At 35.8% G+C, this 71,454-nt stretch overlaps 2 protein-coding genes across 2 annotated transcripts; one reads left to right on the top strand and one right to left on the bottom strand.

Moving 5' to 3' along the window:
• Nucleotides 1-29,037: 29,037 nt before the first annotated feature.
• On the top strand, nucleotides 29,038-41,089 carry LOC125823555 (uncharacterized). The gene is made up of 10 exons (XM_049502916.1): nucleotides 29,038-29,318; nucleotides 32,816-32,990; nucleotides 33,152-33,310; nucleotides 36,650-36,743; nucleotides 38,843-38,913; nucleotides 39,904-39,955; nucleotides 40,215-40,263; nucleotides 40,355-40,495; nucleotides 40,733-40,852; nucleotides 40,935-41,089. Exons 1-10 carry the CDS (start codon nucleotides 29,119-29,121, stop codon nucleotides 41,068-41,070), a joined length of 1,197 nt encoding a protein of 398 aa, XP_049358873.1. The 5' UTR covers nucleotides 29,038-29,118; the 3' UTR covers nucleotides 41,071-41,089.
• Nucleotides 41,090-46,106: 5,017 nt separating this feature from the next.
• On the bottom strand, nucleotides 46,107-59,465 carry LOC125823554 (guanosine nucleotide diphosphate dissociation inhibitor 1-like). Its single transcript, XM_049502915.1, is given in 14 exon segments — nucleotides 46,107-46,198; nucleotides 46,933-47,007; nucleotides 47,091-47,301; nucleotides 54,075-54,199; nucleotides 54,578-54,679; nucleotides 54,767-54,829; nucleotides 54,948-55,028; nucleotides 55,112-55,223; nucleotides 55,854-55,890; nucleotides 55,893-56,025; nucleotides 56,125-56,232; nucleotides 56,321-56,404; nucleotides 56,481-56,543; nucleotides 59,318-59,465. Coding segments are annotated over 14 exon segments (1,332 nt in total). The 5' UTR covers nucleotides 59,405-59,465; the 3' UTR covers nucleotides 46,107-46,147.
• Between the last annotated feature and the right edge of the window lie 11,989 nt (nucleotides 59,466-71,454).

The raw sequence follows: 71,454 nt of genomic DNA, 5'->3' as shown, positions 1-71,454 counted from the left end.
TCAAAGGTGGATGAGGACCCGCAAGAGTTCATCGATGAGGTATGCAAAATCTTGACCATTATGGATGTTGGTGCTTGTGAGAAGGCGGAATTGGCGGCCTACCAACTCAAGGGGGTTGCTCAAATTTGGTTTGATCAATGGAAGGGTGAGAAAGGTAATGGCTATGTGGTGTTGTGGGAGGAGTTTAAACTTGCTTTCCTTAATAGGTTCTTCCCTCTTGAGCTTAGGGAGGCAAAGTTGGTGGAGTTCATGAACTTGAAGCAAGGAGCTATGAGTGTGAGGGAGTATGCCCTCAAATTTGTCCAACTCTCCAAGTATGCACCTCACTTGGTGGCCGACTCTAGGTCGAGGATGAACAAATTTGTGATGGGTGTATCCGACTTGGTTAGTGAGGAGTGTCGGTCCGCTATGCTCATTGGAGATATGGATTTGTCTCGGTTGATGACTTATGCCGAGCAAATGGAGGAGGAGAAATTGAGGAAGAGAAGGGGGCACGAGGCCAAGAGGGCCCGATTGGAGAATAGGTTCCCTAAGGGTGCTAGATTTCATCAAGGCCGAGGAAACCCTCATGTCAACCGGGGATTTGCTATCAATGTTCCTAGACCTCAAGGGGGAGGTGAAGTGGGTTCTATGGATGTATGCCCTAAGTGTGGGAGGAAGCATGGTGGTCCTTGCATGAAGGGTTCGGGTGCTTGCTTTGAATGTGGAGAAGTGGGTCATAAGAGGTTTGATGTCCCAAGATCCGCAACAAGGTCCGAAGTGCTAACACTACTCCTTTGGGTAGAGGTGCTTCTCAAAGTGGTGCCCCAAGGACAATCGATTTTATGCTTTGCATGGTAGACAAGGTGTTAATGAGACCCCGGATGTGGTGACCGGTATGTTGCAAATCTTTGATCTTGATGTTTATACTTTGATTGATCCGGGTGCCACCCTTTCCTTTGTTACCCCCTTAGTTGCTAGAAAATTTCATGTGAGTCGGAATTGTTGCATGAGTCATATGAAGTATCTACTCCCATTGGTGTCTCTATTGTTGCTAGAAAAGTGTATAGAAATTGTCCGGTTTGCATATTGAATAAGTTGTTGCCTTGCGATCTTGTTGAGTTGAACATGGTGGATTTTGATGTTATTCTTGGGATGGATTGGTTGCATGCATATTATGCTTCTATTGATTGTAGGACTCGTAAAGTCAAGTTCCGATTTCCTAATGAACCCGTCCTTGAGTGGGAGAGCCGGGATGTTGTGGTGAAGGGGAAATTCATTTCTTGCATTAAAGCCCATAGGTTGATTTCCAAAGGGTGCTTGTACCATATTGTGAGAGTCAATGATGTGGAGTCTAAAGTCCCTCCTATTGAGTCTATTCCGGTTGTTAATGAGTTTCTAGATGTCTTCCCAGAAGACCTTCCCGGTGTCCCTCCCGAAAGGGAGATAGATCTTGGTATAGACCTCCTTCCCGATACTCAACCTATTTCTATCCCCCTTACCGTATGGCCCCGGCGGAGTTGAAAGAGTTGAAAGAGCAATTAAAAGATTTGTTAGAGAAGGGTTTATTAGACCTAGTCATTCTCCCTGGGGTGCTCCGGTTTTGTTTGTGAAGAAGAAAGATGGGTCTCTTAGAATGTGTATTGATTATCGACAACTTAATAGGGTCACCGTCAAGAATAGGTATCCTCTTCCAAGGATTGACGATTTATTTGACCAATTGCATGGGGCTAGTCACTTCTCTAAGATTGATCTTCGGTCAGGGTATCATCAAGTGAAGGTGAGGGAGTGTGATTTTCAAGACGGCCTTTCGTACTAGGTATGGGCACTATGAGTTTGTGGTGATGTCTTTCGGGTTGACTAATGCTCCGGCTCTCTTTATGGATTTGATGAATAGGGTTTTCAAACCCTACCTTGATTCTTTTGTGGTGGTGTTTATAGATGACATCTTGATCTATTCTCGGGGTGAGGAAGAGCACAAGGGTCACTTAAGGGATGTGTATTGGTGGGGCGGTATGAAGAAGGACATTGCAAAATTTGTTTCGGGTTGCCATAGTTGTCAACAAGTCAAGGCTGAACATCAAAGGCCGGGTGGCCTAACTCAAGACATTGAGATACCTACTTGGAAGTGGGAAGAAATCAACATGGATTTTGTAGTGGGCTTACCCAAGGCTAGAAGAGGCTTTGATTCGGTTTGGGTGGTGGTTGATCGGATGACAAAGTCGGCTCATTTCCTACCGGTTAAAACTACTTACGGGGCTGAAGAGTATGCCAAGTTGTACATTCATGAATTGGTAAGGTTGCATGGGATTCCTTTGTCTATCATCTCGGATCGTGGTGCCCAATTCACTTCTCACTTTTGGAAGTCATTCCAAAGGGGTCTTGGTACAAAGGTAAAGCTTAGCACGGCCTTCCACCCTCAAACGGATGGCCAAGCCGAAAGAACAATTCAAACCTTGGAGGATATGCTTAGAGCTTGTGTATTGGAGTTGAAAGGTAGTTGGGATGATCATCTTCCTTTGATTGAATTTGCATACAACAATAGTTATCATTCTAGTATCGGTATGGCTCCTTTTGAGGCACTTTATGGTAGACGGTGTAGGTCACCGGTTGGGTGGTTTGAAGTCGGAGAGGTGGCCTTGTTGGGTCCGGATCTGGTCATGGATGCTCTTGAGAAGGTAAGGATGATTAGGGAGAGGTTGAAAACAGCCCAAAGTCGTCAAAGGTCTTATGCCGATGTGAGGAGACGGGATCTTGAATTCAAAGTGGGTGATTGGGTTTATTTGAAGGTTTCTCCAATGAAAGGTGTGGTTCGTTTTGGTAAGAAGGGGAAATTAAGTCCTAGGTATGTCGGTCCTTATGAGATAATAAAAAGGGTTGGTAAAGTAGCCTATGAGTTGGGGTTGCCCAAGGAGATGGAATTAGTTCATCCGGTATTCCATGTATCGATGTTGAGGAAATGTGTTGGTGATCCTAACGCTATTGTACCTCTTGAGGTTGTGGGTGTTGTAGAAGATAATTTGACGTATGAAGAAGTCCCGGTTCAGATCTTAGATAGACAAGTTAAAAGGTTGAGGAACAAAGAAGTGGCGTCCGTTAAGGTGCTTTGGAGAAATCAACAAGTGGAGAGTGCTACTTGGGAGGCCGAAGCGGACATGCAAAGACGTTATCCTTATCTATTCAACTCCACTCAAGCCTAAGGTATTAAATCAAGTCCTTTGTACTCCATCGAGTCCTACATTTCAGCCTCTGAATCATTAATGTGCATATATGTTTAAATTGATGAGTTATGGATGCTTTACACTAAGTTTTGAAATCTTGAAGTGATGTTTAAATAAAATTTTTGCATTCATGTTGGGGCTGATATGTTCTTACTAAGTCTTGCCTTGTACGTCTCTTCCACATTCGGGGACGAATGTTCCCAAGGGGGAGATATTGAAACGACCCCAAAAAATGCCCGAAAATGTGCTTCGGAAACACCTATAATTGTAATTTCCATATATCTCAAAATCCGTTTCGTTTTTCGAAAATCCGACTTCATATTCTTGTTTAGGGGGTCAAATTGAGTGGGAAATGGGTCTAACCCAAATTTTAGAGCAACCGTATCAAAATCCAAAATTTCCAAGTGAAGCCTTTTTCGAGGGTCTACTTTGGAGGGTCATATCTCCTAGCACACAAATTATTTGGTGGCCAATAATATATCCATGGAAAGCCCTTTGAGTTAGCTATCTAACGCACTTCGTTTCACCTTATTCGGAGTTCGGACGAAGAAGTTATGCCCATTTTCGTAAAGTCTGTCCGGCAGAAAATCCAAATTCCAGTAGCTGATTTTACTGTTCATCTACTGTTCACCCGCCTGTTTTTTTTTCTAAGTGTTGGACCCTTTTTTTCAAAGGACTTATATTAATTCCTAGATACCATAATCCAATTCCCATCCCAAAAAAAAACATTTCCCTCTCTACAATCCTCCATTTAAGAAGAAGAAGAAGTGGGAGCTAGGGCTTTGGATTCAAGGCTTTCTTCATCAATTTTCGTGGGAGATCATAGCAAAGGTATGGGGGTCTTGATCCTTGTCTAATTTTCCATACAAGGAGCCAAATCCAAAGTTACTTCAAAATATGAAAAATCTAGGTTTTCACTCAATCTCATGGGTTCTTCCATCAAATGGTTTTAAAAGGTTTCTAATGGCACTTTATGGTTATATTGTTGTTGTATTGACGATTTAAGATGAAAATACTCCATGAACCCATGATTTCTCTCTATTCCTAGTTTATGCCTTTATGAAGTGGTTGCTAGATAATGAATGTATATGAATCAAACTTGTTTAAAGGTCTTTAGATTGTTGAAGTATGTCATTACCCATGCTTATTTTATGGTGTATTGTTGGTGTATTGGTATGTGAGGCTTATGGCCTTAAAGGCATAGTATGAGAAATTGGAGTGTTATCATGACATTATATGAATGAGAATCCAATGAAGATAATGTGATCATGTTATGAATGTAAAGGTGTTGTTGTAGGTTGTTCACTGTTTTGGTTGCATAATTACTACCCTAATTTCCATGCTCTTTGATTTCATTACATGCCTTCAAGGTGTTTGACAAAATGTCCAACTATGGAGAATTGATAAATTGATGTTTTAAAGCTTGAGTTATGAGATGTATGGAACTTCAAAGATGTGTTGATGACAAACTAAGCTTGTGTATATGTTCATTCCATACGTGAGATTGCATTAGAGCCTAATGAGAATTTCCTATATAAAGTGTTGCATGACCATGCCCGGTCCGGGGGAAAAGAACCGGACAACCATGTGAGAGGTTTATATCTCACCACCTAGGATGTTTGGGGTGTGACCAACATCAACCATGTGAGAGGTTTATATCTCACCACCTAGGATGTTTGGGGTGTGACCAACATCAACCATGTGAGAGGTTTATATCTCACCACCTAGGATGCTTGGGGTGTGACCAACATCAACCATGTGAGGGGTTTATACCTTGCCACCAGGGTGTCCGGGTGTGAACGGCATCCCCCATCCTAAGTTGGGGTTATAGATTGGTTGGATCATGCATACACATATGATATCTACTATTAGTATAGATTTACTTAAACATGTTTTGACTTCACTTTGATCATGCATCCTCATATTGTTATTCATAATGCCTATGAAACTATTTCTTGTATTTCGATTGTGTCCTTGTTTATTGTTGTGTTGCACCCCGCATACTTAGTACATTCCAAGTACTAACGCATATTTTGCCTACATGATGTCACCATGTAGGGACCGGAGCTACTCTTGATCCTTCTCTCCATTCACGTGGCTAGTACGACGCTTATCCGAGTTTGTTGGTGAGTCCTCAATAATTCGAGGGCTATGTTATGTTTCTACTCCTATGTTTTGAGACTTTAGCTTGCAATTGTATTTTAACTATGAGGGGAGCCGGTAATATGTCATGGCCCCCGTCCTATCTATGTATGTAGAGGTGTGAGTTGGACAAGTATTTTGTAAACGAGCTTGACTCTTATTCTATGATGTCATTTTGAAATGGTTTGCCTTAGTCCCTATTTCCCGTTAATTAATGTTGAATGTACTTCCGCGACCGATGAAGTGTGATGACAAGTTTGAGAGGCTTGTTTGGGGTTCCTTCGGGTTCCTCATTCGCCATGTCACGTCTAGGCCCTAGGCTTGGGTCGTGACAAGCTTGGTATCAGAGCACTAGGTTGTTAAATCCTCGGAGTCCAACACACCGCGTTGAGTAGAGTCCTAATCATGGTTGTGAAGCGCGCCACGACTATGAATGGGAGGCTACAAAACGTTTTAGGAAAGGTTTCCCTTCTTCATGTTCTATGTCGTGCTTAGAGTGTGATAAGGTGATTCCTCCCTAACGCTTGTTCTTTGATTGCTAGATCATCATGCCAAACATGAGGGGAAGACGGGCCCGATCACCGGAAGAGCCACCCACCAATGGTGAGCTCCGTGATGCACTCACCATGCTTGCACAAGTGGTATCTAACCAAGTGCAACAAGGAGCCCAAGCTCCTCGAACTACCACCCCGGGGGAAAGGGTGAGAGATTTCATGAGGATGAACCCTCCGGTCTTCCATGGTTCAAAGGTGGATGAGGACCCGCAAGAGTTCATCGATGAGGTATGCAAAATCTTGACCATTATGGATGTTGGTGCTTGTGAGAAGGCGGAATTGGCGGCTTACCAACTCAAGGGGGTTGCTCAAATTTGGTTTGATCAATGGAAGGGTGAGAAAGGTAATGGCTATGTGGTGTTGTGGGAGGAGTTTAAAATTGCTTTCCTTAATAGGTTCTTCCCTCTTGAGCTTAGGGAGGCAAAGTTGGTGGAGTTCATGAACTTGAAGCAAGGAGCTATGAGTGTGAGGGAGTATGCCCTCAAATTTGTCCAACTCTCCAAGTATGCACCTCACTTGGTGGCCGACTCTAGGTCGAGGATGAACAAATTTGTGATGGGTGTATCCGACTTGGTTAGTGAGGAGTGTCGGTCCGCTATGCTCATTGGAGATATGGATTTGTCTCGGTTGATGACTTATGCCGAGCAAATGGAGGAGGAGAAATTGAGGAAGAGAAGGGGGCACGAGGCCAAGAGGGCCCGATTGGAGAATAGGTTCCCTAAGGGTGCTAGATTTCATCAAGGCCGAGGAAACCCTCATGTCAACCGGGGATTTGCTATCAATGTTCCTAGACCTCAAGGGGGAGGTGAAGTGGGTTCTATGGATGTATGCCCTAAGTGTGGGAGGAAGCATGGTGGTCCTTGCATGAAGGGTTCGGGTGCTTGCTTTGAATGTGGAGAAGTGGGTCATAAGAGGTTTGAATGTCCCAAGATCCGCAACAAGGTCCGAAGTGCTAACACTACTCCTTTGGGTAGAGGTGCTTCTCAAAGTGGTGCCCCAAGGAACAATCGATTTTATGCTTTGCATGGTAGACAAGGTGTTAATGAGACCCCGGATGTGGTGACCGGTATGTTGCAAATCTTTGATTTGATGTTTATACTTTGATTGATCCGGGTGCCACCCTTTCCTTTGTTACCCCCTTAGTTGCTAGAAAATTTCATGTTGAGTCGGAATTGTTGCATGAGTCATATGAAGTATCTACTCCCATTGGTGTCTCTATTGTTGCTAGAAAAGTGTATAGAAATTGTCCGGTTTGCATATTGAATAAGTTGTTGCCTTGCGATCTTATTGAGTTGAACATGGTGGATTTTGATGTTATTCTTGGGATGGATTGGTTGCATGCATATTATGCTTCTATTGATTGTAGGACTCGTAAAGTCAAGTTCCGATTTCCTAATGAACCCGTTCTTGAGTGGGAGAGCCGGGATGTTGTGGTGAAGGGGAAATTCATTTCTTGCATTAAAGCCCATAGGTTGATTTCCAAAGGGTGCTTGTACCATATTGTGAGAGTCAATGATGTGGAGTCTAAAGTCCCTCCTGTTGAGTCTATTCCGGTTGTTAATGAGTTTCTAGATGTCTTCCCAGAAGACCTTCCCGGTGTCCCTCCCGAAAGGGAGATAGATCTTGGTATAGACCTCCTTCCCGATACTCAACCTATTTCTATCCCCCCTTACCGTATGGCCCCGGCAGAGTTGAAAGAGTTGAAAGAGCAATTAAAAGATTTGTTAGAGAAGGGATTTATTAGACCTAGTCATTCTCCCTGGGGTGCTCCGGTTTTGTTTGTGAAGAAGAAAGATGGGTCTCTTAGAATGTGTATTGATTATCGACAACTTAATAGGGTCACCGTCAAGAATAGGTATCCTCTTCCAAGGATTGACGATTTATTTGACCAATTGCATGGGGCTAGTCACTTCTCTAAGATTGATCTTCGGTCAGGGTATCATCAAGTGAAGGTGAGGGAGTGTGATATTCCCAAGACGGCCTTTCGTACTAGGTATGGGCACTATGAGTTTGTGGTGATGTCTTTCGGGTTGACTAATGCTCCGGCTCTCTTTATGGATTTGATGAATAGGGTTTTCAAACCCTACCTTGATTCTTTTGTGGTGGTGTTTATAGATGACATCTTGATCTATTCTCGGGGTGAGGAAGAGCACAAGGGTCACTTAAGGGATGTGTATTGGTGGGGCGGTATGAAGAAGGACATTGCAAAATTTGTTTCGGGTTGCCATAGTTGTCAACAAGTCAAGGCTGAACATCAAAGGCCGGGTGGCCTAACTCAAGACATTGAGATACCTACTTGGAAGTGGGAAGAAATCAACATGGATTTTGTAGTGGGCTTACCCAAGGCTAGAAGAGGCTTTGATTCGGTTTGGGTGGTTTGATCGGATGACAAAGTCGGCTCATTTCCTACCGGTTAAAACTACTTACGGGGCTGAAGAGTATGCCAAGTTGTACATTCATGAATTGGTAAGGTTGCATGGGATTCCTTTGTCTATCATCTCGGATCGTGGTGCCCAATTCACTTCTCACTTTTGGAAGTCATTCCAAAGGGGTCTTGGTACAAAGGTAAAGCTTAGCACGGCCTTCCACCCTCAAACGGATGGCCAAGCCGAAAGAACAATTCAAACCTTGGAGGATATGCTTAGAGCTTGTGTATTGGAGTTGAAAGGTAGTTGGGATGATCATCTTCCTTTGATTGAATTTGCATACAACAATAGTTATCATTCTAGTATCGGTATGGCTCCTTTTGAGGCACTTTATGGTAGACGGTGTAGGTCACCGGTTGGGTGGTTTGAAGTCGGAGAGGTGGCCTTGTTGGGTCCGGATCTGGTCATGGATGCTCTTGAGAAGGTAAGGATGATTAGGGAGAGGTTGAAAACAGCCCAAAGTCGTCAAAGGTCTTATGCCGATGTGAGGAGACGGGATCTTGAATTCAAAGTGGGTGATTGGGTTTATTTGAAGGTTTCTCCAATGAAAGGTGTGGTTCGTTTTGGTAAGAAGGGGAAATTAAGTCCTAGGTATGTCGGTCCTTATGAGATAATAAAAAGGGTTGGTAAAGTAGCCTATGAGTTGGGGTTGCCCAAGGAGATGGAATTAGTTCATCCGGTATTCCATGTATCGATGTTGAGGAAATGTGTTGGTGATCCTAACGCTATTGTACCTCTTGAGGTTGTGGGTGTTGTAGAAGATAATTTGACGTATGAAGAAGTCCCGGTTCAGATCTTAGATAGACAAGTTAAAAGGTTGAGGAACAAAGAAGTGGCGTCCGTTAAGGTGCTTTGGAGAAATCAACAAGTGGAGAGTGCTACTTGGGAGGCCGAAGCGGACATGCAAAGACGTTATCCTTATCTATTCAACTCCACTCAAGCCTAAGGTATTAAATCAAGTCCTTTGTACTCCATCGAGTCCTACATTTCAGCCTCTGAATCATTAATGTGCATATATGTTTAAATTGATGAGTTATGGATGCTTTACACTAAGTTTTGAAATCTTGAAGTGATGTTTAAATAAAATTTTTGCATTCATGTTGGGGCTGATATGTTCTTACTAAGTCTTGCCTTGTACGTCTCTTCCACATTCGGGGACGAATGTTCCCAAGGGGGAGATATTGAAACGACCCCAAAAAATGCCCGAAAATGTGCTTCGGAAACACCTATAATTGTAATTTCCATATATCTCAAAATCCGTTTCGTTTTTCGAAAATCCGACTTCATATTCTTGTTTAGGGGGTCAAATTGAGTGGGAAATGGGTCTAACCCAAATTTTAGAGCAACCGTATCAAAATCCAAAATTTCCAAGTGAAGCCTTTTTCGAGGGTCTACTTTGGAGGGTCATATCTCCTAGCACACAAATTATTTGGTGGCCAATAATATATCCATGGAAAGCCCTTTGAGTTAGCTATCTAACGCACTTCGTTTCACCTTATTCGGAGTTCGGACGAAGAAGTTATGCCCATTTTCGTAAAGTCTGTCCGGCAGAAAATCCAAATTCCAGTAGCTGATTTTACTGTTCATCTACTGTTCACCCGCCTGTTTTTTTTTCTAAGTGTTGGACCCTTTTTTTCAAAGGACTTATATTAATTCCTAGATACCATAATCCAATTCCCATCCCAAAAAAAAACATTTCCCTCTCTACAATCCTCCATTTAAGAAGAAGAAGAAGTGGGAGCTAGGGCTTTGGATTCAAGGCTTTCTTCATCAATTTTCGTGGGAGATCATAGCAAAGGTATGGGGGTCTTGATCCTTGTCTAATTTTCCATACAAGGAGCCAAATCCAAAGTTACTTCAAAATATGAAAAATCTAGGTTTTCACTCAATCTCATGGGTTCTTCCATCAAATGGTTTTAAAAGGTTTCTAATGGCACTTTATGGTTATATTGTTGTTGTATTGACGATTTAAGATGAAAATACTCCATGAACCCATGATTTCTCTCTATTCCTAGTTTATGCCTTTATGAAGTGGTTGCTAGATAATGAATGTATATGAATCAAACTTGTTTAAAGGTCTTTAGATTGTTGAAGTATGTCATTACCCATGCTTATTTTATGGTGTATTGTTGGTGTATTGGTATGTGAGGCTTATGGCCTTAAAGGCATAGTATGAGAAATTGGAGTGTTATCATGACATTATATGAATGAGAATCCAATGAAGATAATGTGATCATGTTATGAATGTAAAGGTGTTGTTGTAGGTTGTTCACTGTTTTGGTTGCATAATTACTACCCTAATTTCCATGCTCTTTGATTTCATTACATGCCTTCAAGGTGTTTGACAAAATGTCCAACTATGGAGAATTGATAAATTGATGTTTTAAAGCTTGAGTTATGAGATGTATGGAACTTCAAAGATGTGTTGATGACAAACTAAGCTTGTGTATATGTTCATTCCATACGTGAGATTGCATTAGAGCCTAATGAGAATTTCCTATATAAAGTGTTGCATGACCATGCCCGGTCCGGGGGAAAAGAACCGGACAACCATGTGAGAGGTTTATATCTCACCACCTAGGATGTTTGGGGTGTGACCAACATCAACCATGTGAGAGGTTTATATCTCACCACCTAGGATGTTTGGGGTGTGACCAACATCAACCATGTGAGAGGTTTATATCTCACCACCTAGGATGCTTGGGGTGTGACCAACATCAACCATGTGAGGGGTTTATACCTTGCCACCAGGGTGTCCGGGTGTGAACGGCATCCCCCATCCTAAGTTGGGGTTATAGATTGGTTGGATCATGCATACACATATGATATCTACTATTAGTATAGATTTACTTAAACATGTTTTGACTTCACTTTGATCATGCATCCTCATATTGTTATTCATAATGCCTATGAAACTATTTCTTGTATTTCGATTGTGTCCTTGTTTATTGTTGTGTTGCACCCCGCATACTTAGTACATTCCAAGTACTAACGCATATTTTGCCTACATGATGTCACCATGTAGGGACCGGAGCTACTCTTGATCCTTCTCTCCATTCACGTGGCTAGTACGACGCTTATCCGAGTTTGTTGGTGAGTCCTCAATAATTCGAGGGCTATGTTATGTTTCTTACTCCTATGTTTTGAGACTTTAGCTTGCAATTGTATTTTAACTATGAGGGGAGCCGGTAATATGTCATGGCCCCGTCCTATCTATGTATGTAGAGGTGTGAGTTGGACAAGTATTTTGTAAACGAGCTTGACTCTTATTCTATGATGTCATTTTGAAATGGTTTGCCTTAGTCCCTATTTCCCGTTAATTAATGTTGAATGTACTTCCGCGACCGATGAAGTGTGATGACAAGTTTGAGAGGCTTGTTTGGGGTTCCTTCGGGTTCCTCATTCGCCATGTCACGTCTAGGCCCTAGGCTTGGGTCGTGACAAGCTTGGTATCAGAGCACTAGGTTGTTAAATCCTCGGAGTCCAACACACCGCGTTGAGTAGAGTCCTAATCATGGTTGTGAAGCGCGCCACGACTATGAATGGGAGGCTACAAAACGTTTTAGGAAAGGTTTCCCTTCTTCATGTTCTATGTCGTGCTTAGAGTGTGATAAGGTGATTCCTCCCTAACGCTTGTTCTTTGATTGCTAGATCATCATGCCAAACATGAGGGGAAGACGGGCCCGATCACCGGAAGAGCCACCCACCAATGGTGAGCTCCGTGATGCACTCACCATGCTTGCACAAGTGGTATCTAACCAAGTGCAACAAGGAGCCCAAGCTCCTCGAACTACCACCCCGGGGGAAAGGGTGAGAGATTTCATGAGGATGAACCCTCCGGTCTTCCATGGTTCAAAGGTGGATGAGGACCCGCAAGAGTTCATCGATGAGGTATGCAAAATCTTGACCATTATGGATGTTGGTGCTTGTGAGAAGGCGGAATTGGCGGCTTACCAACTCAAGGGGGTTGCTCAAATTTGGTTTGATCAATGGAAGGGTGAGAAAGGTAATGGCTATGTGGTGTTGTGGGAGGAGTTTAAAATTGCTTTCCTTAATAGGTTCTTCCCTCTTGAGCTTAGGGAGGCCAAAGTTGGTGGAGTTCATGAACTTGAAGCAAGGAGCCATGAGTGTGAGGGAGTATGCCCTCAAATTTGTCCAACTCTCCAAGTATGCACCTCACTTGGTGGCCGACTCTAGGTCGAGGATGAACAAATTTGTGATGGGTGTATCCGACTTGGTTAGTGAGGAGTGTCGGTCCGCTATGCTCATTGGAGATATGGATTTGTCTCGGTTGATGACTTATGCCGAGCAAATGGAGGAGGAGAAATTGAGGAAGAGAAGGGGGCACGAGGCCAAGAGGGCCCGATTGGAGAATAGGTTCCCTAAGGGTGCTAGATTTCATCAAGGCCGAGGAAACCCTCATGTCAAACCGGGGATTTGCTATCAATGTTCCTAGACCTCAAGGGGGAGGTGAAGTGGGTTCTATGGATGTATGCCCTAATGTGGGAGGAAGCATTGGTGGTCCTTTGCATGAAGGGTTCGGGTGCTTGCTTTGAATGTGGAGAAGTGGGTCATAAGAGGTTTGAATGTCCCAAGATCCGCAACAAGGTCCGAAGTGCTAACACTACTCCTTTGGGTAGAGGTGCTTCTCAAAGTGGTGCCCAAGGAACAATCGATTTTATGCTTTGCATGGTAGACCAAGGTGTTAATGAGACCCCGGATGTGGTGACCGGTATGTTGCAAATCTTTGATTTTGATGTTTATACTTGATTGATCCGGGTGCCACCCTTTCCTTTGTTACCCCCTTAGTTGCTGAAAAAATTTCATGTTGAGTCGGAATTGTTGCATGAGTCATATGAAGTATCTACTCCCATTGGTGTCTCTATTGTTGCTAGAAAAGTGTAATAGAAATTGGTCCGGTTTGCATATTGAATAAAGTTGTTGCCTTGCGATCTTATTGAGTTGAACATGGTGGATTTTTGATGTTATTCTTGGGATGGATTGGTTGCATGCATATTATGCTTCTATTGATTGTAGGACTCGTAAAGTCAAGTTCCGATTTCCTAATGAACCCGTTCTTGAGTGGGAGAGCCGGGATGTTGTGGTGAAGGGGAAATTCATTTCTTGCATTAAAGCCCATAGGTTGATTTCCAAAGGGTGCTTGTACCATATTGTGAGAGTCAATGATGTGGAGTCTAAAGTCCCTCCTGTTGAGTCTATTCCGGTTGTTAATGAGTTTCTAGATGTCTTCCCAGAAGACCTTCCCGGTGTCCCTCCCGAAAGGGAGATAGATCTTGGTATAGACCTCCTTCCCGATACTCAACCTATTTCTATCCCCCCTTACCGTATGGCCCCGGCAGAGTTGAAAGAGTTGAAAGAGCAATTAAAAGATTTGTTAGAGAAGGGATTTATTAGACCTAGTCATTCTCCCTGGGGTGCTCCGGTTTTGTTTGTGAAGAAGAAAGATGGGTCTCTAGAATGTGTATTGATTATCGACAACTTAATAGGTCACCGTCAAGAATAGGTATCCTCTTCCAAGGATTGACGATTTATTTGACCAATTGCATGGGGCTAGTCCACTTCTCTAAAGATTGATCTTCGGTCAGGGTATCATCTAAAGTGAAGGTTGAGGGAGTGTGATATTCCCAAGACGGCCTTTCGTACTAGGTATTAGGGCACTATGAGTTTGGTGGGTGATGTCTTTCGGGTTGACTATAATTGCTCCGGCCTCTCTTTATGGATTTGATGAATAGGGGTTTTTCACAAACCCTACCTTTGATTTTCTTTTGTGGTGGTGTTTAATAGATGACAATCTTGATCTATTCTCGGGGGTGAGGAAGAGCACAAGGGTCACTTAAGGGATGTGTATTGGTGGGGCGGTATGAAGAAGGACATTGCAAAATTTGTTTCGGGTTGCCATAGTTGTCAACAAGTCAAGGCTGAACATCAAAGGCCGGGTGGCCTAACTCAAGACATTGAGATACCTACTTGGAAGTGGGAAGAAATCAACATGGATTTTGTAGTGGGCTTACCCAAGGCTAGAAGAGGCTTTGATTCGGTTTGGGTGGTGGTTTGATCGGATGACAAAGTCGGCTCATTTCCTACCGGTTAAAACTACTTACGGGGCTGAAGAGTATGCCAAGTTGTACATTCATGAATTGGTAAGGTTGCATGGGATTCCTTTGTCTATCATCTCGGATCGTGGTGCCCAATTCACTTCTCACTTTTGGAAGTCATTCCAAAGGGGTCTTGGTACAAAGGTAAAGCTTAGCACGGCCTTCCACCCTCAAACGGATGGCCAAGCCGAAAGAACAATTCAAACCTTGGAGGATATGCTTAGAGCTTGTGTATTGGAGTTGAAAGGTAGTTGGGATGATCATCTTCCTTTGATTGAATTTGCATACAACAATAGTTATCATTCTAGTATCGGTATGGCTCCTTTTGAGGCACTTTATGGTAGACGGTGTAGGTCACCGGTTGGGTGGTTTGAAGTCGGAGAGGTGGCCTTGTTGGGTCCGGATCTGGTCATGGATGCTCTTGAGAAGGTAAGGATGATTAGGGAGAGGTTGAAAACAGCCCAAAGTCGTCAAAGGTCTTATGCCGATGTGAGGAGACGGGATCTTGAATTCAAAGTGGGTGATTGGGTTTATTTGAAGGTTTCTCCAATGAAAGGTGTGGTTCGTTTTGGTAAGAAGGGGAAATTAAGTCCTAGGTATGTCGGTCCTTATGAGATAATAAAAAGGGTTGGTAAAGTAGCCTATGAGTTGGGGTTGCCCAAGGAGATGGAATTAGTTCATCCGGTATTCCATGTATCGATGTTGAGGAAATGTGTTGGTGATCCTAACGCTATTGTACCTCTTGAGGTTGTGGGTGTTGTAGAAGATAATTTGACGTATGAAGAAGTCCCGATTCAGATCTTAGATAGACAAGTTAAAAGGTTGAGGAACAAAGAAGTGGCGTCCGTTAAGGTGCTTTGGAGAAATCAACAGGTGGAGAGTGCTACTTGGGAGGCCGAAGCGGACATGCAAAGACGTTATCCTTATCTATTCAACTCCACTCAAGCCTAAGGTATTAAATCAAGTCCTTTGTACTCCATCGAGTCCTACATTTCAGCCTCTGAATCATTAATGTGCATATATGTTTAAATTGATGAGTTATGGATGCTTTACACTAAGTTTTGAAATCTTGAAGTGATGTTTAAATAAAATTTTTGCATTCATGTTGGGGCTGATATGTTCTTACTAAGTCTTGCCTTGTATGTCTCTTCCACATTCGGGGATGAATGTTCCCAAGGGGGAGATATTGAAACGACCCCAAAAAATGCCCGAAAATGTGCTTCGGAAACACCTATAATTGTAATTTCCATATATCTCAAAATCCGTTTCGTTTTTCGAAAATCCGACTTCATATTCTTGTTTAGGGGGTCAAATTGAGTGGGAAATGGGTCTAACCCAAATTTTAGAGCAACCGTATCAAAATCCAAAATTTCCAAGTGAAGCCTTTTTCGAGGGTCTACTTTGGAGGGTCATATCTCCTAGCACACAAATTATTTGGTGGCCAATAATATATCCATGGAAAGCCCTTTGAGTTAGCTATCTAACGCACTTCGTTTCACCTTATTCGGAGTTCGGACGAAGAAGTTATGCCCATTTTCGTAAAGTCTGTCCGGCAGAAAATCCAAATTCCAGTAGCTGATTTTACTGTTCATCTACTGTTCACCCGCCTGTTTTTTTTTCTAAGTGTTGGACCCTTTTTTTCAAAGGACTTATATTAATTCCTAGATACCATAATCCAATTCCCATCCCAAAAAAAAACATTTCCCTCTCTACAATCCTCCATTTAAGAAGAAGAAGAAGTGGGAGCTAGGGCTTTGGATTCAAGGCTTTCTTCATCAATTTTCGTGGGAGATCATAGCAAAGGTATGGGGGTCTTGATCCTTGTCTAATTTTCCATACAAGGAGCCAAATCCAAAGTTACTTCAAAATATGAAAAATCTAGGTTTTCACTCAATCTCATGGGTTCTTCCATCAAATGGTTTTAAAAGGTTTCTAATGGCACTTTATGGTTATATTGTTGTTGTATTGACGATTTAAGATGAAAATACTCCATGAACCCATGATTTCTCTCTATTCCTAGTTTATGCCTTTATGAAGTGGTTGCTAGATAATGAATGTATATGAATCAAACTTGTTTAAAGGTCTTTAGATTGTTGAAGTATGTCATTACCCATGCTTATTTTATGGTGTATTGTTGGTGTATTGGTATGTGAGGCTTATGGCCTTAAAGGCATAGTATGAGAAATTGGAGTGTTATCATGACATTATATGAATGAGAATCCAATGAAGATAATGTGATCATGTTATGAATGTAAAGGTGTTGTTGTAGGTTGTTCACTGTTTTGGTTGCATAATTACTACCCTAATTTCCATGCTCTTTGATTTCATTACATGCCTTCAAGGTGTTTGACAAAATGTCCAACTATGGAGAATTGATAAATTGATGTTTTAAAGCTTGAGTTATGAGATGTATGGAACTTCAAAGATGTGTTGATGACAAACTAAGCTTGTGTATATGTTCATTCCATACGTGAGATTGCATTAGAGCCTAATGAGAATTTCCTATATAAAGTGTTGCATGACCATGCCCGGTCCGGGGGAAAAGAACCGGACAACCATGTGAGAGGTTTATATCTCACCACCTAGGATGTTTGGGGTGTGACCAACATCAACCATGTGAGAGGTTTATATCTCACCACCTAGGATGCTTGGGGTGTGACCAACATCAACCATGTGAGGGGTTTATACCTTGCCACCAGGGTGTCCGGGTGTGAACGGCATCCCCCATTCTAAGTTGGGGTTATAGATTGGTTGGATCATGCATACACATATGATATCTACTATTAGTATAGATTTACTTAAACATGTTTTGACTTCACTTTGATCATGCATCCTCATATTGTTATTCATAATGCCTATGAAACTATTTCTTGTATTTCGATTGTGTCCTTGTTTATTGTTGTGTTGCACCCCGCATACTTAGTACATTCCAAGTACTAACGCATATTTTGCCTACATGATGTCACCATGTAGGGACCGGAGCTACTCTTGATCCTTCTCTCCATTCACGTGGCTAGTACGACGCTTATCCGAGTTTGTTGGTGAGTCCTCAATAATTCGAGGGCTATGTTATGTTTCTTACTCCTATGTTTTGAGACTTTAGCTTGCAATTGTATTTTAACTATGAGGGGAGCCGGTAATATGTCATGGCCCCCGTCCTATCTATGTATGTAGAGGTGTGAGTTGGACAAGTATTTTGTAAACGAGCTTGACTCTTATTCTATGATGTCATTTTGAAATGGTTTGCCTTAGTCCCTATTTCCCGTTAATTAATGTTGAATGTACTTCCGCGACCGATGAAGTGTGATGACAAGTTTGAGAGGCTTGTTTGGGGTTCCTTCGGGTTCCTCATTCGCCATGTCACGTCTAGGCCCTAGGCTTGGGTCGTGACAGTAGGTCGACCTACGGTCCGTGGATTGCTTCGTAGTTCCACAGTTGATCAAAATTTCCTAATGATCCATCCACGCCTACCCCACGATGGACCGTCAAAGGACCTACGGTTCGTGGGTGGCTACTTCTGCATAATTTCAGTTGTCATCTCACGCAACCGCGTCCAAGCCTATTTTCTATAAAGATAACACATAAAACATTATTTCTAATACAAAATGGCCCTAGACACACACAACTCTTAAGTGAAATGTATCAAAAATATCGTAAACTCACGATATATAAACACCCTCAACTTAACTTGTTGTTTGTCCTCAAGCGACACACTAACACTCTAAACGACACTTGTGTAGAAGAAAACATTCAAACTCAAGCAATCACATGGCTATCTATTCCCTCAAACCCCCCATTTAGTTCAAACCTTTTTATCTAGACTCAACAAGCTAACTCATGCGGATCAAGATATGACCAAGATCGACCAATAGACACCACAACATACACTTTTCACAATCGCCAAGGTACCAACTTTCCGACAATGTAACTAGTGCCCTCACTTCAAACGAAATCCTTTTCACACAATACATATGAATTTTGAATTTTAGGATTCATTCAACACTCACGCTCAGAAGTGACTTCAAGTACAGTTAGTGCTCAATACTTAGGCTTGCCCTTATTTTCACTGCATAGACTCTCCAAACTAGTTGCTAGGATCATTATAGGACTTTCTTAGCTTGTAACGTAGGCTCAGGGTCAGGTAGGATATATTTGGGTACTTTTTAGTGACTTTGACTTTATAGCTCATATTTTTCACTTTTCTTCTTTTTCTTTCACTTTATTTTCTTTATTTCTTTCAGCACTTTTGTTATTCATCTTTTGCTTCTTTTGCACAAAGTCACATCTTCTTCTATCTTTTTTTTCTCTCTTCAACACAAATCTCTTTTCATACCCTTTTTTCTTTCGGATTCCTCTTTCATAGTCACCCTCAACTTATGTATTTTGCATTAGTTGAGGTGCACAATATCCGATATCGGACCAGGGCCAAGATCAAGGTAACTTTTTGAATTAGTCACCCTCAACTTAGGCTTTTGGCCTAAGTCAAGGTGCACATGTCCAAGGAGGGACCGGGGCCAAAACAATTATTTTAGGGAAGGTGAGTTAGGTGAATTGAAAGAAGTGGTCTCTCTTAGGCTCAAACATTTGGATCAAAGGGAACATTGATTTCATTTTGTAGGATCATTTTAGTCTTTAGTGGACTAATTTGAACAAGGGCCTATGATCATTTCCCAACTTCTAGCCTAGATTATCGTAGTAGGACCAACGGGGCAAGTTCTAGATTGGCACAATATTGTCTGAACATTCAAACTTTTCTCACTCACACTTGGCACATTGTTTCATTATCAAATTATCAAATTACCCAGTTCAAGTTTCAGCTTAAGTCATGAGGTCAAAGTGGTTCTTTTTCATGTCATATTAAGAGCCAACACATTCAACTTATCAAGCCTCAAGATCTAGCACATTTCACACTTTTTGGACGGGAGTCATTTTTTTCATGTTTTTTATGCCATCATGGTTCCATTTTTTAAGTTACTTCTACACATACATTCCTAAACATGCTGGTTCAACAGAAAATAAAACAGTCTCTTGGGGGAAAAGAACACAGGCAAGAAAATCGCAAAAGAGGATTATGAGTTGGGTTACTCAAACTTCACCCTATCACTCACAATCCCTTTACCCAACTTCAACTTTCTGAATCCATCGATGGATGTGCAGGACGGCCCATAGGTCAACCTACGGTCCGTGGATTGCTTCGTAGTTTCACACTTGGTTAGAATTCCCTGATGATCCATCCACGCCTATCCAACGACGGACCGTCAAAGGACCTACGGTCTGTGGATGGCTACTTCTACATAATTTCAGTTGTCATCTCACTCAACCGCGTCCAAGCTTGTTTCCTGCAAACATAACACATAAAACATTATTTCTAATACAAAATGGCCCTAGACACACACAACTCTTAAGTGAAATGTATCAAAAATACCATAAACTCACGGTATATTAATTGCTCGAGGGATGCAACACGCTCACACAGACTTTCATCTTTAGAAATACTTGGTACAAAATTCTCACAAGGTTGATTAGGATTGTGATCACTTAAATACTCATCCTCTGCATTCTCTACTGATGAAGTAAGGACAGTCACACCTTTCAAATTTTCCTTTAAGGCATCGAGAACTGTATCCTTCACTTCGTCCACATATGGCTTTAATGTTGCCAAGTAATTCTTTTTTGTCTCACGGACAGTAGGTGTAAGGTATGAGTGCACAACCTACGAAAATATATATATATATATATATATATATATATATATATACAATTATTACATAACATTCACCAATTTATAAATATTGCTAATAATGATAAATAAACTTTGTACCTTTGTACTTTTTCCTTTGTACTTAAATGGATCACATTCGATAATATTATCATTTTTTGCGGTGTACCATCTAAGTAAATGGGAAATGGGTAAAGGAGAATTCAAGGACTTCTTTGCATATTTTTCAAGATGAGGAAAAGCCTCATATATCCAAACCTGAAATTAATAGAAGAACAAATAAATAAACAGAGGCTATAAAATACTACACAAATATATAAGAATTTATCATAAATCAACTACATAATATAAGAAGTACCAGAAATTCCCAGGGAAAGTCATACAGAGCATACAATGCATTTCCTCTTTCATTAAACACTTCACTCTGCTTCTTCAAATTGATTTTATTCTTTAGATACGTCAATGTTAAATTAAAACTCTCTTTCCCCCACGGATAACTATTAAAGAAATCTAAATCATCCACCATCTTAATGTGGCTTGAATCCACAATTTTAGATCGATCATGGGCAAGCAGCATCGTGTGGACGAACAAAACCAACGAGCACTTCAACTTCTGCTCCTTATTCAACTTGGAACCCTTGATCAAATGCATCAACTTTGTAGCAGTAATAGACTTATTCTTAGTCACCTTGTAGTAAAATTTCTCTCCTTTTTCAAGAACTTTTTTCAATTTTGCATCACGGGGGTATGCTGAGCAATTCAGCCCCGTAATCAATGTAAATCCTCTTAAGTCAAAACAAGCAGACTTATCATTCACACAAAACCAAATTTCATGTAATTTTTCTATCACTTTTCACACGTCGCAACAACATATAATGAACCATCTGTCCATTGAACTTGAAATGTTCTGGAATATGCCTCAAGTATCCAATTCAAGTACCTTTAAAATCATCATAATTTTTTTCTTGAACTAGAAGATTTATTAAATCACGATAAACAGTCATCCTTGCTCTAACAGAAATTTTTGTTGGAAACGATCTTATTTCATCTATCCATGTCTTTAAATCATATGACTTATTAGAAATGTCTTTTGCAAAAATTGGCAAAGACAAGGGATCTTTATCCTCATCACCAGTTTGGGTATCTCTACTACTCTCATCTTCACTGTTACTTTTATCATTATTAGATTCAACATCATCACTAGACTGGGAACTACTGTCCTGATAGTTGTCTATCTCGGCCATTGTATCAGAATCAGAGTTTGATTCATGTTCTTCCACAACAACTTTTTTCTTTTTTGAAGCTTTGGAAACTTCTTCAGCCTTCCTTTTCTTATTTTTAGAAGCATTATGACCAGATCGTTTAATGATGTCGTCTCTAGTTTTAGCCATATTGTACTATATATAAGAAAAAATAAATTTGTCATATCAAAATATCGACCACTAGTCTATTAGCACAATTAAAGCTTACATTAAAAACACATGCAAAAGAAGTAGCAGTTCAAACAGAAATTGACAGTAAAATCGCAAACATAAAACTTTCGATCAAAATACAGTAAAAAATTTCAAATCGCTAACATAAAACTTTCAAAAAAATTCTATGCATTATCCAAATTAAAATGTCATTAACGATGCCAAATCAGAAACATAAACTAAAAAGGGTCAGATTTTCAAAAGTTTAAGCAAAAATCTAAACTTCACTATACTACCGCAATTAAAAAATAAATCAAATAGGACTAAAATTTACTGAAAATACGATGATGAAACTTACCTGAGAGAAAGAAGATTGAACAAGATTCAACTGAACTTGGGGAAGAAGATTGAACAAAATAGACCAGATTCTCTTCGTTTGAAATCTTCAGGAATTATTATGGGATCTTACGTTTGTTTATGGTTTCAAGAATAGAAGATTGGAAAGGTTGGTTCTTGGAGAAAGGTGTTTTATGGAGGTTTATGAAATCGATAAAGCTGGTATATGGAAGATCAAAAGCCACATTGGAGAACAAAGTTCTGAGGTTTCATCGGAAAAAGGATTTTCTGATAACCCAATATATATATTTTTTTTATATATTGGGATTTTTTTATATATTTTTTTGGAGGGTTAAATTTATTTAATATTTGAAGTGTTGGGAAGAAAATAATTTTTCAAAAACTTGTATTTTATCCCCCAAGTTTTTAAAATGTTAAAAAGGCTCTTGATCCCACAAGCCAACCCCACTTTTTGACTTTTTCTTAAAGTAAACCTACAAAATAAATAAAAAAGAAATAGGATGGATATGGACTAAATTAAGTTATATTGGTGGGCACAATACCAAATCTTCTCAACTTTCTATTTGCACTGAAAGTAAAATATTTCTTTCACATAATAACTACTTCAAACAACTTGAACTTCATAATTTCCAACTAATAATTTAAGCAATATTTAACTTCACAATATTGTATTTGAGACCCTTTTTTACTGATATAACAAGAAAGCTTAAACAAATGAATTTAGATGAACTTAAGAATGACAACAATTGTTAGTAATTAAATTTGAGTAACCTAATTACATTTTGATAATTCAAAAGGTCATTGACAACATTAGGAGTACAAAGCATTATGTAATAATGTTTTCTCGGGTTAAGCACGGACCCAACAACAAAATAGTCCAGCTCTATATGAAGTACAAACTCTCCAAGTAGGTAACACACCTTACAGGGAGCCAAACTGTTCCTTATTATAAGCTCTCATATATCGAGCCCACCCGGCCTTTGCAGTTTTGACATCAAATAGTGGTCTTTTCTTTCAAGAACTAGAAAGTCTTATAAACAACTTTATTACAATGAATATGTGATCTTGTCCAATCACAAATAACGTGAATAGTCCATCTTTAAACAACCTTAAAGTTGTGTCAACAGATTCACATGTCAAATATCCGAAATTACCCTATTGTAGTATTCGAATAAACTCCCTCTTATTAAGTATGATGATATGATATATATATATATATATATATATATATATATATATATATATATAAATTAAAAATTAAAATCTTCATTGGTACGAAAACCTAAATATGTTTCATATCTAGACATCCAAATAGTCCTGAACCAAATATATTCCGTCTTTAGTTATTTTTCAATTAATTATAAATTTGGTCGATATATGGAATAACCAACATATTACGGCGCATATATATGATGAATTTTAAATTTACTTTGTCTTTAATATTTTTTTGACACTTCTATTTAAAGTCTCACATCACACAAAATACATAAGAGATGTTGGTACATAAGTAAGCATTTCTTACACCCTAATGATGCATTTTAAAGTCGTGCGGGTGACAATATCACCGATAGGTTGAGACGTTGCAAATGATATCAGAACAACTCTTGTGTCAGCTTTGTCGATGTGGGTCAAAGTTCAACTAATAAGTTTAGACAAATTCCACTAAGGCAGGCAACTCTCAATATTGAGTCTAGGCAAATCCCTTGTGGTGTGGCAAACCATAGAGAGGACACTGAGTCAATAAGTATATGTGACACCCCAATTTAGGATAAGAAGTCCATATTGTCATCTTAGTAACACATTTTAGAGTCATACATTCCAAATATATAATATCACTAGCGGATTTGGCCGTTACATTTTCAACCAATTATCTTTTATAATAAATAAAATGTATAAAAAAAATCGACTCTATACCGTCTCCATGAACACTTTCATTCGACGAATAAAATTTTATTTTCTTCGTTCATTTTGTTGATGTATATGCATTTTATTATTAAACTAAAATATAAAGTGCATATGTTAGTGGATTTAAATTGTGGTAGAAGATGACTATTGGTTCTTATAACTTATATAACCATTAGTTCTTGTAACTCTCATGGTCATTAGTTTCTTGTAACTCATATGACCAGTTTCTTATACCTTATGTAACATCTATCACATTTATCTATCCACATTACTACTCCTCATTCTACGTATTGAAGAGATGGAAGACTTTTTCACCTATAAATAGTGGTGTTTCTTCCTTTGAAGTATCTCAAGAAAGATGAGAAGTGTGAAATAATATAATAGTGTATAGTAGTGAAAGAGAGAGTTGCGACAAAAAAAATATTATAAGTCTTCAACTATATTCACTATATACAAGAGAGTAATTATATGTTGAAGGAATGTGTTCTTTTGTGGAGCTTTGGACTCTTCAACTAGTTCGGAGTTGCTTCATGAGTTGTACGACGTTGTTGGGTTGTTGTATTCTGGAGGGGACATGTCAAGATATTACTGCTAGATCAGTTTAGATTATGCCGCACTGGGCTTGAATCTCCTTAAAGATAACGAGTTATCCGTGCCTCAGCCTAAAGATTTGTTTGTTCATTTTTGTAATTTTATTTTCAATTGTTATTTATTATATTTGTGGTATATTACATCAACATTTTATGTGACATTGTTTATTTTGACACAATATTTAATAGAAAGAAAAAACTTTTAAAACTTACGGTCTTAAATAATTTTGAACATTTATGTGGTCATAAATCTTTTCATTAAAGAAATTTTTTTTACAATTGACTTGTTTCTTATTATAGTAGGATAACGTTCTTTTTAGGAGACAAAAAAATGTAAGTTTATAGTAATGAATATACTTGGCTACACGCGCAACGTGCGTACCCAAAAACTAGTATTGAAAACGAGTAAGTTTTTATTGCTATACCCTATATATTAATTATTAGACTGATCAATACTAGCACAATGCATTTAAAGGAGAGTGTAGTTTGGTGGGAACGCAGGAAATGTAAGTAATTATTTCCTCGATCGTTTCATATTATTTAATTCATATTGATTTGACATTTTCTTTTAAGTAATGAAAACACTTTTAATATCATAAAATAAAAATTAAAAAAATTATTTAATATGTATACAGATCAAGTAAATAACACCAAAATGAATATTAATAAAAGTGACAAATAAAATGAATATTAACAAATGTAATTTAATAGAAAATAATGATTTAATCAAACTGACACAATATCCATAACATATCAGCTGATTGTGATAAAAATAATATAAACAAATTAATCAATAAAAATCCTAATATTTTGAGAAATAAGGATAATTATCAATAAATTGCATTAAATTACAAAACATGTATTTTGAACTATTTAATGAATAAACTATTTAAAAATATTAACTTTTAAAAATATCAAATCAAAATTTGGTGTCAACACTTAGTTGTTTGACACACTCATTATACCATGTAAACAAAAAAGTGTCAAAATGACACAATAAGATCCTACATAAAATGTCTAAAATAAATATTGTCCAGTTAACATATCCAAGTTAAATATCTTCCAAACTTTAGTGGCCACCGATGGATTAGAACTAGATATTTCTTTAGCACAATGAATCATTGCAGGAAGTAGAGTTAATGACCTCAACATCAAAGGAAGCTCAAAGAAGAAAGCTTTGAAAATATGCTCTCACGGATATGTGCACCCAAAAATTAGTTTATGTGATGATATTTGGCTTGATACAAAATTTTAAAAGAAAGATTTTTAAAATTTATGATCTAAAATGGGTCATAGATATTTATATGATTGTAAATCATTTCAGGGTTAAATTGGATATTCAAAAGTTAAATCGTTACTAAATATAGAAATATGTAATAAATTTTTAACTTACTAAAAAATGATAGTGTCACATAAATTGAAGTCGGAATTTTCTGTAAAACTCTTATACTTGGCTCAAATTGTGAAGTGCATCTTTCTACTCCATGAAATTCCAATTAGACACTTACACTCGAATAAAACAATAATTTTTAGCCCCTTTAAATTATTTAAGCTTATGTGACATTCATTTAGCTGAGTTAGAAAAGTGTGTTATACACGGAGATAAGAGTGTGAATTGATCTAAAAGTTACTTAATAAATAATAAAGAAAAAAATAACCTACTTAAAAGACAAAAGGCAAAAAAAGAATAAGAAAAACACCCCCCCCCCCCACCCTAGTTGGAAAATAGTACACTACCCCCACTAGCTATATAAGTATCATCTCCAATCAATTAACTTTTCTTTGTAATCTCACTTTCCCTCACCATTCAAATGAAAATTACAGATTCATCAAAAATTCAACAAGAAAAATAATTAGAAAAGAAATTTTTTAAAAAATAACTTCTCCAAATAGAAGCTCAAATCAGAAATGGATTTGTATGAAATCAAAAATAACATGAAAAGTGATTATTGTTGCTACTAATTGTCCCTTCTTATCTTTTCAAAAGCAAAACTTCTAAAGAACAAATAACAATTTTTCATCTCTTCTTAAAATCTAGATACAACTTTTGAATATTTATTTATCCTTTCTTCTTTCAAGCTAGATTTTTTCTTCAAATTTCAAGCTTTCTGGTGTCAGAGTTAAGTATTTGAAAGTGGTTCATATATACCTTTATCGTTATACAAATGACTTACATATATCACTACTGTTACAAAAGGAACTCACATATATCCTTCATTTAGCGGAAGTGAAACAAATAGTTTTTGAAGTTTATATTTTTGACTTTTATATTTTTTTTAAAATTTGTATTGGAGTATATATAATCCTTCTAGCAAAGTTCAACGTATATTAAAAAAAAAATTCATACATAAATTATTTTTATCTTTTTATATTATCATTATTTGAGTTTTAAATTCTCTTTTTCTTTTTCTTTTTTTTTAAATAACAATCATACTCTTTTCTTTTTCTTTTTTTTTTAATTAAAAGATATAAATAGAGATAAGTACAAGTAAGGAGGGCTAGGCCTTACCTTACTAATCCTAATGAGACAACAAATCTCTACTAATTAACAAGCATGAAGAAAAAAAGAACTAGAGAAAACTAGGTATTCTATGATCATCATGAAATTTATAATACTCTTTATGATGATATTACAAATGAAGATGATTAAGTAATGCAAGAATATAAAATCTAAGAATAAAGATGAGTTAGCCACCTCAAAGTTCATTTGATATATGTATGAACTAAAACATATAGTTTGCCCGACTAAAGTAATCTGAAGTTTTTGCCTCTTGTCTTCTTCAAATCTGTCCAAAAATAATTTATAGTTCATCACTTTTTGGATTTATTGGATCTTGATAAAGTTGTTGACACTGTCATATGATTTTGCTTTGCTAGTCGCATCGGTAGGTGCCTTGGAACAAAATCCTCACTCACCTTACCATCCCAACTATGTTGTCTTCCATGTGTCTTCTTTTTGCATTTGGTGCTTCCACTTCTTTGTTGTCTAGGTGAAAGGTCCCCCTCCTTAGCCACCTTATCAAAGCATATATCCAACATTTCTTCTTCATCATCTTCATCATCTTCATGATCTTCATCTTCTCCATCAGACATGTCATTGCCCAAGTCATAAAGAATATCTCCATCTGCCACGTTTACTTTTGTAGCACTCAAGTTAGATGATGTACCTATGACTGCCATCGATGGATTTGTTTTACTTGTAGGCACAAATTCAAGTGCTTGAGGGCTTAACTTACTCCTACTAGGTGAAGGAGTATGATTCTCTTCCTCAACTAAATCTGCGCATCTTGAAGCACTCCCCACCCCTCGTTTTTCCTTAGATTCATTCAAATTGTTTGTAGCCACCTCTTGATCTAAAATAAACATGGTAGGTGTATTTGGATTGATTTCCTTGCCATCTATCTTCTCCGTAACAATGAACTCCTTTTCATGTGTCACAAGAGCTTGCTGATTAGTAAGCTCATCGTGACAACATTGTTTCAACTTTTCTGTTTGCTCAATCTGCTTGTCCAAGTCTAAAGTATTCCCAGATTCAGCAAATAATTCATCTGTAACATGTAGCCCTTCATATTGTCCAAACTTCTCATCTCGCAACACATCAAACTGAGTACATTCAACGACATTATTACTCCTATCAAACTCAACATGTGTAGAGTTTTTTTGGTGCAAAATGTGATTATTTGAGGACTTAGAGCCAGCCGATTTTTTATGTGAGACCAAAGTCCATTGATTACTGGATTTTTCTGCTGTAATGTTACCTTTTTTGGCTTCATCTTGCATTGATTTAGTAACCACGACTGCATTAGGTGAATCCAACTCGCTATCTTTCACAAATCTAGACAATAACTGATCTGCAGCGAATTGTGATGTAATGATCAATTGCCTTGAGTTATTATCTACATTATTTTATGGCGTCTCGTCCACAGCTCGAGGCTGGGGAGAGACTGTTTCGGCCATGGAGGCCTAAAACTCCATAGGAGTCTCCTAAACAAAAATATTAAAACTAATTCTTTTGTGGCTATATTGTAATTTAGTTTTTGTATTTGTAGAAAAATGGTCATCTATAATAAATTTTGCAAGAAAATTAGTGAAACACAAATAAATTTGACCATCAAAATAATAAATTTAAATCATTTGTTGAAAAAAAAAAGTAAAAAAAAAAAATACGTGTGAAGATGATCAAATATACCCAATATGGATTATATTTTTTTTCAAAAAAAGAATTAAAAAAATATATTACAATTAATTTTTTTCACTTATGTGTAGAGGAAAATGGTATATGTGAGTCATTCGTATAATAGTAGACATATATATGTGTCACTTTCACAACGAGAAGTATATCAGCTCTAAATAGCAAAGTTGAAGGGTATATCAGACCTATTCCCTTAAATTAATGAGATAGATGTAATGTGACTTATTTTCTTTGACTTGGAAATGATGTGTCATTCATATTAGATCGAGTGAGGTAATGACAATGACAAAGACAAAATGACTTAAAATTCGAAGTTTGTTCGAGCATAAGTGTCTAGTTGAAACTTTGTAAAGTAGAAGAGTCCAAGTCACAATCTAAGTCAAGGCGTTATATTGGATTGCTTTCTCATTGTTCTCTTTTTTTGGGGTTTAACATTTAAGGGCGGGAAGCTAACTTCTCTAAACCGCCGGCGAGGAAGAAAGGGAGAGAGCGAACGGAGAAGAGAATGAAGTTCGCTGTAAAGGCATGGAGCAACGGCAAAGCTCGATCTGGGATTCTTCAGCTAGGAAGCTGTCCTCATAATATTGAGACACCTGCTCTCCTCCTCACAACTCGTAAAGGCTTGCCTGTTTACATCCCTCCTGATCATCTCCCTTCCCTCCCTTCCCCGGATTCTAACCTCCTCCATTTCAGTCCTCTTCACTTGTAAGTTTTCCTTGCTTATCTCTATGTTTCTACTTTTTCTCTTGTTATTATTTTGCTATTTGTCTGAATCCATTGGGTCGCACACAAGGTGTTTGTCGTTTTGTCCATGCTGTAAATTTGTTATAATTAAGGTAAAGCTATGTAATATACTGTTTCTAGAGGCGTACCCACGATCAGTGGCGGAACAAGAAATTTTATTAAGGGGTTCAAAATTTGAGAAGTAAACACACGAACTAGTGGAAAGGGGTTCGACATCTATTATACATACCTAAAAAATAATTTTAACCATGTATAAATAGTAATATTTTTCGCCGAGGGGGTTCGGATCCCCCTCATTATATGTTGCTTCCGCCCCTGCCCGCGATTTGAAGATTCTGGCTGCAACAATATTATCTTAATTTGGGCATTAACGAAACTTTATTAATGAATAATGTCGTATTGGATTGATCACTAATGGCTTGAACAATATTGAAAATATTAAATACAAATATATAGACCAAATAATGGTCAAGTGGGTTTGTTCGTTCTATTGAATGATCAAGAGTTAGCAATTTTAATGTTCTAAATAAGCCCCCTTTGAATTCAAAGCTTAAATAAAAACAATAAAATGGGGTTCTATCTGGGATCGAACCCTGTTCGCGTTGGCAGGTGTGTAGGCTTGTACTAGTGGTATCAAGTGCCCCTGAAACTTATATGAAGTTTCTGATAGTTTCTCGAGATAGATATACGTATATATACATGATTTTTTTTAAGTTAACGGGTGCACCTGCATCCCACCTATACGTGTGGGTCCGCCTCTGGCTCTTTTTCTTATTTCTTCAAGAGAAATATTAAAATAAAGTATTACCTCTCTATTAGTTGTAGTATTAGATAATGTGAATCATAGTCAGAGTTTCAAGTGCAGTTATTATTCAATTATAATAATAATTTCTAAATACCTAGCCCCAAGGAAATGATTTTGCCCGTTGAACATCATTTGGATGGCTTCGGATTATTTGCATGATTTCATATGCCTTTGACGGGATTTGATTCAAAGAATCCATCATGTATATGAGGGTTTCACTAAATACAAACCTTATAAAATATAGTGTCCCATGATGAAGATCAACATAAATAAGGTAAAAGGTCTATTCTAAGAAAAGAATGTTGGTCTTTCAACCATAGAACCTTTTTTGTGGTACAATGGAAAATAGTAAATAAATTTCCTAAGATCCTTCAGAAGCTGTATGAACTCCATTCCGTTGATTGAATCTTTACATACTAGTAAATCATCATCATGCTTATAATATTCATTTGCTAGAAAATTTGCTTGTAGAATCAGTTAAACCAAGCTCTAGGAGATTTTCAATTTGTACAAGGCTTTCTTTACTCTGCATACCTTTCCTTGACTTTGTTTAGTACCTTAACCAGGAGGAATCTCCATGTACACCTCTTTTTCTAGGTCTTCGTGAATAAAGACATTCTTCATATCAAACTGTTGTACCCACTTAAGATTAGCTGCATCTGACAAAAGAATTCTAATAGTGTTTATTTTTGCAACAAGAGAAAATGTCTCTTGATAATCCCACTCCATAAGTCTGAGTAGTGTTTATTTTTGCAACAAGAGAAAATGTTTCTTGATAATCCACTCCATAAGTCTGAGTGAATCCCTTAGTCATCAATCTTTCTTTGTATCTATTGCAACCAACCAACTTTTTGTCTGGTGTTGATGTGAAAAGTTCCCAAGACTCACTCTTTGATAAGACCTTTATTTCTTCAATCATAGCTTGCTTCCATTTAGAATCTGCAAAAGCGTTCCTCCAATTATGGGGAATATAGATAGAAGAAATAGACAAGGCAAAGGCTCTATAGGAGGGAGACAAAGATTAATTTTTTTTTGAGACTAAGGTAACTTTGTATTCAAACAAAAAATCTATAATCCAAAAAATGATGAATTGAAAACTTTCATTCCACATAGTGGTGAGCACACCCCCAATTGGGTACTTTTACAAGTTCCCTATAAAGTCTACTAAATGTCTAAATCTTCTGTCTCCCCTACCAATTCTTGTTTACACCAAAACAAATAGAAGGCTTATACACTTCATCTTAATCTTCTATATTTGATTCTCTGATCTTCAAAACACCTAACATTCCTTCTCTCCACAAGGTCCACCATATACAAGCTGGTATAGTCTTCCACCAATCTTCTTCTCTCCCTCTTTTCCCATCTCCCGACAACTATTCATCAACTCCAAGGTTGTCTTGACTCTTGGGCATCACCCAGCTAACTCCTAATATGCACAGGAAACTATTCCCATAGGCTTGTGGCAGTATTGCAATGGAGAAACAAATGACTAGTGATTTTTGCTTCCTGCTCATACATTAAAACATCTAGAACATATCTTCCATCAATATTTTGAGCCTTTTGCGCTTTATCCAACAATGCCTCGCTAATGGACAGTCCCTCTGTATCTTCTCCAGTATTCTCATCCTTTTTTTTTCATTTTGTTTGTACTGATTAGTAGCCAAAACATCATCCGCTTCCTCAATTTTATCATCCGTCAGAGTATCTTTAGTAATTCCATCTTTCATCCTCTTAGTACTTCGATGTAGAGATTCACTTTCATTCTTTGGAAGTTCTTGTCTATTAGGATTCTTTTTAGCCTTATTCATTCTTAGTTATCAGACAAGCAACACACACACAATGAAGGATATCCAACAATTGAAAACCAGCAATTTTAAATCTATAAAAGCATAAAGAAGAGGAGTTGCAGAACCTTGCTTGCTCTATAGCTCGAGGAAAAACAGAACATATGTGCCTCACTGTAGTCTTCCAAGTTCCAGCTGTCACTATTCTTCTGGATTAGTCCATCAAATTGCCGCTAGATCTGTCAGAGCTTATATCTTGAGAAAGAAACAGCGGAGTACAGTTCCTTGTTTGGTCAATGCAATCTGGAAGACCCAGATCCATGCAATTCAGAGTTGAAGCTGAAATATTATCCCAATTAAGCTCTGATCTACCAAATATCATCCAGCAATGAAATCGATAGGTGAATCGCAAGAGATCTTGGAATTAGGTTTTGGACATTGAGTGAAAGAAAAGGCTGGTGGAGCTCTTAGTGTGAGTTTGAACTTGGCTGTAATCTCACAAAGTGGGTTATTCTGCTCAAAGTTGGCTGCTGGAATCATTGATTTGGATGATTAAATGCTAAGGAGTAGGAAATCCTAAACCCCTATTTCTAGAGAGAGAGAGAGAGTCTCCGCTCGGCCCCTGATGTATCTAACTGAAAACTTGGATTTCTTTCTATTAAAAATCACCTCTGGCTGTAGTTCTAATGCCTGCTTTTCTCTTTATGGGGCACAACATCATCATTTGTTAAAAGTTGACATTCTTCTTCTTCCTGTTCTTGTATGTTACACAACACATACGTTTTCCTCTTGTAATTGGAGCTGAAGCGTTTAACCTTTTAGATGAGGTGATTCACACAACTCAGCTTTGTCTAATTTCCTTTTTCTAGCTTGGAAGGCATTTCCCTGAAAGCAATCTCAAACATTGGAGGTCTGCACCCATTGCTTGGGTTACATGATCATATAATGGTAGCTGTGCCAAGGGATTCTATTATATCTATTCCAGACCATGACAGTACTAACAGGATTGGAGCTTCTTTTGAAACTCCTTGTGGTCGTATGTTGGTAATTTGTTTATTCTTTTCTTTCTTATTTATGTTTATAATTATAATTAGACCACCTTCTTGATTTAGTGCCATCACCCCAGTTATGATCCATTTTCTTGTATTTTTCCTCCCATCAAGTTTATTTGTTCAATGAAAATTTTTCTTTGCCTTGCTTGGCAGATTAAGCCTGCAGATTACATGGAAATGATTTCATCAATGAGGCCGAATTTATGGGCCACTTTAGCTGATGAAGTTCCTGCTTGGGCTTCTGAAAAGAGGAACAAAGCCTCAGTTGAACGTACATTAAAATGGCTCGACGAATGCATCACTTCAAACTCGGTAGGCATGTCATACTGTCTATTTATCTATTCTCTGCTTTGTTAGCACTGTGTATGCAAATATGCTTAATTACAAGCCTGAGTTTGATGTCATATGCAATGTGAAAAGCATGCAGAGATGCCTATATAGGCTTGTCTGTGGAACTTCTATTGCTGGTTGAACACCACTTCATGGCAAGAAGCAATAACTCAAGAGTTCCTTTTCTGTAAAGTACCTAAAGTGGAGGTACATTTATTACAACATTTCCATAATCTGAACATAGGACAGCACAATGTACTCATCATTGTATTGGTGAATTTTTTTTAAAAAAAGGGAACTAATTTGATTTGTCGTTCAAAGTCGTTAACCTTTCTGTTCTTTCTAATGAGATCATGCAGGCACTTCCTCTTTTTCTTTTTACTTCTTTTTTAACCTTTTGTTCTATGTGTCATCTTTGCTGACTTTTGTCACACTTAATTGGTTGGTCGTTGTAGTGGAGATATTTATGACCTAGATAACAACATGCCATATTAAAACTGAAAATATGAGTTGGATGAAAAGTTCAATCCATAACTGAGGGGCATATAAATAACTTAGGAAGCTAATGCACTTAAAGTTGTTTCTAGAAAATTTTGATTGGGTAGTAGTGTTAACGGCTTAACCTCACAAAGTGTTGAATATTATTTCAGGGTTTAGTAAAATTAGTTGATCAGACCAGGATTAAAGCAATGCTAAATAATTAAGCTACGCTGTGCTGATAAACCTCAAAATATTATTTCCTAAACTAGTTTCTTAATCATAGGTAAATGCTGTAATGAAACCAAATCTGCTGATTCCTTTTTCCTTTGATTGTTTTCTCTCTGTTTTATGGGAAAAGAAGGAAATTTGAATTAGCAAGAACTTTGCAGTTAACGCTATCAACATGTTCTAATTTCTCATTATAGAACGAGGTCAACATAGGAAAAGAGAAGGCCCTTTCATGGTGTGATCAAAGTTAAATCAAGTTATAAAGTAAGGGATTGAGTTCAAATAAATGAAATATCATTAATTGCATGTTATGTTTTCATTTGAAAACTAGTGTGTGCGTATCTCAAGTTCTTTAAATTTATTTTCGTTGATCAAATCATAAGTTTGAGGAAATGACTCTTGATTTACTCCTCTCAGGCATTGAAGAAAATACATTTAGGATAATCTTGTAATCTATCTATCTCTTTGGATATTTTTTATGATTGAGTTTTGAGTAAATGAAATATCATCAATTGCATGTTATGTTTTCATCTGAAAACTAGTGTGCGTAGGTATCTTAAGTTCTTAAATCTTAGCTTTGTTTTCATTGATCAAATCATAATTTCAAAGAAACAACTCTTGACTCACATTTTTAAATCATTGAAGAAACAAGTATTTATCAATTCATAATTTTAGAGAAATGAATCTTGGCTTACTCCTCTAAAACATTGAGAAAATTCATATTAGTTTAATTTTGCATTGTCTTTTTGGATATCTCTAGGTTTTCAACCATACAGGAGGAACTTCCTTTTCCCCTGAGTTGATTTTCGATAGCTATATGCCTATATCTTGTATCATTGTAATCTTGTTATTGAGTTCTGTTTTTTTGCCTTTCCAGTCTTTTGTTCAATTGAACTTTATAAGTTCATTTTATCCAATTGAGTAACTAGTCACGAAAACCGTTTCTGAGATATATTTTGTTTCTTTGCTATTGTTTGTTTTCTTGGAAGAGGGGTCCTGATTATATTCGTCATGCCTTAGAGACCAGATCAAATTTGAGAATCTTCCTTAAAATTGTGAAGAGATGTATTAGTTATTTGATGAACAAAAACATATCTTTTTATAGGTGCCAAATACAATATACATACAATATTTCAAAGCAGTTTTCAGAATAGTATCACTGAAACAATTGATGGGTTAATTTTGGTGAAAAAGATATGGTCACCTTGATATCGGTGGAAAAGCTTTCTGGAATAGTAGCTGGAGAATAGCCAAATGTTGGCTGGAATAACTTTAAACACTCTCATGCATCTTGATTCCTTAATAATGACAATGGTTTATATCAACACTTGGAACCTAGCATATGCACTGTTGACACCTTTCTTCAAGTTTTAACATGCCAAGACTATTTAAAATATTCTTCTCAAAAAAAGACTATTTAAAATATTCAAGTTATCTACATCCTGACCTCGAAAATTGACTTTCCTCCTATCTATTTCAAGATTTGCTTTCCAATGCAACTCAAGAACCAAGTACCTCACCAATCAAACTAAGAGAAATCAGTACATACACACAAATAAAATTCAAATGTAATTTAAGGACTTACATATAAGAAGAATTTATTCTCTCTCACAAAGAAAATCATGTACCTCCCGAGGTCGTACTATGCTTGCCCGTAGTGTAAGACTTGACTAATCTAAGCCTGCCAAATCTAGGATCAAGTTGGACTTCATAGGTTGTAATGTAGTCAAAGGGATGGGTAGAATATATTTAGGGAAATAGTGACTCAACCCTCCTAAGCTTCCCTTCTTCCCATGCTGTGTAATTTCATATTGGACTTAATACCATAAGGGGTAGGGCTGTAGGGTACTAATCTATTGGACTTAATTAGTAATCAGCATATTTGTTTCGTGTAGAGTTGAATATAAGGTACAAAAATTTGGATTTTCAAAATCCGAAGTCCAATTCATAATCCAAACCAAATATCTAAAAAGTTTGGATTTCGGTTTGAATTTTGTGTTAACCCAAACTATGCCCACCCCTACTACACATTTAGTAAAAAATTTCAATGATGTGAATGGCACTGCTTGTAGCAGTGTATCTGCCTTGCTGGTCATTAAGTATTGCACTTTTCTTGCAATATGTTTTAGGAGGGTAGTTTGTCTGTTGCCTTGGTCATCAACAACATACCTAGCGAAATTCTACATGTTGGGTTTGGGGAGGGTAGAGTGTACCCAGACCATACCCCTACCTTGTGGAGGCTGAGAGGCTGTTTTCGGAGGACCCTCGGCTCGAGTATAACATATCAAAGTAGGTATGAAAAAAGGAAAACGACAGTTAAGAAAACAAAGTAACTAATAAGGAAACATTAACAACCACAAAATAGTGTGATAACCTTAACACAAAAAACAACAGATGAGTGTGATGCCTTGGTCATGTATATATATTAATAGAATGTAGTCAATGCCATCTTGCTAACGAGGTACATTCATTCTTCCTGTTTGTTCCTTCTCCTATTTATTTTTCTCTCTTTTTTTCAAAAAAAAAAAAACAATTAATTCCTGGTGTTGTTAACCCTACCAAGTATATTGCTACATAATCTCATCAAAAAGTGTTATAACTGCTGAAGCGTAGACAGACGGAGCAGTGCTTGGATCTGTTGTTGGAGGCTCTAGGGTGGAGCAGCGCCGAAGTTGTGCTCAAGAAGTTGCTAGGAGGAATGTAGAAGGTTTGTTTACTCTCTTCAAAGTCATATACTTCCTTGCCACTATATTGGTGATTGCAACTGAAATCCAATCTGATGAGTAACAGCAAAGTCTAGTCCAAAAAACAGTTAGGAAATGTGATATTTGTAAGTGAAATGAATCTTAACTACTTGTTAAAGAATGACAAAAGTCCCACATCGGTGGTTAATGAGATGGGTGGACTCCTTATAAGGTTTGGACAATCCTCCTCCCTTTGAGCTAGCTTTTGGGGTGTGAGTTAGGCCTAAGACCTAATTTAACATGGTATCAGAGCAGGGCCCGTCTCACCCGATGTTGGGGTCCCCAAAATCAAAATTGTCCACGCACCAGATGCTAAGCACTGGGCGTGAGGTGTCTCACCCGATGTTGGGGTCCCCAAAATCAAAATTGTCCACGCACCAGATGCTAAGCACTGGGCGTGAGGTGGGGTGTTAAAGAATGACAAAAGTCCCACATCGGTGGTTAATGAGATGGGTGGACTCCTTATAAGGTTTGGACAATCCTCCTCCCTTTGAGCTAGCTTTTGGGGTGTGAGTTAGGCCTAAGACCTAATTTAATACCACTTGTTAGGACTGAAATAAGCAGGTGTAATGCGGAAGCTAGCAAAGCAAACCTCGAAAGACCACGAGTAAGAAGACAAACGAGAAACACATCAAAAGAGACAGATTTAACGTGGTTCGGTCAATCAACCTACGTCCACAAAGGAGATGAGCAATCCACTATAAATATGAGAGTACAAAATATGGAGAGAAACAACCTCAAACAATTCACTCTGAATACAAGGAGGTACACAAAACTCTCCCCCATAACCGCAACTCTCAAAACCCTAGGACTACATTGTGAATGCTAATTAAGTTAGAAGGAACAAACCTATATTTATAGAGTTCTAAAACCTTTCCTACAAGAAAAGGACTAGTCAAAATATTAAAACCTTTTCCTAAAAGGAAAACTTATTTATGGTAAGAAATCAGGGCAAATAACCCCAACAAATCTCCCCCTTGGCCTGAATTTCTGACAAAATAAATTTGTCCACCTTCTTCACATAATCTTTAGGATCTTGCATCTCTTCTCCATAATCTCCTCCATCAAATCTACGTCTCGACACAGAGAACCTCTCTGAAACAATTTCTCCAACAAAAATCTCCATTACTGTCAAAAAGGTTGCGACTAGAACTACACCCGCCAAGATGAACACCCATCTGTAACCTAGTTCCATCATTGAACCATGGCTCTGATACCATGTTAAATTAGGTCTTAGGCCTAACTCACACCCCAAAAGCTAGCTCAAAGGGAGGAGGATTGTCCAAACCTTATAAGGAGTCCACCCATCTCATTAACCACCGATGTGGGACTTTTGTCATTCTTTAACACTACTAAATAAATCAATTAGAATTTCTATTATCAAAAGTATTAGGCTTTTTCTGTGACATGACTAAACTGATGTTCAACGGTGTTGGAGAAACGTTCTTTTGTTTCATAAGTATCTTTATATCTGAAAACATCTTGCCTACACTGATGAACTTCCTTTTACTTAAGTTCCTTTCATGGAAAAGACTTTTTGACAGAATTAAGTCAAAGCATCTACCAGTGAGGGGATCTTGGTCCATTTTGATCTGCCATCTTTTGCAAGTGATTCTGTTGTTGTTAGTTTTTAAACAAAGGAACTAGGGAAATAACAGAGAGAAAAATACTCTGAAAAAAAATATTGCAATGTGGTCAAAGGAAATTGTTTTATTAATAACTCAGAGACATACACTCTATAGCTGCAATTCCTAACTAAAAAAATAGAAAAATATGCTAATGACTTATCTGCAAAATCAAATCACAAAAAATAGGAAACTAATTCCTGAATTCACTTAACATAAAAAGAATTTAAAATCCTAAAAGTTAGCTACCGATAGATTTACTGCAAATCTTTTAGAGATAATTCAGTTATTTATTTATTTTTGCAATATCTAAAACATATTTTCAACCGTTGTGCTGAAGTTCACTTTAGTTAAATATTCAAATGCCTCTTAGCTATGTATTTGTTTGTTTGGTCTCTTGAAAATATCCTATTAATTTCAGAATGAGTTCAATGCAGGTTTTTGGATTGGAGGATTTGGATTAGGGGAGAGCATGGAAGAGCGTAACCCCCTCCTTAATGCTGTTATGGTATGATTCTCTCATGATATTTCTGCTTTGTCCTTTTTCTTTTAGTAGGAAATACTTTTGCTTCTACAGAAGTCTTGAAATGAATATGGAAGGCAAGACAGGCCCATCACTGTTGTTGAACTTACTTAATGAGCATAAAGACTAGAATGATCATAAGATATCTTGATAAGCAATTTTCTTTAGGTCTATTCCCCGTAAACTTATCAAGAGATCTGTTGATTCCAACTTCGGAACTTCATAGATAACAGATCCTCCCTTCTACCTTTCTCCACTTAAATACTAGGGTTCACCAGCAGAATTCAAACTCATCATGTGTTTCTACTGCCTATCGCATATTTCGTGCTCGATTACTTTTGCCATTGAACCAAACCCTTGGTGCTATTCCCCTATATACTTTTAGGAGCTCTTTTGAATACTTACACCTTATGTAATGTAAAATGTAAACTGAACTCAGTTCGACTCGAATGCCACATGAGGATTATATTTTTATAAGGTTTTTAGTGTATTTGAAGGTTCATATCAATAGTTTTACCTATGTCATCTCTCTTGAATCGGGTATGTATAGCCAAAGTGGAGAGTCCATAACATGGATTTTTTTAATATTAGTTGGATCATCTATAGTCCTGCATTGTTGGAGTAGTTTGGTGCTGGTACTTCAAGTGGCAATTTGCAGTACATGTGAAATAGTTGTAGGTGGTTGTGTTGTGTAAAATTTCCTTTATAATCACCTTTGGGTCCATAAGTTGCTAATCTTCATTCAGTCTCTTCACTTGAAGGTCAATGTTCGTGCTAACTTTATATTTTCATTTTTATTACAGCCTTAAAGTTGACAATAAATGTTAGTTTCGTACAAATGGGCTTCTCTAAGTTATGTTTATGTGTGGGTGGGTGGTGGGGGAGGGGGGGTCCTTAATGTCTTTGGTAGGCTGTAAAATTTTGTACTTATTGCATACAGTGGAAAACTCAAGCTTATGATGTTACTGGTTGCAGGATAGTTTACCTGAAGAAAAGCCACGTCTCATAAGTGGCCTTGGACTACCAGGCAAGATGCTTCTGTCACTCATTCAATGCTGCACTCACAGAAACATATTTGCATATAAATGCATGTCAACATAGTGATTGATTTTGTGTTTGAAAAAGAGAGGAGTTTGTTTGTTATAGCTACTTAGTAGTATAAAGAAACAACTTCAGTATCCACCAGATTCAACCCACTTGCTTTCTCACTGTGAAAACTGTTGGATATTTGAGTTAATAATTGTATTCTTCTTGTGGCTGAGTGGATTTACTTGTTTTCTCTACAGAAGAGGTCTTGCAAGGTGTTGCTGCAGGTGTTGATTTATTTGATTCCACGTAAGTGCTAGCTCAGGATATTGGTGTCTCCTTTCCTCTATATCTGAATCTCTTATAGCGCAATTGTGACATTGGATTTATTTTTTTCCAGTTACATCTACCATCTCACACTAGGAGGCTTTGCTCTCACCTTTCCACTTGAAAGCATAGAGAAGCAAGTAACTAAATATCAACCAAATAGTAATTCAGGATGTGATGGCACAAAGATAAATTTGAAAGGAACAGTGTATAGGTAAGTCCTGTTCATCCTTCATACTTACTGTGATATTTGCTATCACTGAAATTTGCAACATACTGGCATACCTACAATTGCACTCGATGTTCCTATAAGTGATAGTATGTAATCTTGCTATGTCCCTCAATAAACTTGGCTTTAGGGCCCTTCTGGGGTGGCTTGTTCTGGCAAAATACTTGGATGAAGTTCACTGATAATGCAATTTGTGTCCTCCATCTCCATCTGTTCTCGCAGGAAGGATACATCTCCTATCGTCGATAATTGCAAGTGTTATACATGCCAAAATCATACAAAAGCTTACATCAATCACCTTCTCAATGTACATGAGATGCTGGCACATATTCTGCTGGAAATGTATGAAGCTCTCTGTCTTGTTCTCTGGCTCTGTTGTCATGTCTTCACGATACCTAATGTTAGCTTGTCTTTCATTTCCCAGGCATAACACACATCATTTTCTGGGATTCTTCCGCTCTATCAGAGAGGCAATTCACGAAGGAAAATTCGAGCAATTTCGACAGAAATTCATAGGAAGTAGGCATGAACATATCTTTTCTGCTGCTTTAAACGTCTAACTTGATATTTCTGTGCAAGATTAGATTTAAAGCACAGCTTTAAGAGAAAAATACTGGTTTTTCGTTGACATCTTTTCATATCCCCTGACTGCTGTGCTTTTTTACTTAGCTATTTAAACTGCATGAAGGTAATTTTACATTTTAAAATGATAATAGATTAAAATAAACAACTACACAATGAGTTTTTGGTATGGAGGAAAACAAATTCACATTTGGTTGGTCAAAATATTTTTTCTAAAAAACATGTTTTTAAAAAATAAGCAGAACAACTTCTCTAATGGGAGCAAGTAAAATAGTTTCATAAATGACATTTCAAGTTCATCGTCTCTTTTCCACCCTTAAACCTTAATGACCCTAACATCCACTCCCGACCCTTGCTCGTCACCTTACTCTCATCCATAGTACTTTTCTAGATTACATATAAATGTTTTAGAAGCAATAATTTCTTACCAACCAAACATAAAAGATGCTCATTTCTTAGAATTTTTATTATTTTATGTTTTTTTTTTCAGAAAAAAAAGTGTTTACGGCTTGGCATCTATCATTTTTTTAAAAAAAATATAATATTGTATTACTCTTTCCTAGGAGTTTTCACCATTTTTGTTTTTCTTGATGACTTGAACCCATAATTCTAGAATTAGAGGTGGGGGCAAATTAGTTAACTAGTCAAAATCCCTAACATATTTATTTAAAACAACTACACTTGAAACTAATTATTAAAAAGATCAATATTTTGGTTTTATAGCAAATTAAATGTATCCAATTCTAATTCCTTATTTTCCTCTATTAAGGCCCACATCTTGCAAAAATATTGTAACAATACCTTCCAGCCAAACAAACGTTCTCTCTCCAATTTACAATTATCTCAAAACAATTTTTTTTCTCACTCATCCAATTCCTTTCTTCTATTGTTCTTCAATTTTCATTCCCCCGTTTCTCTCTTTATATATGTGACGTTTTTTCGATTATTTTCATAAATTGATAAAAATCTCTCAAAAAATATTCACAACAATCTCATTGATTTTAGATATGTATCTTTTCTCGATTTTTATGTATTTTACTGACTGTTTAAACCTTTCAATATATTTGTTTGTATAATTGTTGAGTAAATCCTCTATTTTCGATTAGGGTTTTTGATAAGGAAAAACTCAAATTTTGTAATCTTATCTTCATTTTGTTTTCGTACTATGAATTGGATACAATTTTTGTAGTTCATAATATCATTTTGTTGGGATTCTGTGGGATACAACATATTTATGTATTTCTTCTATTTGTATGCCTATTAATTTTGTATTTATGTCATCAAATTGTAGATTGTATTCTTTTTGTCATTTTTCAGATTGTATTATTGTTTTGTGTATTAGTATATTTCTTAGATTGTATTCTTTTTGTCCTTTTCCAGATTGTATTCTTCGTTTGGTGTATTAGTATGTTACTCCTTCTGTCCCTAATTACTTATCCACTTTTGATTTGGTACACATATTAAGAAAACAATTAATGACATAGTGAGTTTACCATTTTACCCCTATTAATTATGAAATGGATGAAAAGTTCTACATTTTTCGAAGTAATTAGTCATTTAATTAAGGGTATAATAGGTAAAAAAAATTGTCCTTTCTTGATTTGTCAAAATGGACAAGTAATTAGGGACAACTATAAAAGAAAAAGTGGATAAGTAATTAGGGATAGAGGGAGTATTAAATTGTATTCTTTTTGTCTTTTTCCAGATTGTATTCTTGTTTTGTATTCTTAGACTGCATAATTGTTTCGTGTATTAGTATGTTATTAAATTATATTATTTTTATCTTTTCCCAGATTGTATTCTTATTTACTGATTGTATCCTAATATATTTAATATTCCAAAGAACCAGCTATGAAATAAAAGCATAAACTTTTGTTCATACAAAAAACCTATAATGGATGCCATCAATACCAAACTATAGTTAATTTATGTATTCATTATATAGGTATTCATGATATAATTTCATGTGCATTTTATTTTGTCGTATTCAAAACAACCGGCTACAAAATAGTAGCATGACCATTTATCCATACCAATTCCTACAAGGGATACAAAATTTTCTTTAAAATCTAAAAATAAACAGTCAAACGCAAGTTCATTTCATTCACAAAGAGTATTTTTATATTAAAATTTCGTATTCATACTAATTTTGTATCAAAATCAAATTTAAAATACAAAATGTCAAATACATACACAGATCCAACTACTTTTATCCAAAAAAAATAAAATCGAAACTTAAACAATACCTAGCAATTTTTTTATTTTCACTGATAATCTTGAAGTTTAAAAGAAATCGATGGAATTCAATTTGAAATATCAATCAGTTAATTCAACAGTTTTTTATCCAAATAAAATTGACGCAAATCAACAAAAACTCCACTTCAATTTCAATGGAGTTATTTGAAAATGGATATTGAAATTTTTTAGAAGAATGGTGAAAAGACGTTTGAATGAAGAAGAGAGAGATGACAGGACTCTAATAGTAACTGATTAGAGATTTTTGCATGTTTACCTTTTATGAAACATCTTCTCCCTTTATTTTCTCCATTCTATTGTTAAATATTTGTATTCTTTCAAATTAAATAAATACAAAAGTCATCCTTATAACAAACTAAAATATTGACATTTTAAATAAATATTGAAAGTGTTGACAAGGGGTACTATTAGATGCTAAAATATTGTTGTTTTGAAAAATTTTCCGTAGTGAAAGTTGATTATCATCTGAACAACCCCTCTTGTCATCTTATTATTTTAATTGATTTCACATCTAACAACTATCTATTGTTTGTCTCTACTTTTAAAGACTTGATGTGCTAATGTGATGTTCAAAGTCTTTTAAAAGGAAAAGTACTCCTCAACTTTACAATGTAGAGTTGATATAGAAAATAATAAACAGAAGCATGGGTACAAACCTGACAGTTGGGATAAAAAGTATCATCTTTACTTTTTTGTGAATAAACCCATATTTAATGAAGGGAAAGAGGACAAATATACCTTCGAATTATCATAAATGGTATGTCAATACTCTCTGTCATACTTTTAAGATATTGGTATCCGTACCGTCTAATTTTTGTGATGTATATATACCCTTTGGACTAACTGAGAGACACGTGTTTCAATCTTAAAGACCTGCCCGAAATTTATTTGAATTTTATCCATAACTTAAAACCCACTAGACTAATTAAAAGGAAAAACTACATATATGGGTCATAAAACCCAAAATAATTACAAGTTCATACCCAAATCCAAAGTAATTCATGAAATACTCTTTCTCTCATAAATAATTACAGCTCATACCTCTCATTATTAAGGTTGATAATTTTCGCTTAATTGATACTAAATCAGTTTCATATATTGTATTGATATCATTAAGGTTGATAATTTCGCTTAATTGATACTAAATCAGTATATATACATATATTGTATTGGTATCATTAATGTTTCTTATTCAAAAATTACTCATTAGTCAATGATACTATAAGAGTGTGTTTATATAGATATATATACTTATTTAATATCAATTAAGCGAAATTATCAGCCTTAAGGATACCAATATAGTATATGATACTGATTCAATATCAATTAAGCTAAATTATTATGAAAATATAGTGTAATTATTTAGTGGGGTATGCATGTAAAGGGGTATATATTTGTAATTATTTTGCTTTTATGGGGTATTTGTTTAGCTTCCCCTTTAACTTATTAGTAACTTTCAAATATGACAATAGTATGGACTTGATTAAGAGATCTATAGCTATAGCTTGATTAATTATGATTTGTAGCTACATGTTAAAAAGAGGAGAGAAGAGACCGGGATATGAGAGATGTGATTGAAATTTGAAAAAGAGAGAGGGGATAAATACATGTTGTATCATGTTGTATCACGAATACAATTGTTTTGTATCAACAAATATAATTGCATCGAGTTGTTCAGATTGTATCAACTAATATAATTATATCAAGTGTATATGTTTCTTGTGTATTCACTATGCATCAAGTGTATCAATGAATACAATTGTATGTTCTTGTGTATTGACTCTGCATCAAATGTATCAACGAGTACAATTATATAGAGTGTATATGCTCCTTATGTATTCATTCTGCATCAGGTGTATCAATTAATACAATTTGTATCAACATGTACAATTGTATCAAGTCGTATCAACATGTACAATTGTATCTTCCTTAAAACCTTTTCTGTACCAACGAAATTCCTAAGATCTGCAAAGTATATGGATGTAAAACTGAAATATAAAAAAGCATACATCAGGACAAAAGGCAAAAGAGTATTTCTTAACATGATCAAGAGATCGCAAATAGAACTCAAAAGGAAACTGTTTTCTTAGTTAATGGACATTATATATATATATAAAACCCGTGGGAACACAATTCCATCACATCAACAACATATACCCAGTATAGTCCCACAACTGGAGTCTGAAAAAGTATAGTGTATGCCCTCATAGAGGTAGAAAGGTTGTTTCCGAAAGACCCTAGGCAAATCAAAGTATTCATGAAAAAGAAAATATGAGAATGAAGAAAGACATGTCAAATAATAAGGGAATAAGCAGTACGGAGCATCCAGAGAAAGGAAACAATAACAACAAAATAATGCAGTAACTAAAAGAAAATACATGCATACGGGATAATACTACGATATACACGGTGATCCTAAGCTCCCACCAAGCCTAAACCCGCCGAAAAGCGAGTCAGAGCTCAACGACTTACTAACCTTCTACCCTCCACCACATCAAATATGAGAAACGATATGATTCAACTACAAAGAGGAAATGAAACTCGGATAGTCAACAAGGGAAAAAGGAGCCAAGTGCAAGATAACCCACAGTATACATATTAACAACTTCAGCAAACATCATTATTTCATCGTGCATTACAAAGCATATTTTTATAAGAAAGGGCAATAACTGTCAACTCAGAGTAGAGAGAACAATACAATTAGCCCATTTCTACTTTAAAATCTACCGCAATTTTGTGACATATGAAGGAATAAACCAAAGAAAAGTACATAGAAGTACACAGGAAGAAGAGACCATCTCATTCTTCAGCGGCACTCGCAGCACTTAAATCCACATTGAGGTCCAGAACCTGAAAGAAGACAATTGAGTCAACCTCTGTTAGGTACTCTAGATTCAAAAAATACATCCTTCACAGAGTACACATAACAGTCTTTACACCCTTCCCTTTTCAAGGAAGGGTGGAGGGAAAAAGAGTTGAAGGTGACAATGTATACTAATTGAAAGTTCTATTTGATGTAAAAGAGGCAAAACTCCAATATCAGATGTCTTGAGCAAGTTATTCCAATATAACCGCCTTCAGAAAGTAAAAGTATCGTGCTAAAAAATATCCCCCAGGATCCTATTTTCTTCTAAATATACAGCTGGTACAATAACCACTCTACCTAGACTCGCATCTCACATTCTCACCTCATAAACAGAGACATTGAAACGGACAAGATTTAATGAGCCATCAGTGATAGGTTATTAAGATCAAAAAATCCAGGATCAAAGAAATAACTAACTGTACACCATCACAGTATGTATGCTACTCATGATTGAGATATGGAGGGGAAAAGGAAAAGGAAGGGAGGGGGAGCATTTACAAGAAATTAGCAATGCCATTATAAACCTTCAATCTACAACTTTATCATCAGAAGTGAGCCTTGACCTCACTTGATATAGCAATTTGTCATATCACTGTCAGAAAGAAACTATTTATCAAGGATTCAGCTAAGAGTGTTCAACCAACCGCATTCCCTCTTAACGCTTTAGCAAGTTCAATGTCTGCCAGAATATGCAACATGGACCAAAATGAAAACATACCTTTCCAGTTATCAATGTATACATATTGAGGACATCATCAACAGTCGATTCAAAGTGAGTAGTAGCATCATAGCTCTGTTCAAGAAAAAAGCTGGCCATGTCATGCTAGGAAGACTTTATGACAATCAGAGTTATAAGTGACTCAAAGAGAGACTCACAGTAGAAATAAAACAATTATCTAAAGAGGGCTCATTGACAGGTTCAAATCTGTCGTATGCTTCAAAGAAGATCTCATCGACTTGTCCTAGAAGATCAATGCCAGGCTTCAGTTCACTCTCCGGATTATCAGTTTCTGCCTCTGTTGAGACAAATGCAACAAATTTTCCCTTTGGAGCAACATTATGAGTGTAAGAACAACAGAACAGGTACCTGAAGATCCAAACACAATCTAGTAAGAAGAGATTCCCTCTAATATCCAAAATGTTAAGAGTTCTTTGCAAAACCAAGTCAGCACAACTAACATTTTCAAGGACAGAAAGCTTCTCCAGGAGCATTTATAAAGTAGAATTAGTATTGATACTAATGGCAATCAGCAATAAGACAATCTCTCAGATCTGCAAACTGCTTAGTATAATGTTCATAGTTCTTTGCATTAGTTGTTAGTACAACGGTAAACCAAAACTCCAAGCAATGATTCATTACTTGTAGAATATTAGTGGATAGAATAACTAGTTAGCAGCCATGTATTTGTAATCCATGTTTCTACTACTCAAGGAAGCTCATTACAGTTGGTATAGATCAACAATGCACAAAAGCAGATCTTGTTTATAGTCCACGGCTCGTTCTAGATCCTGAATAAAAATACAATAAATACTTGAAATCAACTTAATAAAACACTAGTAATGTTCCATTTACCAACAAGTGTCGTCCCCAACCAATTTCCCCACCTAGTACCTAACGATCTGAACCCAAAAGTAGATAGAATAAATTTGTAGCTTTTTATTGAATTTTCTTTTTTTCTATGACAAGGGGAAACCTGCCGCCGCTACCATTTGGGTGTGTACAAGGTAAAACCCCCGCTCCTATGCAACAACTTGCAAACCACACAAGAGAGGTAACCCATACTAGGCAAACTCAAGCTCAGTGTGATGAGCTTGACCCAGAAGGCAAACCCCTTGCTTTCACTGGCAAGGGGTTTCGAACTTGAGACTTCCAACATGGAAGTCCCAAGCCCAAACCACTAGGCCACCCCGAAGGATGCTTTATATTGAAATTTGAAACATAAGAAAGCTGAAACCGGGCCATTCCCAGCCAAGTTTTAATTGTTTAGTATCCACTCATAAATAAATTAACCATGTCAAGCTCACCCAAAATATCATTTTACCTATAATGGCACAGAAAGATATTATCCAATTCCACAACAATATATGCAGAAGATGGGAAGGAGTTACACTGTCAGATCTATCAAGAAAAGGAATGTGCCGAAGCCAACGTACTCCAAAACTTTTTTTTTTCGAAAACTTGAGCTAAATACCAAAATAAATATGATGGGAACAATCAAACAACCCACCCCCATCCTTGATAATAAATTAAAGCAGACAAAAGAAGATATCAAGTCAAGGGAATCAGTCGTCAAAAAATGATAGGAGCTTTGAGATGCTGAAGAAAACAGTATCAGAATGTGAGAGAACGAACTTGGTTGTTTGGATTGGCTTAAAAGTTGGTCAAACCTACTTTTAAGTCTCTGAAAGTATTAGGCAAATATAAAAATAACTTAAAATAAGTAAAAAAAAATGGCTTAGGAAGTGTTTGACAATGTCAAAAATAACTTAAAATAAGTTTAAAAAATGACTTAAAATAAGTTAAAAACCAAATGTAGGCTTTCCCCAACTTTTTATTTTTTGACTTAATAGTCATTTAAGTTTGACTTTTTATTTTTTGACTTAAAAAGTCAATCAAAACGGGCTCTAAAAGTTCGCTATGGTAACTTGGAGTGCATCATCATGAAACTGAAAATCTTTCAAATATCAAAAACTATAACATAACATGATATATCATAAAGAAAGCAAGGAGCGAAAGCCATGGCAAATGTTGCACATATGCTAAGAACTTTGAATATGAGATCATTATAGTTGAGTATAGAGAAATTTAAAAATGCAACTAGAAAAGTAGTCTTTTTTTTTTTATAAAGGTAAAGTTGTATTCCTCAGCAATGAGGGTATGCTGGCAATCATCAAAAAGATTTACATCAGTGACCCAAAAAAGACCAACTCAAGAAATTGCTACTGAACTTATAAAGAAGAGAAAAAATTTAAAATCTGTTCAGCATCCTCTATACCCTCCTTAGGGCTGGCAAGGGGATGGGGACGCCTTGGCCGGGGGATAAAAATTCGTCACATCCTGTCCCACTATATATACGGGATGGGACGGGACGTGGGATTTTTATATATGTTTATTTATTTGTATTGAAATTATATGTTATTGAATAACATTTTTAGTTTTCAATAACATTTTTAGCTAATAAAAAATGCTTAAGTTTTCAAATTAGTATTTTAAAAGAATTTAACTTGAAATACTGACGTAGTCTTTTGTTTTGATTTAATACAAAAAAAATAAAATATTAGAAGTTACAAATATTAGTGGAGTTAGTATTTTAAAATTAAAATGCAAGACAATAGTTATATAAAAAAAGACTTCAAATTTATTCAATAAAATCTAATTGCAACTTAGAAGTTACAAATATTAGTGGAGTAACTAATCTACGCAGCCACCCTCTAGGAAGGGTTCTGTTTCAATAAGTTCTCATATGTAAAACTAATATTACATGAGTAACTAATTTACGCAGCCACCTTCGAGGAAGGGTTCTGTTTCAATTAGTTCTCGGATGTAATCTAATATTTGTATTCTCCTTTAAAATTCAATTCTAATTGTCGCATCATATCGACGGTAACATCCTCCGGTGTTGGCAAACTTGCTAGAAACTCTTGCGACTCTAATTCATCATCACTAGATCCAATTACCGCATTAATCCAAACTTCTTGTTTGGAACTTAACTTTGGCAAATTATAATTCCTCCTCTCGGCGTTGACCCAGTCTCTAAATAAAACTGATGTTTCCAAACTTTCTTCCGCCAATGAATGTCTATGATCGCCAAGTTGAAACTTTGCTGCACTAAAAGCAGCCTCTGATGAAGCTTGAATAGCTAGAACATCACGAACCATTTTGCTCAAAATTGGAAATGCAACGCTCCACCTCCTCCACCATGCTAATAATTCTTCATTGCCATCTTCGTCTTCCACTGTTTCTAAAGATTGATTAAGATATTCTTCAAAATCATCACGGTTAGTAGAATTAAGACCAAGAAAACCTCGCATATAACTTGAAATTCGAGTTTTACTCTGAGGATTAGAAGTTTGACCAACTTCTCCTCCTGTAGTTCTATATTTTTCATACAAAATTTTTGCTTCTACTTTTATGCTAGACTAACACATTTCACAAGTTGGATTTTTTTCCGGTAAAATTTCTAAAGTATTATAAAAAGTGTCAACAAGTCCCTGCACACCTCGTAATTTATAGTTAGGATGAAGTAAAGTAGCAGTTAAAAAAATTTGAGGAATAGGAAAAAAAATATTTTTAAAATTTTTCAATCATACATTCAATTGCAACTCTAAATTTTTCATTTTTTTTGTATTTAGAAAATTGAATTGAAATAGCACAAATATTTATTAATACTGATGAAATAGTAGGATAATAAACTTCAGAAAACATGGTTGTAGCATCATAAAAAAGTCTTAAAAATTCTATTAGTTCATTAGTTTCTTTCCAATCTTCTTCACAAATTCTCTCTAATGGGTCAGAGCATTAAACACCATTTGTATGGGTCCTTTATATTCGTAAGCAACTGAAAACATTTCGTAAAAAGAATTCCACCTTGTTTTAATATGTCTTGGTGGCAAATCACATAGTACACAACGCTCATTAAATTCCCTATTGTAGGAAAACTCTATTGTTATTTGTAATAAGTGTAAGCAACCTTTTAAACATAAACAAGGTGGAGGTCAAGGTGGGACGGGGGGCTTAAATAGACATTTGTTATCTTGTGTGCCGATTCAATATAAAGAAGTTAAATCATTAGCCGATAGAAAAAAAAGAATTCCAGCTAATGATTTTGATATTAATGTTAATGAATCAGTAGGGCTTCTAACATGGTTCAAGGAACATTAGATCCTTCTAACCCCGGTGGTCCACTAACACAACGTAAATATACTAAGGAAAGAGATTGCGAAAATTTAGCTAAAATGGTTTCTGTTTGTGGTTTGCCTTATAGTTTTCCTTCACATCCCGATTTTATTGAATATATTCAACAAACTTATAATCCTACTTATAGAGGTTTTTCAAGAAATACTGTTAAATCTGATGTTTTTGTATATCAAGGTAAACATTGTCAATATCTTCGTTGTATATTTAGCATATTAGATTGTAGAGTGTCTATAACTTCGGACATGGGTCGTAGTGTTAATGGACGTGATTATTTAACTGTTACAGCACATTGGATTGATCATAACTGGAATTTGCAAAAAAAAATCTCAAGTTATAAAAAATGTGTAGAGAAAAAAACTGGTGCATATTTAGCTTCAAATATCTAGATTATTACATGCTTATAGATAAAGTAATGTCTGTCGCATTAGATAATGCATCTAATAATACAAACGCTGCTAGTATGTTAAAAACTAGATTATGTCCAATTGATGTTAATTCTTTTCATGTTAGATGTGTTGCACATGTATTAAATTTAGTTGTACAAGATGATATTTCATTAATTAAATATGGTTGTATGAAAATTGAATATGTTGTTGCCTGGATTTTTTATGCTTATAGAGCTGCTAGAATTAGGGAATTTAATGAGCGTTGTGTACTATGTGATTTGCCACCAAGACATATTAAAACAAGGTGGAATTCTTTTTACGAAATGTTTTCAGTTGCTTACGAATATAAAGGACCCATACAAATGGTGTTTAATGCTCTGACCCATTAGAGAGAATTTGTGAAGAAGATTGGGAAGAAACTAATGAACTAATAGAATTTTTAAGACTTTTTTATGATGCTCCAACCATGTTTTCTGAAGTTTATTATCCTACTATTTCATCAGTATTAATAAATATTTGTGCTATTTCAATTCAATTTTCTAAATACAAAAAAATTGAAAAATTTAGAGTTGCAATTGAATGTATGATTGAAAAATTTTAAAAATATTTTTTTCCTATTCCTCAAATTTTTTTAACTGCTACTTTACTTCATCCTAACTATAAATTACGAGGTGTGCAGGGACTTGTTGACACTTTTTATAATACTTTAGAAATTTTACCGGAAAAAAATCCAACTTGTGAAATGTGTTAGTCTAGCATAAAAGTAGAAGCAAAAATTTTGTATGAAAAATATAGAACTACAGGAGGAGAAGTTGGTCAAACTTCTAATCCTCAGAGTAAAACTCGAATTTCAAGTTATATGCGAGGTTTTCTTGGTCTTAATTCTACTAACCGTGATGATTTTGAAGAATATCTTAATCAATCTTTAGAAACAGTGGAAGACGAAGATGGCAATGAAGAATTATTAGCATGGTGGAGGAGGTGGAGCGTTGCATTTCCAATTTTGAGCAAAATGGTTCGTGATGTTCTAGCTATTCAAGCTTCATCAGAGGCTGCTTTTAGTGCAGCAAAGTTTCAACTTGGCGATCATAGACATTCATTGGCGGAAGAAAGTTTGGAAACATCAGTTTTATTTAGAGACTGGGTCAACGCCGAGAGGAGGAATTATAATTTGCCAAAGTTAAGTTCCAAACAAGAAGTTTGGATTAATGCGGTAATTGGATCTAGTGATGATGAATTAGAGTCGCAAGAGTTTCTAGCAAGTTTGCCAACACCGGAGGATGTTACCGTCGATATGATGCGACAATTAGAATTGAATTTTAAAGGAGAATACAAATATTAGATTACATCCGAGAACTAATTGAAACAGAACCCTTCCTCGAAGGTGGCTGCGTAAATTAGTTACTCATGTAATATTAGTTTTACATATGAGAACTTATTGAAACAGAACCCTTCCTAGAGGGTGGCTGCGTAGATTAGTTACTCCACTAATATTTGTAACTTCTAAGTTGCAATTAGATTTTATTGAATAAATTTGAAGTCTTTTTTTATATAACTATTGTCTTGCATTTTAATTTTAAAATACTAACTCCACTAATATTTGTAACTTCTAATATTTTATTTTTTTTGTATTAAATCAAAACAAAAGACTACGTCAGTATTTCAAGTTAAATTCTTTTAAAATACTAATTTGAAAACTTAAGCATTTTTTATTAGCTAAAAATGTTATTGAAAACTAAAAATGTTATTCAATAACATATAATTTCAATACAAATAAATAAACATATATAAAAATCCCACGTCCCGTCCCACCAAACCCCGTCCCATCCCGTATATATAGTGGGACGGGATGGGACGAATTTTTATCCCCCCAATCCCGGCCAAGGCGTCCCCTGTCCCATCTCGTCCCCCAGTCCCCGTCCCCTTGCCACCCCTAATCCCGGAGTCCCCCAACCCGCGACAATTGACGGGACTGGGTCCGGCGAGCCGGTTCTCGAACCGGTCGCGGGCCAACCCGGTCCCCCTACCAGCCCTAACCATCCTCTTTACACCAAAAAAAGAAAGTCTTCATACAACGCCATTTGATCTTTTGCACTGATTCTGCAGTATTTTCCATACACCTCTTGTTTTTTTCTCTCCAAATAGTCCACCATATACAAGAGGGTATCATGCTCCACCATTTCTTCTGGCTCTTACTCCCCCCTCTTCTCACCCAGACTAGAAAGGTAGTCTTTCATCCACTCCAAGGAAAATTTAATATAAAAAAATCTGGTCTAGTTAATATTTTAAAAACTCTCTTTTGTTATTTCAATGAGAAGTGTTCTTGCAACCGAGGGTAAGGTAAAAAGTGATGACTTTGAAACTGAACAATTTTTACCAAGTTAAATAAAGCTTAACCAGGAAATAATACACCAGCAAGAAGAAGGTTCAAACAAGTTTAATGACAGATAAATTTTATCTCAAGAGCGAGCTTTGTTTTCAAGTCATTTGGTTAGCATTTAGCTCTACCATGAGTTGCAGGAAAAGAAGAAAATTGCAGCATACTGGAGAACTTACAAATCAGATTTACGCCCCAATTGTTTTTGGGGTAAAATAATTTGCACTGAGTGAGAATCATTGGTATTTGGAATTGGGTGGCCCATAATAGCAATAGCTCTTGCAACTTTTCCAACCTTTCTAACCTGCAACAATATGCTCTGGGTTTATTAATTAATCAAAACCACTTAAAACAATTATGGCAGACATTCCAATAGTAGGTAGTTTGACATCTCCTAAGCAACATTGTCCATGACTGTGATTTACATGGAGAATGGCCTTTCCTTTTTTGACAAGTCAAAAAATTTCATTCAACACCAAATTGGTGTAAGAATTATGCGCAAGATGTGTACGTGACTCTACTTGAGTTATCCGTTGTCTTCCACCAAGTTATATCAAAACCTTCCGTATCACATGGTATTTTCTCCTTGTACTAATAATGACCGAATTCAAAGTGAAATAAGACAAGCTGGCTCTATTATATTTAAGAAGTCATTAAAGTTATCAGCTAGAGCATTTATTACCTTGTTGGTCAAGTAAGAAGGATTACATACAACTTTCTTGCACTTAGCTGTCTCTCCTTCTGAAGTGACACCACAGACCTTTCCTTCTTCATCAAACTCTACCTGGAATTTGAGACATTGTTTTGAGGACATAACATGAAATTAAAGATACCTTTTATACTCGGCCAAAACAAGAAATATAAACTTTACCTTGCATTCAGGTTTGTTCAGCATATAGGTCCCACCATACACAGCACTAAGTCGAGCAAATGCCTAAGTTAAGAAAAATGCATACCAAATCGAAATGATTCAATCTAAAAAAGAAAAGCTAATAAGTTCAAGAACCTTTTAAGATGATGGAGGATGACATAATAACAAAAGCAGAATATACCTGGGGAAGCTCTCCTAATCCATATAAAGGGTAGATATATGGTGATCCTCCTTGAAAACGTGCAAGAGACTCAGCATACAGCTATCACATTACATGAAACAAAAGTTAGAGATAAGCACATGGAACTTTAAACACCACTAGCTGGAGAATTTAATTTGGTTCACCTTCATCCTCTTCACTGTATCCAGTGCAGGTTTGTCTAAGTAACGGTCATCTCTGTGTAATGCCAATGCATGACCAATGAAGTCCACAGTGTTTTCATCAAGACCATATTTTCTGATAAAAAGAAGAATCATCATAAGCCCCAGTTTCTATAAATAGATAACAATTTATTATTATAGGCAATGCCGACCAACACATTTTGACGCCAACTTCTACCAACTGACAATTTCCAAACATAAAAAATCATTAAGAAATCACATAGAAAGTTCAAATATTAGAACTTCAACAATTTCTTATCTTCTAACCATCAGATACCCTAACCACTATAGACTTCAACAATGTCTTATCTTCTAACCATCAGATACCCTCACCACTATAGAAGCATGATAAGAAAAATGAACCTCGAAAACTCAACCACAAAAACTAGCTCATGATGTAAGGATTGATAAAACTATATTAAGGAAACAACAGTCAATTCCCTCAACTAATGTGGAACACACACTAAGAAAGCACAAGACAAACCACATATTTCATAGGCACCTTCCATTGATTTACTCAGTAGTTTCTCTTTTTCTATTTTTGATACCAAATTTTACTTGCTTGTTTCTTCTAACATAACTCTTAATAACAGGTAAAAAAGACAAAATCTAAGAGAATTTAACAACGATTATCTCTGATATGAAAAGCCTCAACTAACATATGAAAAGAAATAAGAGGAATAGAAAGTTCAAGTCAGGAGCATACGTGATAAGCTCTCTTGCTGTCACTCTTGTTAGATCCAGCCCTCATGTGTCTTTGGATCACTCTCCTTATAATCCTGAACATAGATGATGAACTTCCGAGCACGGCGTTTCTCAAAAATGCCCATTAAAGGAGATTTAAGTGCCTCCATATCAGTGGCAGGCACCTTGTGGACCTATTTTATCAAGTAAATGAGAACTTAAGGTTAGAGCAAAGAATAATCTTGAAACTAAAAGCTGACACCTTGCAACAGCACCAAAAGAGAGAAGTGTACCTTTCCTTTATTATACACAAAGCTGCCATCAACAGCTTTGAAGTATAAATATTTTGTGACATCGGTGTGGATTAGAACTCGTACAAGTGCATCATTAGCCATAATGAACTGCTCCAGCCAATAAGTTAGAACACCACCAGTACATTATCAAAGGATTTCCATTAAGCAGATTGTCAAAAAAAGGAAAAAGGAAAACCTTAGGTATCATGTCAACATTATAATCTCTGCTAGAACCCAATTGAGTTGGAGGCTTGTCACTTCCCCTGAACCTCTTCCAGAGCTGGAAAGCAGAAAACTCAATCAGACAGATTTCAGAAACAGAATGTAACAATTGTTAACTATTAGAGGAACCCTACCTGGACAAGATTGAGAGATGTCGATTCTCCTCCATAGTAGTCATTCCTGTCCATGTGCAGGACCTATAGAGTGTGAAGCATATCTCTTAGTAAAAAAACTAAAAAAGACATCAAGAGAAAAAGATAAATAGCATTCATAGAGTTTATCCCCCATTATTTCTATATATTGACATCCATGCATACAAATTATTTGGAATTTTGGACTAAAATTATCCGTTATGTAAGGGAGTTGTTCATTTTGGTCCTTCAAATATAATCTGAGCATTTTTAATCTCTTAAATTTGCTCAAGTGGAGCAGTTTTGGTCTCCCTAACATGACAATGTTAAAAACTAACAGCAAGAACAAACTTTTGTCTCTTTCTCAATTGATGCACATTTTATTTCTTCATTCTTATGATTAATGTAGTAGTAGCTATTTATATCAGAAGACAATCTTTAGAATGCAACAATCTGTCCCACTCAAAAATACTAACCATTTTTCCTTAAAGGGCAGTAAAATGGCCTAAGGTGTGACACCGATAACACAACCTTAGAAAAGGAGAACGAGTTTGTCTAATGGGTTTTATATTTTACAAGTCACGTCAGTGTTGCATGGGTTTAAAACCATTACTTTTAAACAGGTTCTGTTAAGCAGATCAAAAAGTCACTTTAGCAAAGTTAAAAATGTTCAGAACCAAAATGAACCTACTCCCATAGATAAGTGACAATTTCAGCCCAAAACTCAAATTAGGCTCAGCCCAAAAAAATTTACATCACAGAGCTACATACAACTGAGTAGGCTCAGCAACCCAAAAAAGAAAACCTATTGTCCTATCTCACCTTACAAGGATCCTAAGATGTCTACAGTTGCTACAGGGTTATCTTTATAATCTAAACTACACCAATAACAAAAAGTGATAATGTAGTTCATTTTAATCCTATGCAAAGGATTACTAATACTTTCATAACATCTTGAATTTCTCTTCTTCTAAATGGTCCACCATATCACTGCTGGGACAATTCTCCATCTGTTTTTGTCTGTGCTACCACTCACTTCATAGTTCCAGCTTACTAGAGCCTGATCTGCAATTTTAGGCATAGTCCACCTTATGCCTCTGAAACTAGTAAACAGGTTCCATAGTTGGCTAACCACTTTACAGTGTAAAAATAGATGGTTGATTGTCTCTGCCGTTTGCTAACAAAAAAAAGCATCTTGGACACATTTGTATGCCCCTCTTCATGAGGTTTTCTTGAGTTAGAGCAACCTCTTTCACTACCAGCCAAGTGAAGACTACCACTTCGTAGGGAATTTTCACTTTCCATATAAGCTTCAAGGGTAAGAAACTGATTTGAGACCCCATCTGATTCAAACTCTTATAAGTAGAGCCGACTCTTTTCTTCTTCAAATTTCTTCTTCCTCTGTATCTTTCTCCTTCTTCTTCTTCAGACTTCAGAATTACTTCTACCTCTATTTTGTCTTCATTGAAGTTCTAGACTTTTGGTATGTACTATCTATTTCAGTTTTCGAATTGAAATATTTGTGAATTAGTTATTGCTAATTTGCTATTGAGATTTTGATTATTTATATATACAATTAATTTTGGTATTAAATGACGCTGCACTTCAGAAAGGCAAGCGCCTCACCGCTCACCTTGCCTTATGGAGAGGCAGACCCTTGTCGCCTTTTGCCGTCCAAAACTGATGTATAGATATTGATATTTACCCGCCTCTACGGGAGGTGGGTGGGGATCAAGAACGGGAGGTGGGTGGGGATCAAGAGAAGGAAGGCCGGGCATGTCTCTTTCAATTCAGCAAAATGGATGGCATGTAGCAATTTCGATCAGATTAAGAACTTAAATCAAAATACTTAATAGCATGGCAATACATTCATACAAAACTTCTACCCTGAGCACACACAATCGAAATCAACAAGTGGACTTGAAATCATAGATCCATTTTGTGATCCACACGACTCAGACAAGAATCCTATATATTACCCACCCAGTGTTGTTCTAATTGAATTTCAAAGATTTTTAATCCCTTAACTTTCTTAAAGTGGAGCACTTTTGGTCTCCCTAACATAACAATGATAAATCAAACAGCAAGAACAAACTTTTTAACAGATTTCAACTGACAATGTTATCTCTTTCTCGATTGATGCACATTTTATTTCTTCTTGCCTTCTTCATTTCTTACGATTAATATAGTAGTAGCTATTTATATAAGAAGACAATACTTCAGAACACAACAATATGTCCCACTCGAAAATAGAAATCATATTTCCTTAAAGGGCAATAAAATGGCCTAAGGTGCGACAACACAACCTCAGAAAATGAGAATGAGTTTGTCTGATGGGTTTTATATTTTACAAGTCACATGGGTTTAAAACCGTTACTTTTAAACGAGTTCTGTTAAGGAGATCAAAAATCACTTAAGCAAGGTTAGGGATTAAAAGTGCTCAGGTTATATTTGAAAGACGAAAAATGAACCTACTCCCCTAGGGATAATTTTAGCCCAAAACTCAAATTATTTGGTCTGCTGTTTTATTACTTGTACCTCACACACAAACAATTAAGACAAATTCCAAACATTTCCCAAAAGCAGCAAGTTTTGATAGAAGTTTTAACTTGCATAGACTTAGGGTTTAGTTGATGGGTTTCAAGTAAGAACAAGTAAAACTCATTGAACAAGGGATTCTACTTATAACAAGTGATGAAGCAAACTACTGGATCAATTATCAAATTAACACAAAATCGCAGCAGATAGACAGTCACGAAAGCAAGTAACCGATCTCGATGTAATCAAAAGCTATATATAAAGCTAAGTCAAGGAAAAGTAGTTAAAGTGAAGAGAAAAACCTTAAGACCATCAACAGAGAGAAGACCACTGAGGATACATTCCTTGAGGCCAGTGCCAAGCACAATAACATCATACTCTTCATCCATCTTTTTCTTACATGGAAAATTCGATCTATGTTCTTACACATATCAGCGCCAAAGAGAGGAGTAGAGTTATAAAATGGTAAGAGACGAAAACAAGTATGCTTTGATGATAATTGATGATGAAACGCCAGCAAAAGGGTTATGTCAACTTTTTTTATTTATTTAGTCAAAAAAAAAAAAAAATGTTAGAAAGTGTTGTGAACATGTGGATGTCTTGATATAGTATGTGGATAGTGTGTGTATTGTAATGTTGTAAGTGTGAAATTATGGTGTACAGTTTGTGCAAAGTAATGGATGGCTTGTTTATGCCATTCATTGTCTCCTGTACATGGCCTATAAAAAGGCTTATTACTTCATTTGAAGGGATAACCAAGAAGTAATAGATATAGTACATTCGCTCTCTATTGTTCTTCCTTTTAGTTTTATTACGTTATTTATTTTATAACACGTTATCAGCACAAGACTCTGCTTACTCGAGCTACTCTAAATAGATAAAAAGGGTAAGGATTTATTTTTTCTAAAAATATCTACTATTTCTAAACTTGAATTTGTTGCCTTGGATATATCGGGTAAAGAATACTCGTCATGGATACTAGACGTTGAAATCCACCTGGATGCGGTGGGTCTGGGAGACACCTTCAAAGGTACTAATAAGTCATCTAGTCATTATTATTCATCTTTTGAATGGGCTCAACATTATCTTCAGTGATAAAGTTTGCTTCTGGATTATTATCACCTTTTTTTCAAGAATGCTTGATAGAGCTGAATGAGACGCTTAGATGATCGACAGGTACGTTACCAGTGCCCCATTCTTCCACAGGCACATCATGATTGGTTCAATTTGAGATTACTAGACTTTAAAAGTATAACTGAATATAATTCTTCCATGTATAGAATTATATCACAGTTAAATTTATGCGGAGAAGATGTCACTGAACTTGCTAAGCTTGAGAAAACTACTCCACATTTTCTCCCGCAAATATGCTCCTACAACAACAATATCGAGAAATGGATTTTTAAAAAATATTCTGAATTACTTTCACATATTCTTATTGTTGAACAACATAACGACCTATTGATGAAAAATCATGAATGTCGACCTATTGGTTCTATGCCACTCCCTGAAGTGAATCAGGCAAATTATCACCAGCGAGAAAGAGATCGTGGCCGTAAAATAAATTATAATCATGATGGTTGTCTTGCACCAAAAAATGACTAGCAGTATAAATGGAAGGATGAAAAACAAGAAGTGATGCAAAAGAAAAAATTAGAAAGTGTATGTCATAGATGTGGAGGAATGGGGCACTGGTCACGTACCTGACGATCATCTAAGTGTTGCGTTCATCTCTATCAGGCATCCTTGAAAAAGGGTGATAATAATTCAGAAGCAAACTTTATCTCTGAAGATAATGTTGAGCCCATACATAAAATGGATAATAATGTAGAAATAAATTTCATTCTGGAGATAATGTTGAGCCTATGCATCTGGATATATTCTTTGTATTTCCTGAAGGAATAACGATCAGTGAAGAGATTGTGATAATCTAGATAATTTCATTTTCTATTTGTTTGTCATAGTTGGTATGCTTATATTTTTCTAATCCCTGTAAATAAATAATATTTGTATAAATAGCCCTGTTAAATAGTAATATTTTACTTTGTTTATATCTTTTTTGAAGAAAATATGGAAATGCCCCAAATTTTATTTGGATCAATAGTCGATCATACGGATATTTGTGTAGCTAACAGTGGAACAACACATGCCATATTTAAAGATGAGAAATACTTTTCTTACTTGCTTAGAAGAAAAGCAAATGTTACTACAATTTCTGGTAATTCGAAATTGATGGAAGACTCCAAAAGAGCTACTATATTTCTGCCTAAGGGGACAAAACTTGTTATAGAAGATGTGTTGTTCTCTTCTAAATCCCCAAGAAACTTGTTAAGTTTCAAAGATATCCGTCGAAATGAATATCATATCGAGACACTAAATGAAATGAATATTGAATACCTTGGTATAACCAAGAATGTCTCAAGCCAGAATGTGTTTTTGAGAAATTACCAACATTATCTTTTGATTTATATTACACATAAATTAGTACAATCGAAGCACATTAGATCATAAACCAGAAGTTTACTGATTTAAATGTGTTTGTGCTATGGCATGATCAAATAGGTCATCCTGGATCAATAATGATGAGACGAATTCTCGAAAATTCAACTGAACAACCATTAAAGAACTTGAATTTTCTTATAAATGATGAATTTTCATGTGCTACTTGTTATCAAGGTAAGTTAATTGTCAGACCATCATCATTGAAAATTGACATCAAATCCCCTAGTTTTTTTTAAAACATATACATGGGGATATATGTGGACATATTCATCCACCTTGTGAATTGTTTAAATATTTTATGGTCCCCATAGACGCATCTTCAAGATGGTCTCACGTGTGCCTTTTATCATCTCGCAACCTGGAATTTGCAAAGTTATTCGCACAAATAATAAGATTATCATATTAAGGTCATTCGCCTTAATAATGCTGGAGAATTTACATCCCAAGCTTTTGATTATTATTGCTTATCAATTGGGATAAGAATTGAACATCCCATTGCTCATGTTCATACTCAAAATGTTGTAGAGCCATTTATTAAGCGCTTACATTTCATAGCAAGACCACTACTTATGAAAATGAAATTGCCCACTACTGTATGGGGTCATGCTATCTTACACGTAGAAGCACTCGTTCGTCTTAGACTGACCAATTATAATAAATACTCTCTGTCACAATTAGTATTTGATCATGAGTCAAATAAACTCATTTACGAATCTTTGATTGTGTTGTATACGTGTCCATAGCACCACCACAACGTACTAAAATGGGCCTTCAACAAAGGTTAGGCATATATGTTGGGTTTGACTCACCCTCCATAATTCGCTACCTTGAACCATTGACAGGAGATTTATTCACTACTCGATTTGCAGATTGTCGGTTTGATGAAACAAATTTTCCACAATTATGGGGGGATGAATTTAAAAGAGACATTGCATGGGAAATTTCATCATTATCTCATTTTGACCCACATTCCCCTATGTGTGAAAAGGAGGTCCTAAAGATCATTCATTTGCAAAACATAGCAAATCAAATACCAAACGCATTCTGATTTGAAAAGGATAACAAAGTCACATATTCTTGCAGTGAATGTGCCTATCAGGATTGACGTCCTGAAAGGACCCTCTACAAGTGTCATGACTTCTGAATCCCAAATACGCATAAAGCGTGGTAGACCATTGGGTTCAAAAGACAAAAATCCTAGAAAAGAAGCGCAAAAAATAATAAAGATGACACTATAAAAGGGTCTCATAAAGAAGTTCAAGATCTTATTAATCCTGATATTCCTAAAGTGATCAGTGAATCCGAGACTCTAGTGAATGAAGAACTTTCAATAAGTTCTACGGGTGATGGGATAAATTTAGATCGATCAAAAATTATAATGGATAATGTTTTCGCATATAATGTTGCACTTAATCTTATGCAAGACAGTGAAAATCTTGAGCCTAAATCTGTCAAAGAATGTCGATGATGATGTGATTGGCCAAAATGGCAAGAGGTAATTCAATCAAAATTAGACTCACTTGCTAAACGTGAGGTTTTTGGACCTGTAGTCCAAACCCCAAATGGTGTAAAATCGGTTTGGTATAAATGGATTTCTGTGTGAAAGCAAAATGAGAGGAATAAAATTATAAGGTACAAGGTACGGCTTGTTGCACAAGGATCCTCTCAAAGACCCAACATCAACTATGAAGAAACATATTCACCCGTTATGGATGCAATAACTTTTCGATACCTCATCGATTTACTTGTACATGAACATCTTAAAATACATCTAACGGATGTGGTTACAACTTATCTTAATGGTTCACTTAATAATGAAATTTTTATGAAAATTCCTAAAGGACTTCAAATGCCTGAAGCATATAGTTCAAAATCTCGAGAAATGTTCTCAATCAGATTACAAAGGTCTTTGTATGGTTTGAAGCAATCAGGGTGTATGTGGTATAATCGACTTAGTGAGTACTTGAAAAATAAAGAATATATAAATAATGTCATTTGTCCTTGTATTTTTGTTAAGAAAATGACATCAAAATTCGTTATACTTGCCATTTATGTTGATGACATAAATCTCATTGGAGCCTGAAGAGGTTCAAAAGGCAATTGAACATCTAAAGAAAGAATTTGAGATGAAAGACCTTGAAAAAATAAAACTTTGTCTTTGTCTACAAATTGAATATTTAGCATATGGGGTCTTCATCCATAAATCTGCCTATACTGAGAAAATTTTGAAATGATTTTACATGGACAAAGCACATTCATTAAATACTCAAATGGTTGTTTGATCACTTGAAGTGAGTAAAGATCCATTTCGACCTCAAGAAGAGAATGAGAGACCTCGTGGTCCTGAAGTACCATATCTTAGTGCAATTGGTGCACTTAGGTATCTTTTTAATGCTACGAGACTTGACATAGCATTTTTTGTTAATTTGTTAGCAAGATATAGTTCTTTCCCTACACGAAGACATTGGAATGGAGTTAAATATATATATTGTGATATCTAAATGGGACCAGTGATATGGGTCTGTTTTATACTAACAAAGATAGTTGCATATCTTGGTAGTCATGCAGATGCAAGTTATTTATCTGACCCACATAAAGCTCGATCTCTAACAAACTGTATGTTCACATACGGAGGTACTGATATATCATGGCGATCTACGAAGCAGCCCATTTTCGCAACTTCTTCAAATCATGTTGAGATAATTGTTTTTCATGATGTAAGTAAAAAATGTGTATGGTTGAGATCAATGATGCATTTCATCAAAGAAAGATGTGGTTTGAAGTGTGATGTCAAGGTATCCACAATGCTCTTTGAAGAAAATGTTGCATGCATAGCTCAATTAAGAGGAGGCTTCATAAAAGGAGATAGAACGAAACACATTTCACCAAAATTATTCTTCACATAGGATCTCCTAAAGAATGGTGATATTGATGTACAACAAATTTGTTCAAGTGATAATTCAGCAAATTTATTCACCAAATTTTTACCAGTCTCAACTCTTGAGAAGATGGTACACAAAATTGGAATCCGAAGACTTAACAATATAAATCGTGGTCTTCATCAGGGGGAGTAAAATACACGATGTACTCTTTTTTCCTTATTCTAGCTTTCGTCCTATTGAATTTTCCTAGCAAGGTTTTTAATGAGGCAGCAAGCAAATGCGTATTTAAAAATATATATACTATGTTTCCTTCGCTAAAGTTTCTTTAGTTAGATTTTATTAAGGCATGGACATCCAAGGGGGAGTATAGTGAACATGTGGATGTCTTAACATAGTATGCGGATAGTGTGTGTATTACAATGTTGAAAGTGTGAAATTTGTGCACAGCTTGTGCAAAGTAATGGATGGCTTGTGTGTGATATTCATTGTCTCGTGTACACGACCTATAAAAAAGCTTATTGCTTCATTTGAAGGGATAATCAAGAAGTAATCGATATAGTACATTCTCTCTCTATTGTTCTTCCTTTTAGTTTTATTACGTTATTTAAAAAAAAAAATTTAAAGATGGACCAAGGTCCATTTTATTAGAATAAAGCTTTACAGAATAGGCTAAATATGTCACGCCCAAATAGGAAACAATAACAATGAAAACAAAAATCAAAATAAGAACAAAAAAGGACAAACAAACAGTTAATAGAGAAAATATATGGGAAATGAACGGTCTTTGGAGAAGCACTTAGCACCTCATGCCTTCTTCCTCCTTGTGAATCCAGTGAGATGTCCGGTTTGCCTTACTCAGAAAAGACGGTGACGAAGAAATAGTTCACGAGCTTGGGTGTATTTCAATCGGCATTTATCATGTCTCACATTGCCATGAAATCAACTCCATTGAAGACTTCTTCAGCTCCTAACTTGAATTCAACCACAACGCCTCCAGGTATGGCCCTTCTCCTACCAAAAAACTCCTTGAAATGATCCTACTGAGTCTGATGCTAAACTTGTACATGCCTTGTGCAGATTAAGCTCCATAAAGCTGATACAACTACCTCGAGTCATGTTCGAGATTAGCACCCTCCTCATGCTTACTAACCGAGTTAACCCTTCTAACGCTTTATAAAAAAATTGGGGCAATCCCTATACCTCTGAACTACAAGAAATTAACCTTGACTGTTCCTTTTGTTTACCGCTTGAACTTTAATTTGGTAGTCTAAACAGATTGTTTTAGCCCTACTTAATTTGTATACTTAGTGTTCCTTGTTTATCCAACTGCAGAATATTTTTTGCATGTATTGGTAAATCATTAATATGATTAAAGTGAATGGAACATGTACCTGCAAGATTAACAATTATGTTAGTTAAATAATCTGCGAGCTTGTTCCCTTCTCGAAATGTATGAACTACTGTCACAGCCTTGTTCTCCATTGCCTCCATAATTTCTCTAATGTCTATAGAAATAATCCAAGGCACCTCCCAAATTCCATCCAAAATCTTCTTAATGGTTACCGAATCAGTTTCCATAGTCAGAGGGAGGAGATTGTGACCTAGGCAATACAATATACCCCCTTTAAATCCTTTTACTTCAGCCTGTAATGCAGAACAAAACTCAGTTTTGCAAGCTTCAGCATACACCAACTCTCCTTGACCATTTCTGATGCAAAAGCATTTGAACCTAGGCTAGACCCATGTGAGTTGCATTTGTAGCTTTCCCCTTCAGGACACTTCCACCTCACCACTGTATTGTTTATTAGTGGTGTGTAGTTTTCTAGAAATTATACAATGGATGACCAATAGAAAGTGATTTTTATAATTCATTTATTTATATAGAATTATTATTACTCCCTCCGTCCCATTTTATGTGGCAACATTTGACCGGGCACGGAGTTTAAGAAATAAATGAAGACTTTGAAATGTTTATCAAATTGCCCTTCAAAAAATAGACTTATTAAAATTTAAAAACAAAATAAATGGATTCCAATTTTTTTTTAAAGTAGATTGACTTTCTCTCTCCTCATAAATATATTGGTAAAGGGTAAAGTCTAAAAAGATAAAGCACGTTTACTTTTCAGATTTATGTTCCCAAAATCACTCATTTTCTCTTTTTAAGTAGTCTAAAAGACACTTTTTCTTTCTCTTAGGAAGAAGATCGTTCCATCTCTGCAAACCATGTTTTTTTTTTGAAAAAAAATCCTCTTCTTGATTCCAAATATTTTTAGATTTGTGGCACCAAAATCACATTAAATTTATGGCGCGAAATCATAATTTTGTTTGAATTTTTTCAGCAAGTGCTATTAAGAGAGATGTTTTCTATATTTTCATATCATTTTTTCCCTATGTTACCTTTAAATAATTTCTCTCTCAGGACTATTGTATTTTTTTCTTTCATCTCCTTTTTTTTTGTTTCTTGTTTATACTCCAGAAATGAGTATAGTTATATTTCCGGAAGATCCAACCACTAGAAACAAGCGATTAAAATTTGAAGAACGTCAAGCCATTGCAGAGTGGTTTTTGAAAGAAAGCAAGGAAGGAAAACTTAAATATGGATCATTAAAACAAGCTGCTATTTTGTTCAACAAATCAAGAAGAACTATTTTACGCATTTGGAAGGAATGTAAACCATCGGTTGATAATGGTACACCATTGGATGTGTCTTCAAAACTTGTAGGCAGAGTTGGAAGAAAACGGGTGGAAGTTGACATTAATCAAGTTAAAGAAACTCCACTTTGTCGTCGAACAAATATTCGATCTTTGGCTACATGGCAAAATTAACTATCTTTCGGCGGATAAAAGATGGCACTATTCGGACACATACCAATTCCATTGAGCCTCAACTAACCGAACAAAATAAGAAGGTACGACTTGAATTCTGCCTTTCAATGCTTGATCAGAGTACAATTTACACAAATCCGAAATTTATGAATATGTTTAATTATGTTCACATTGACGAGAAATGGTTTTTTTTATCTAAAAAAGAGTGAAAGGTACTACCTACTTCCTGAAGAACATGAGCCTGATCCATATCGTTCTTGCAAAAGTAAAAACTTTATTCCAAAAGTTATGTTTATGGCTCTGTTGCTCGTTCTCGATTTGATGAAAATGGAATTGAGCTATTTTCTGGAAAAATAGGTATTTTTCCATTTGTAGTTATGGAACCAGCTAAGCGGAATAGCAAAAATCGAACAACAGGAACTCTCGAAACAAAACTCATTCTATCAGTAACCAAAGATATCACTAAGGCTTGTTTGATTGAGAAAGTTCTTCTTGCCATTAGATCAAAATGGCCAGCTTCATATTCAAACATTCCTATCTTTATACAACAAGATAATGCAAGACCACATATTGGTGTCAATGATTTGGCATTTGTTGAAGCTGCCCAAAAAGATGGATTTGATATTAGACTATGTTTTCAACCACCTAACAACCCTGATTTAAATGTGTTGGACCTTGAATTTTTTAGAGCAATCCAATCTCTTCAATACCAAAAGGCATCTTCAAATGTTGATGAATTAGTGGAAGCGGTGGAAAGATCTTTTGATGAAATGAAGGTTGAACAACTCAACCATGTATTTCTTACTTTACAATCTTGTATGATTGAAGTGATGAAAGATAATGGAGGCAACAACTACAAAGTGCCTCATTTGAACAACAATGGATTAGAAAGAGAAGACAATCTTCCTCTTCAACTTTGTTGTGATATTGGTATTGTCAATCATGTTTCAACTCTACTTCAACAATGATATGGGTTCCTAGTATGGCAAAATTTTCTTTTTTGAAATGCACTTTTGATAATTTTGCAGGAACATAGAAAAATTTAACAAATGAAAACTGAAACAATGTTTTATAAGTAGAAATAGTATTAGTATTGTGTACATCCAAGGTGATCACCAAGTAATTTTTGTACTCCTTTAATATGTGAAAGTTGAAATGATATTTTGTCAAGTATATTAGGAGCATTACTATTGTTTACAATCATGGTGACCATATGTAATTTTTGTACTTATGGTTATTAGTTATGAAAGTTAAACAAAAACCACGATGGATCCAAAGTAGCATGAATTATTTGTAGCATTGTCACCATATTTTTTGGGTGCCTTATTTCTAATTTAATCTTAAAAATAAACTTCATTGATATTGAATTAGAAATTGTAAGTTGAGAGCAATGTTACGAAACGATTATTATCGAATTGTTCACTATCTAGTTTGAATTTGAAGTTTTTGATTTTCCTTAAATAGATTGTTATTTAAGATAATCATCAAATTCATGTTAGAATACTTTTCATTAAAATCATTACCTTACTAAGTGAATGCCCCAAAATTTTAGTGAAAAAATAAGGAAACAATGTAATGTAAAAATGCAAATCTTTTTTGTTGGTGAAACGTTAGAAAGCACGAAGAATAACTGTGGACAAAAAAAATCTATACAAATTGGAAAGAGTACAAAATGCTTAGGAAAAAAAAGAGTAAAAGAATGGTATTCCAGTCATATACAATAAAAAGCTGCAACATTATTTTTATAGGAAAGAGAAACTGCAGGTTATGACCTTTTATAAAAATAAAATAAAATAGGAATATCTTTAAAATTAAGTGGGACCAATAAAGGTAAAAGAGGAATTGTACCTTTAAATACTTACTATATAAGGAAATGTGACATTCTTTTTGGGACTGACCAAAAAGGAAATGGTGCTACATAAAATGAGACGGAGGGAGTATTATTATTATTGTTGTTGTTGTTGCTGCTGATGATCATAATTTATAGGTTGTGATTTTCACTTTTATGATATAGATATATTCGCATTTCCACTATCTCTTTATTGATGTTCTACAACCCTATATCTTTCATGTTTATGACATTCTTTGAGTTACTAAATGTATTTTTATAGATAGAGATCTTGAAATTGTGTCAATTCTTGAAGAGTACAGTTGGGATACACTTGAAATATATGATGGAAAACTTTCTTTTGTTCTCTACATTTTTTGTCTACTTTTTGTTTCAAATTGTTACTTGTTAACATAAATACGAAAGGAAGAAGATGTATGTTATGCAGAGACAAATGTTACGATACCCAATTATATTGTTGTGTTTTATTATTCACATTTATTAGAACACAAGTGGCCCTATATTAATAGATACAAGCTAAGGTAGAGATATAATTACATAGGCAGACTTATTGCCTAGTCATTATCTATAGAATTCTTGTTAGACTTGGACTTAACTAGATGTCTCTCACTATTACTTTTAGCTTAGTTTTACAACACGTTGTCGACACGAAATTTTAATCAATTCCAATATTATTTGCAAGTGGTGTTTCATTTTCACGCCCCAAATAAGGAGAGGCACGACTAGCACCCGAAGCCCTAAAAGGTTAAGTGAACCGAAATTGAGGGTATTGCTAATAAACATGTTGGATGTCTGAGGCGCAAGAGGTCTCCAAGTATAGCAATCAGAAAACACTAATAACACAACAATAAGTAAACAACTCAAGGCCGATAAGGCTGAATTCAGAAAATATTCAACAAATCAGGAAGTCGACAAAGTCCAACTCGGGGATAGTAAATATAAAAGCAAGATCAACAAACAAAATATCAGAGTAAACCGCTAATAACAAGGCCACCAAGGTCATACCCAATACAAGTATATATCACACGTCTACAAGTCTCTACAATAAATAAAATAACTTATAGTCGGGACAAAACCTTGACCTACGTGTCAACTGGACATATTTATAATTTGCCAAAATATTTGTCTCAACGCATTAAAAAAGAATGGAGTTTACTAATCAAAAGCTTAAAATATCAGCCTCCTACTGAAGACGTGAATTCAGACCTCTACTTGAACCTACAACACAAAATGCAACGGCTTCACACAATGAAGGCATCTGTATGAATAAAATATGCATGGTACGTAAGACACGAAAACTATCGTATAAACTGTAGAGTCAATGTCACATTGGGCTAATAACCTAATATATATATATATATATATATATATATATATATATTGCCCACCAATTATAACTCGTTGTTGTAAATGTATAACATCGCACTATTGATAATAGAATCAGTGGTGTATATATATATGTAATTTCGCTCAATCGACAATAGATTTGGTGGTACATGCATATATATGTCGTATAAGGTCATCTCCCGCCTGCTAATAGCGGAATGATGTGTATATCCCTACTTTATATATATATATATATATATATATATATATATATATAAATTAAATATTGTGACTCGAAAGTTCTCTATATATGAGTAACACTTGTTTTACTCATATTGTACTTATAAACTCAATTGCGATCATGAATAGGGCTATAATCTTGATATGACGTATGATAAGTTATTCAAGAAATCAATAAAATAATAACTCAAAAATATTGTAATACATACTCTTTATGAATATAATTTTCTCAAGACTCGACTAAAATTATGAAAATTTGACAAACAAGATTTACTCTAACTTACATCAAGGATCGATGAGGTATTGATGTGTCGACTTTATACGGAAATTTGATGTTTTTAATAATGAATTAATGTTAGTTCCTAAACAACGATAGTGTGTTTAATAGCTTTCTACTTTGTTAGACAGAAAATCAATTAAAGCGGAAAACAAATCAAAATGAAACTAAGTGTTGATAAAAGAGAGCCCTGATGATAGGATAGACGAACATTCACACTCATAGCGGGCCGTCAGGCCGAACGTTAGAAGCTAACAAAAGCTATGTCAAAATAGGAGTTTGTTAGGGTTTACTTTATTATCTTGATTTTGAGCGAAGAACATTGTAATGCTTGAACAAGTTTTCATCCATAGTTTTCATTGATTTTTTAAATCAAAGTGTGTGATTGCCTTAACTTTTGTAAGTGAATTCTTATTTAATGAATATAATTATATTATTTACTTCAATTATCATGAGTAGCTAAACCCCACAACTAAGGATTGTGGAATCCATGATGACTCAACCTAAAGAGAATTTTTTTGCAGAATAAAGTTTGTA

The sequence above is a fragment of the Solanum verrucosum genome, unplaced genomic scaffold (assembly GCF_900185275.1).
Source record: "Solanum verrucosum unplaced genomic scaffold, falcon-dt-bn FXZP01000012.1, whole genome shotgun sequence".
NCBI classification, from domain to species: Eukaryota; Viridiplantae; Streptophyta; class Magnoliopsida; order Solanales; family Solanaceae; genus Solanum; species Solanum verrucosum.
This window is presented reverse-complemented; position numbering and strand designations above follow the sequence as displayed.

Bases quoted from the DNA above. Each gene is read 5' to 3' on its own strand.
- LOC125823555 (XM_049502916.1), top strand. From the start codon at position 29,119: ATGAAGTTCGCTGTAAAGGCATGGAGCAACGGCAAAGCTCGATCTGGG. The intron at 36,744-38,842 runs GTTTGTTTACTC...AGTTCAATGCAG, and splicing joins TGCTAGGAGGAATGTAGAAG to GTTTTTGGATTGGAGGATTT. The intron at 40,496-40,732 runs GTAAGTCCTGTT...CTGTTCTCGCAG, and splicing joins TTGAAAGGAACAGTGTATAG to GAAGGATACATCTCCTATCG.